Raw genomic sequence first — 71063 nt, forward strand, 5'->3', positions numbered from 1 at the left:
TAGCCCCCCCCCCCCCCCCCCCCAAAGGAGCGACGTGGCTCCGCCCCTGATCCAGACCTATCTCACTAGTCTTCACCAAACCTTGCCAAGCTCCAGCACGCATTGTCACGGTCCAAAACAACTAAACGGTCAAGAGATTTGACGGTAATCACCCATATAGAGTAGTTCTATGAGCAAAACATTTCAAAGGCAAGTGAATGTTGTACATTGCACAGGAGAAAAAAAAAAAAATACAGTATTACATTAAATAAATGCATTGCATTTTCAAATCATTAATACAATATGATTATATAATACACCAAGAGCATTATTGTCGAGCTTTGTAAATGCCAATTCTGAAATCTGATAATGTAAGTCTCTTAATTCAAATTTCTGAACAGGCCTTCATCACAGCTTTCATCCCCATCCCATCAGACTCACTGGAACTTCCAAAACTGAACTATAATTGAACAATTAAAGAATTCTGTAACTAAATTTAATATACTCTACAGTATCACTGAACACTTGCATTGTTATTGCTGCCTAGAGGAATGCTTGGACTAGGACTTTGAAACAGACGAGAAACTCAGATTCAGCACTAATCATATGAGATTTATTGTGAAGGAGACATATGGATGGGCATCAGCATCACCTGCCAGACCAGCCACCCCTCCTCCGGCTTCATCTTCAGTTTTCCAGTATGTGCTGCACGCAAGCATTAAAGGAAAAATCTCAGGAAATATTAATCAGATTAAACAACTACCACTAAGATATACAAATGAACAAAATTAACCGACTTCCAGATATACAACATTGCATTCAGTCTCATCCTATGTATTATTACACAGGTGCATTTGGTGAGATCCCAGGTTCAGGGGGCACAAAAACCATACACATCATAATTGAGTTGCCAGATGTGCTCCCCATTTTTTGAACTTAAAAAGCATAAAGGACTGAAGTGTTGGAAGTTCATATAGAAGATTGGAGAATATGATAAGTGCTTGCAAAGAGAGTTTAGAGTTTAGCTTTATCAACAAAAAGTTCCTGAAGTACTAAATTTTAAAAATCTTCACAGCCTTCATATTTTCCTTGACCATACAGAGTAATGAACCCTCCTAGGTACACTGAAACAGGTGACCATCTCATATAAAATGGTCTCATTAGTTAACTAAACAATGGATCTTGAGTTCATCTGCATCTACATTGAGGACAAATGGCCCAGGCTAAGAAGACTACGTCATCATTAGTTGATTGTTGAGATTACTCATTCTATGCCATAAAAGACACACAAAGGCTTATGGACTTGCCTGTTTACACTGTCACACAACCCTTCAAGGATTGAGCGTACTTTCTTCTCACTTTTTACTGATGGAGCTAAAACACATGCCTGAAATCATTTCAACAACCCATGCTCAGTCAAAATGCAAATGCTTGATTGGAAAACCATAAACAAACATAAGATTCAATATACCAAGAAAGATGGCGGCAGACCATATCTCAGAATGCTCTCTGCAAAAACACGTACAGGACAAAACTGCATCCGGGAACTGAAAACCTACAGGAAGGAAATCTATTCAGTATAAAAGAAATTTAAGAAATATTGCAAAGGGCAAGACAACACCTATGAGAACAAGTACAGCAACAATGTATACAATGAAAATGATAGTAATTATAATTGAACTAACAGCAAAACTAAAAAATTGTAATTCAAAAGTGCAATTTGGAATATTGTGAGTAAAAATGAGGAGCAAGAAGCAGGTAGACTACAGTAATGGATACATAATTTAGAACATATTAAAGATTTGAAAAAAAGAAAAAAGAAAAATACCTCCCCATAACTGTTATAACACCACTGCAAAAGAGAACTTCTCAAACTTCCCGGATCTTGCATTAATTTTTCCAACTCCTGCTTCCGACTCTCTTGTGCTTCTGGACTATATTCAAAATCATGAATCTGAATCACATATTAAAATAACAAAACCACTAATTAGATATCTTCCACCTTGTCAATCGCTGAAATTAGTACAACAATTTCTATATGCTGATATGCATTTCTGCTTTGCAGATAGTTCACATGAACATGCCAGGATATATTTTAAATGGCATGAGGGAGATTCACCACTGTAACATCCCTGGATCTAATTAATACTTCAGGAAGCATATGCAACTTGAACAATATACTCACTTGAAAGCCTCTCTCGCATGCAGCTGTTCTAAAATTGTCTGCAACACGACCAAAGAGTGTCACAGTTTAAAGAGCATATTCATTTTCCTCATACAACTTCTTGGATGACCTGGGGACCTGAAAGAACATAGCTAGATTAATCAAACTTTGAGTAAGATTACAATAAACAAAAAATATAACAACATGAGTACATCTATTCCACATATTTAAAATGTGTGATGGATAAGTTGATCAATTAAAGTGCAGTAGTGCACCCATATCACATTGTCAGAAAGGAAGTATACTAAAAATCACCACCCACCACAATATCATCAAGGACAAAACAACAGGAAATAGAATATATAACCAGAAATAAAAATCAATACCACATAGCTAGTTAAAGTCTCATAGCTGGCCAACCAGTCTTTCTGTGAATACTTGGGAACAATTGCAAGTAGAGTCACTAGATGTTCTGAGGTAATTATATCCTCTGGTTTCACTAGATTTGAGAGATCCCGCACAGCTAAATTAAAATATGCAGAAAGGTAGGTCAGCTAAGAAACTAGAATATTTTGAGCATATGCTGCAATTAGACTTAAAAAAAAAATTAGGATTATGAAGAAGGAAAAGAAAAACTAATACCTTCCACTTTGCTTTCGGTTTATAGCATTAAGCTGACTGCGCATGTTGTTGTATTCAGCAACACGAACCTAATATTAAAGACAAAGCTTTAAGACCCAAAAATATTTAATTCAATATGAACAAGTTGGGTAAAAATTCTTTTGCTTCATTATGAGGTTACTTCTTTGTGCAATAAACATAAGTGTCTAAACAATCTAAGTGTGTGTGTTTTTTGGGGGGTGGGGGGGGGGGGGTGTGTGTGTTGTTGAAGCTTTTTAGTGATAAATGTGGGGGAGAAAACCATAGTTCATAAGGTGGCAGCCAGTCATGTTAAAAGCAAAATACATACACGCATAGAAAACCACGAGGACAGCCAAGTAAAACACTGTTCTCATAATAATCAAATTAAAAAAACATAAATACTCATCCAGCAATTTACTCCACTCTACTTATCACAAGGTTTCAGGGAAACAACATTTCTATGCTCCTTGTTTGTTACCTCCAAGTCATGACCGAGTCTGTGCAACAGTAATCAGTTGCCGAGTTAATTGCATAACTGTCATAGCCTGAGGAACACAGGTGATAAAAACACCTTGTCGTGCACCTGATCTCTAGTGATTAGTAATCATCAGTTAGTGCATGATTAATTGTGTAATGATAGGCTGTGATAGGATGTCCATGTATTACAGTAGAGGATGTTAAGAGTAGTTACTAGTTGGTTGGGAGTCTCTAAGCCATTCTTGGCTGAGGCAATGTATTAAGAATTGTATTAGCCTTCCTATAAATACTTAGACACTCTTTTAACAGTGGATATATGAAAAAAATGTAAAGTCCATGCATTAAACAGTTTTTTTTTTTTTTTTTCAACGCTGGTGGAAATAATATCCTTCAAAGTTGGTAGTTGGTACCAAAATGTGGTCAAGTTTTGAACTCTTGAGATTTTTGGAAGTTTGGAACTGACCAGTCCCATTGGAGTAGATGGTATCTTGTGCACTCATTTTATGAAAGACACTTCTCATAAATTCATGAATTTCACGAGCGTGTTCCATAAAATAGGCATATAAAATAATTTTTTTTTTTCATTTGAAAGTTTTCAAGAAATCAAGACTTTATTTTTATTTTTTTAGAAATGTGTTGAAAATATGAGATATCTAGACTAGGACAGGTTATTACTTACTAGTAGTGCTTTTTAGTAATTGTGCATTAATTACCTCTTTTTTTTTTTGGAATAAAATATGCAACACTTAGACACCACCACCACCATTTCATTTGAGAAGATTTTATACACGCTTAAGTTTCATAACCATGTCTGCATGATCCTACACACTAAAGCCAATAAGCTCTAACTCAAATGAAATTTCCCCAATAAGAACAGAGTGGAAGCTGAATTGTGCTTCAAGACCCACGATGAGTGAGTACCTTATCACCCCCCTCCCCCAAAAAAAAAAAAAAAAAAAAAAAACACTTAGAAGAATTCAGGTAAAGGTCTTTTTTTTTTTTTTTTAATCTCAATGTACGCTACAGGATTCCATCATACCGATTATTCTCTAATATATCCTTGGTTTTACAATTGTAAATCCCTGTGCGTCATTCATAGACATCTATCCTTCCTATTTTTGGCACCTTATTATTCATTCTTCTCCTCCTCCTTTATCACGAACAAGTTGTGATTCATCCAGCTAAGGAGACCCCACACTAAAGATATCCACAAGCCACAAATCATATATCATAAGCTAAACAGAAAACAAAATACATACAATAGTCCAGTGCAGTGAACTCATGATTTATTATAAACACCTAACCATATCACAAAGCTCATTGTAAAGCAACTTATATGTCCATGAAATTCTCTCTCCACTGATCTCAAATAATCTTAACCATACATTGTTGTCAATGTCTGGTTTACTAACAAGCAATTGTTCCTTGTATCTGCCTTCAAATAACAAATAACCAACAAATAAAATCAAGAGGACATTAACATGTATTACCTTAAGATCATCCTCAATCTTTGATATTTGACTTTGAATGCCATCTACAATCTCTCTCAAGGGCAACATAGTTGGGTACTTGGCTTCATCCCAAACAAACCTTTTCCATTACAAAGATGAAAAGAAAATTTTCTGTTAATAACACCTTGATCACTCACAATAATGATTAAGGGGGAAAAAAACCAAAATCCTAAGTCCAAAAAACCTTAATTGATTTATAGAATTGCCATTTACCTAGTGAGATATGAGTCAACTGGAACTCCATCAATGGAGAGAGCATTGCTCTCCACGCTTGATACCCTCTCCAATTCCTCAATCTGACGCCTGATCTTGTGCGACACTCCTTCCACAAAGCTGTTTTGACTACACATTTCCACAATAAAACTCCAAAATTTAAAATTTTTGTTAAAAATATTCACTGAAATAACATATCAATGTCAACATTGCAATCGAATTGCAACAAAACTACAGTGATGAAATTACAGGTTCCATGAATCATAAAATTCCATCAAATATTGATAAAAACAGAAAATATACAAATTTAAATTAACAGGAATAACTCTGTGAATCAAGAAGTTTCCAAATTGGATTCAGATGAATGCTAAATTTTGCGATTGAATTGCCAATTTGCCATAGAACTAAGTTGAGAAATTGCGGATTCTATAATTCAAAATAACATGTAAAATATTGATAAATTTATAAAATTTGTATTTTTTTTTAAAGGAAAACAATCCATGAATAAATAAAAAGTCTTTGAAATTGGATTCAGATGTTGGCGGAATTACCTTCAGGAGATCATCGCTGAGAGACAGGATTGAGTCTAGGGTTCCAACACGAAGATTAGGAGTATTGAACTGCAAAAATTAAATTAAATTAATTTTTTTTTTTTAAAAAAAAGAGAAATTCTATTGAGATGAAATATGCTTATGGGGCCATTTATGATGCTGCCTGTGGTTTTAATGCAAAGTTGGAAAGCGTCCTAAAAATATAAGTCTTGGTTCTGGAAACCAGCAAGATCAGAGGATTTGGTGTTTGGTGGAGCTGAAAGAAGCTAATAGAGCCCTCTGGTCTGCTTCAAATTCAGGAAACTTTAATTGTGCAGCACACAAAGCAAGAAGAGGTGCAATCTCAAAGCATTCTTTTATTGGTTGGCTGGCACTAAAGAGCATATTTTCTTTGAATGCTGAATAAGTAAGAGAGTTAGTAATGAGATCATGAGTCTATGTCTGATTTCAAACCCTCCTTCTAATTGGGAAGATCTTGTAAGCTGTGGTACTATGAATCTTAAATGAATAAATTTGAGAGCTACTCTGTGTAAACTAGCTTGATGGGTTTCTTTCTGTCATCTTTGGCTGCAAAGAAATGCTAAGAAGAACTGAAAAATGAAGACCCAAATAGTTAATAGCATAAACATGGATGTGAAAGCCCTAACATTGGTGGTGACTGGTGAGTGTTGGTCAATTCTTACCACGGTTCTTTGATTTCTTGCAGTGGCTGCTCCAAGAATCTGTTAAGAGTGTTGTTTAAGAAGTTATACCATCTAGAAAAATTTATATATGGACGACAATAATAATAATAATAATAATAATAAACACGTAAATATATAAGGTTTCCAATTTCCTTCCATGAGTTTTCATATTTTGAATTCATATTTTGAAATCAGAACATGATAGTTTCATTATCAATTTTATAAGTTATATTTCTTTCTATGTACACAATTAAGTAATTATTTATTTATTGAACTTAGAATAAATTATAAAGTAAAATTTAATTTTATTAGCATAAAAAAAACTGTGGGTGTTTCCAAATTTTGTTTGAAGGGTAGGCAAATAAAATTTTTAAATTATTATATATAAAAAGAATATTTCAGGTCGGGTGATCCTGAGAGCACCGTGCTGCCGCCCCTGATTTCTTGCAATTGGGGAATGGGAATATCCTTGTTTGTATGATTATACAATCCACGAAACTATAGTGAGTGAGCTAGTTCATTAACCATGTCTGTTAGTATTAGGAGAAGCAGTTTTCATTCAAAAGTTTATAATTCGTTGTATCATGATCAGGTTGATATGGTGTAATCATGATCAGGTTGTAACTACTTTTTGGTTTTCAATAACAAGAATATCTGCTGATTTATCAAAAAGAGAGAGTGAGATAGTGCGTGTTTAGTAGATTTAATTGAAGCAAAGAAAAACAGATCTTGCAAGGAAATGAGAGAGAGAGAGAGAGAGAGAGTACTCTATAGAGAGGAGTGTCGAAAGAATGCTTAGAGATTTGGTCTTGTAATCGGTTCCACAGAGAAGACGCGGAGTTCTGAACCGGAAGAGAGACCACCCAGTATCTCGTTGCCATTCAACCTTCACTTTCCAAAAAGCTCTGGAGTCTGAATATAACAAAAACAGAGAGAGAGAGAGAGAGAGAGAGAGAGATTTAGGTAGGCTTTACTAAATGGTGTGAGAGACGAAGCTTCACAAAATTAGAGAAAGTTTGGGTATGGTAATGCAGATCATATCTTGCAATGCCAATGAGCTCACGCAGAGTCATTAAGGTTTGCATTGTTTTATCCCTCAAAAATAAAGGGCTGCATTGCTGCTTTTTATTTTTTATTTTTATTTTTATTTTATTTTATTTTTATTTTTTATTTTTTATGAATACAATTTTTATCCACAATGTAAAATATTGGCCAAAATACATTCTTGATTTCTAAAATTTACATTTAGAGCACTTTTTAGTCTTTCATATTTCTAATGAGCAATTTTTGTCACTAAAATTTTAAAAAATACAAGTTTTATTGGTTTTTCCTTTTTCTTGGTCTAGTTCTGTTTGTTTTCTTTGTGAACATCAGTACATTTTAAAAAATTACACAATAGTTCTACCCAACCCAAACCTGTTTGTGTCCCCTAATTTCACATTTCCTCAATTAATTAATAATATGTTTTGGGTTTTAAAGATTTGGATCAAGATCTGTGGTTTTGTTCCTAAACAAAGAGCGTAATAATTTTGAAACATCAAATCATTTAAACAAACTATATAACTTATCAAATAGTTCATACAACTAAAAGTACTTGTGAATGATTATTTCAGTTGCCATGTAATAGGTTTGAGGAGTCTTTTTTTTTTTTTACTAAATCGATTTGGAGGTAAACAAGGATGGACCAGATGGTGGCCTAAGGGGGCCTAGACCCCCCCCCTCCCCCAGCCCAAATTTTTTTTTTTTTTAACTTATTATATATTTTATTTTTGTAGCTGAGCCCCCTTCCAAAATTTTATTCCCTCCTCCTTCCTAGTATGCCTAGCTAGCCTAGTCCAACTAGTAACTATCCAACCCAAAAACTTAACAAAAACAATAAAAATATTCATAATGGTGATTGTATTTTACAAAGAAAAAAAAAACTATTTTACCACCAAAGAACCAAAAAACTATGTGTTATTGGAGAAGTTAAAACTAATTTTTTTGGAACTACAGTAGACTGATATAAATACTAGTTGATTGTAGCAAGTTGTTAAAAATAAAATACAATATTTTAATAATATTATCTCTCTTCCTTCAATTAAATAACTCAAATTCTCTCTCTTTCTTTATTATTTTAATTTGTTTATATTAGTTTAAATAAAGTGGTAGAAAAATAGAACATTTGATATTTTGTGTATTGTAAAGTGAGGTGGTAAAATAGATAAAGTAGCTTTTTAAGGTGCTAAAATCTAATTTTTTTAGCATCACGTGAATGCTTTAACTTCAAAAAAAAAAAAAAATTTGCTAGCCAACCTAGCATAAAAAAAAAATTGTTTTATTTTTGTTTTTTTCTTTGTTGGTAGATGATTGCATCTTAATGTATTAAGAGACAAGAATTTTGTGTATTTATAATTAGTTAATACTATATGGATGTTTATTTGGAATTTTTTTTTTCCTTATATTTCAGCCCCCTCTAACTTGAAATTTTGGGTCCATCCCTAGAAGTAAACTCTGTGCTTTTTATATTGGTGTGTTTGTGTGAAGTTTGTCAGTGGGATTAGAATTTGATGGGAAATTTTAAATCTGACAATTTACCTTTTGTCTTTCCTTATACTATTGTTGTTATTAATATTATTTTTTAAGTGGGTTTTAATTAGTTCAATTAATAAAATCTATTGTTGTCGCATAAGAAATATGGGGTTCAAATTAGGGGGGGGATTATTTCAATTTGATCACTATCAATGAAAAATAATAAAAAATCAATTAAACTTGGGAATTATTTTTTAGATAGATAAATAGTGAAGAATGTGAGATTTGAATCATAGATATGAGATGGAGTACTACAAAGATGTCATTATTATAGGACTATCGCTTAAACCATAGTCCTCAAACCCTAATTGAGACTTATTGGAATGGACACTAGAAAAAACCTGGTGTATAAAAACACCAAGTCATATTTTAGTGTATTTTTCTTCTTCAAAATGATATAATTTTCATTAAATTGTATTTATATGAAAGGATTTTTCAAGTCATTTTATAAGGCGTTTTTATGGTAAAATATCATGTGCAAGTTAACACAGAAAAATTATGTCTAAGAATAATGCTAGAGATACAAATTATTTTACAAAAATTTTACGAAGTGTTTATGTGGTGAGTGATTATTGATAAATGAAAATGTGATATTAATGGTGGGCCAAAATGAAAACTATTAAGAAGTTGATCACATCAACATTTTGTAAAAATGTTGTAAAATAATTTGTGACTGTAATTTTACTCTTATGTCTAAACAAGTTCTAATTATAAGTTACGTGAATATCTATTGTTGAAGGATGTTACGTCTATAACATTTTTACAACAAATCACAGGTGGTTAGTTGTTATTGGTTCAAATTTGAACCTAACACTAAGATTACTTTTTTGTCCCAACAATAACAACCAGTAACAACCTGCTACTTAGGATTTGTTGTAAAAATGTTGTAGATATATCATTTCTTTATATTGTTTTTAATCAATAGTGATCCATTAAAAAAGTATATTCAAATTTTCAAACCATTCAAAATTCAAGTGTTTTTTTTTTTTTTTTTTTTTTTAAATCACCACAAAAATTAAAGGAAGAATTATACAATTAACCATAACTTTACAAGGTTGCCAAATTTTGGTTTAATTTTGAAAATTCAATTGGACAATATAAATTCGTAATGAAACATCTGGAAAACTGCGAAAAAAAGAGAAACCACCAAAAACGCCCACCGTGGGGCTCGAACCCACGACCACAAGGTTAAGAGCCTTGCGCTCTACCAACTGAGCTAGACGGGCTATCTGTTGCGTACTCCTCTATAATACTTAATCTACGTATTTTGAATGTGTCTTTTTTCTTAAAACAGACGTTTCTTTAGAATGTTTTTCGTTTAAACTATTCTAATTTCCCCCCCTCTAGTTGTCTCTCAACCCCCTTTAACGACCGCATTAAGCTAATAGGATATATATATATATATATATATATGTGTGTGTGTATGTATTTACCCTTAAAATTTAAATATATTACATATTGTAGTGTAAGATGGGAATTCTAAATATTCATGGAAAATTGAAAGCGAGGTTGGCTCAATATAATTGGTGATAATTCTAAGTCTTTGTATTTAAATGTCAATTAAATAAATTTATTTAATATTAACAAAATCATGGTAAATTTGACGAATTAAAAAAATAATTTGATGAATTAATATTTTAATACTAACCAAACAAAAGTTAATTTCATTAGAGAATCAATTATTATAGTTTAATAATAAAAAATTAACAAAAAAAAATCAATCTTATTATTCTTTTAGAAATGAAGTTTACTTTATTTTAGATAAGTAAATGCATTTCGGTGTTAAGAAATAGATAGAGATTGTTAGGTGTGTGGAAATGGGAAAGAATAGGTTGGTAATGTCGACAATCTTTTGTGTTGAATATTGGTTTATAAAAATTAAAGCATCAAAACAATTTTCCACCGAAAAAGTTTATGATTTTCAATTGGGTTGAATTTTTATTGGTATAGTATTTTGGAGGTGAGAAAAATGGTACACAATCTTTATTTTATTTTATTTTTATGGAACTTATTATCAAACATCAAAAAATGTTAAAGGTATTACAAATTTTACTCCATAAAGCATATAAATTGATGTAGCAATGAATGTAATTGGTAGGCTTCAACTAAGTGATAAATAAATGCTCGAATTTTTATATAATTGGTGACATATCAATTTGTAAAGTTTATGTAGTAAAATTTGTAATATTCTTAACATCATTTTTTAATTTTGGGCTTTTTTATAATAATAATGTGGGCCCTTATTGTAAATGGTGAATTTAGAATTTAAGTGAGAGAGCCTAAAGAAAGAATTATCAAGTTGAAGTTCAAGTTCTTATGAGTCTACAAACAAGAACAAACCTAACTCAAATTGATCCTGACCCAATTGAATAATACAATTTGAGCCAAAATTAAAGGTTTTAACTTGGAATTGAACTGTCTTACTAATTCCAATATTTTTATTTTGTGGTAACAACTTACATTCATGATTGTCCTGCTGCAAAATGAAATTAGAAGTTCTATAAATATAATTTGTCCAAGAAAATGAAATGCAGGACATTTCAAAAGTTTTACACTTGCTACTCCTTATTGCAAATATATGCGCCTATCCCAAAAGTACATTGCTTCAGTACCAAAGTGAAGTAGCCCCATTGTTATAGGTTCTAGATTGTGCCCCCTTGTTTAATGTGACACCACCAGTATGATCAACTTAATAGAAGTCATCAAGAGAAAAGTTGTCTACAGATCCGAAGCCTTCCAAAGATCCGATTCTTGAATAGCTGGTCATTGAACCACCCAAAAAATCAAGCGGTGAGTCATTTGAGAAGGTTGTAGTGTCATAGATAAATGACATGCTTGTAGCATTGTCTGTGGGATAATTCTCAAACAAGGAACTTGGTCGGTAAGGCTCATAATCATAAAGAAAGAGGTCATTAGCATCATTCCTAGTTATGTCACTATATACATCTTGTTCAGAAGCCTTTCTTGCTTGAATGACCTGCAACAATATCCAAAAGGTAACAAAAAAACTTTTGGTAAAAAAATTTCAATCCAAAACTTATAACATATCTAAAGCTGTAAATTGGTTTAGCATACATAGTTGTGATTTTGATTGTCTTGATAAATCATAATAAAGTCTCCAAGTTGTAAGCCATGTGCATTGACAAATTCTCCTGAGAAAACAATATGCATAAGTGATGATCCAAGGTTTAAAACAACAAAGAAAGGAGATAAAATTAAGAGGCAAAAAGTATACCAGTATTTTCAAGTACATACATTCTGCTATTGTTATTTGGCCAATACCTGCTTTGAAAAAAACCAAGATAATGAACATTACATATCTAGAGAAGAAAATAAAATAAAATATTTTATTTTGGTTTCACATGCAACCCTATACTTCTCTACAAGCTTATAAAAAAAAATTCTATTATATCAACTTTTAATATAACAAAATTAATATAGTTGTATTAGACACAATATCACATCTACAAGTTAAAAGTCGTTGCAATAGTAACTTAAAATTGGTAAATTATTACATTAACAATAATTAATTGCAATAATTTATAATTTTCAGTTGTAACAGACTTTATTACCTTATTGCATTAGAAAAATTTATTGCAATAAATTAAAATGAAGAAAAAATTATTGCAATACCTTGATACCAATTAATTTTGCAATTTATTAAAATGAAAATTTCAAATAGATAACTTATTGCAATAATTTAATATCAATTATTTTACAATCTATTGCAATGCTAGACATAAAACTACAATGAATATGTCATTGCAATAATGGATATCAATTATATTATAATCTATCACAATGATAAACATGAAACTACAATGAATATATCATAACAATAGTAGATATCAATTATTTTTATAATCTATTGCAATGACAAATATAAAATAATTATTTATTACAACAAAAACATCATTACAATAACTTAAATTATTTTTGTAAATTATTTGCAATCTATTGTAATAAAATTTGTGAAGTGATAGCTTATTATTACAAGATATTTGAAGTAGTAAATTTTTTTTTTTGGCAAAAACATATATGATTGCATCAAATTTTTCATTAAAATATATGGAGTTTATTGCAATAAAATTATTTGATACATAAACCTATTACTTTATATTTTATTACAATACCTCATATCAACTATTGCAATAACTATTGCAATAACTCTGATATTATTGCAAAGATTTCTTTCTTCGTAACAAACTTTTTTTTTAATTTTTTTTTTTTTTTTAGTGTAGTGCATCCAGATGACTCTTAACACATTTAAATTGAAAAAGCTTCCCACAAGAAAAAGACTCATATCTAGGCTTGCTGTGTTTATAATTGCATAAAATTGAAAAGGCTAAGATACTTAAGGACATTATTATATACGATATATTCATATTAATACATGTATGCTTTATACAATATCAACAAGTTCCAATGCACTTGGTGGCCAAAGAGAGCCAGAGGAGTCGGACCTGTACTTGAAACTCCATACATGCAAGCCATCCAGGTCGTCCATGCTGATAAGAATCCCCTCCTTCGAGTCGAGGACAGGGAGGTGAGCCTCTGCTGCTTTCTGAAATTAAGTTGTCTCATGATAGCATTCATTAGGTTAGTTTTATGAACAAAATGTCAGCATATTTAGGTATACTTTAAGAAAGATTGCATTATGTGAACCTTCTTTATTGGTTAACAAAGAGTACCAGTTCAAAGTTCAAAGTCCATTCAGAGCACGATTTTATTAGCATCGCTATAGTGCTAAATTCCAAGTGTATATTAAAGAAGTAAAAACACAAACCTTTGGGAGTATCATTCTCCTAAGGGAGCTTACATCACTGTTCCTAAGCTCCTTTTGGAATAGGAATCTCAACCTCCTTGGATCAATTTCCTAAAGCATAACACCATTTGATATTTGAGTTATTAAATGAAATACTAAACAAAAGCCCTAATCCAACAAAATGTTTCAAGGCAAAATGATAATAAAATTGAAAAGTTTAATTGACCAGTTACAGGAAATTAATTAACCAAGTCTCTTTGACTAATGAGGAAAACACAACGACCTCAAGTCTGAAAGTAACACAGCTGTCAGTGTGTCATCTAACGTTGCAAATATCTTGCAACCCAAAATAATTATCCAGCTTTATATATACTAATTAGGGATAACTAATTCCTTATGAAAAAAATGTTTCATTTGATTGAATTATTTTGCATAAATATATCAGTTAAAAATAAAACCTTAATTAATTGGACTAGGATTAGAACTTGAAAACCAATCGGTTGTATGCAAAAATTAGAATTCATATAATATTTCTATATAAAAAAACTCTACAAATTTTCTCAAAATAGTTAGGGCCCATTTTATAATGTTATTCTAGTAATATTGTTTATATTTTTTGAAAATACATGTGGGTGAAAAAGTGTATAAAAATTCGTGTAATATTATTTAAAAATTGAAACATGTGTTTAAAGATATGTACCAAAGATACCCTTAATTAATTAAAAGAAGATTCAATTCACGAATTTCGAAATTTCAGTCAAACACCCGCTACCAATTTGGCCTTTTAATTAAAAATTTCTTATTAACCCCACTGATTGCATGATTGATCTGATTTTTCACGTCGTTAAGATAATATAACAATAAAATTAAGTAACACACTCATCCTAGCAAATTGTTGCCACCTGATAAATATATATATATATATATATATATATATATAATCAAAGCTCTCTGTTTAAAATCATAAATTCCAAAATCGATATAGAGTTATTATAAATTCAACAAATCTCACCTGGTCAGGTCAACACAAACATCTAGTACTGAGAGAGAAGCAAAGAAGTCAAAAACCCATTTTATATATAAGGAGCAACAAATATCAAATACAGAACAATGAGACTTACAACAAAACCCACATAAAAAAAATTGTGAAAAACAAAAAAGGGAAAGGAATTAAAAAAGAGAAATTTGAAGCTCACACGTGCAGGAAGAGTGGGAAGGCCAGGGAGTGGGGATGATGGCACGTGCGAGGCAGAGCTAGAAGGAACAAAGGACAGAAGTTTGATGGTGGAAGATGATGATCTCCTCTGCCTAGCCATCCTTTTCTTCCTGTGGAGTACACCGAAACCCGAAACAGCAGAAACAAGGTCATGACGGGTCGAACCGGTCGGTTCCGACCCAGATCCATGATTGGTGGTGGCCTTGGTCTTGTCCCCCTGCACAGTGACAAGCCCAAGCTCAGCCTCTCCACCTGCCACAAAACCAGAGGCCATCTCGGTTTTCTCATGAAGTTGGTCCATCATATTCATCATTAGCACTCTTTAGGGGTTTTTTTTTTTTTTTTTTTTTTTTGGGTGGGTTTGGGTTTCTGTGAGTAAAAACACACAGTGGGTTTCTTATGGACGCTCGGCAATCACGAAATGGGTAAGACTGAGGAGTGGTGGGTAAAGTAAAGATCTCTCTCTCAATATTGGGTGCACTAACTTTTTCTTATTTTTGCTATTTTTAGCAAGGGATTTTGGTGATTAACATTGCTGCCTCTGGTTTTTTGTGACATTTGTGCATTCTGCATTCACGTTTCCATTTACATCTTTTGTTCTCATTGTATATATAATACAGCGTTTTTATTTTCATTAATGGAGAGGGTGGTGTTGGGTTAATTAACTTAATTCAGATTTGGAAGCACCAAACTAGGGTTAAAATTTTTGCTGGCATGGGTGACACATGTGAAATCTGGATTCATGCTTGGTTTTAGATACTTTGTATCTTTTTGTGAAATGTGATTTTGATGATAAACTAAACCAGAGAGAATACCAACTAGGGTTAGGGTAATAGTGATTACAAGGCCTGAGGTGTGAGTGACAAATGTACAATATGCATTCATGGTTGAATTTTATATACCCTTTTGTTTGTTATTGTTTTATAAATATTTTGGTGAAAATGGGGGTTGATGATGATGGTAATAAACTAGACCAGAAAACCAGAAACTGTGGTTAGGGTTAAGGCGTTGGCTATGGTTAGCGTTGAAAAGTGTGGAGTGGAGTGAAGTGAGAAAGAGAGTAGTGGTTAGGGAATGACCAAGAGAGGAGTGACGAATGGACGGTGGAGGTGTTTCAATGTTGGGTTTAGATTGAAGGTCCAGGTGTTGCAAAAGTTCTGATACTTTCAACAGAAATCAATGGCGTCTTGGGCTCTCTTTCTCTTTCTTTAATTTCCTTTTTTTTTTTTCTTGCTTACCATTTCTGTTAAAGCTTTTGATTCTATAAGGGAAGCGTAGTTTTGAATTTGAGAACAAAAGAGAAATTGCAGAAACAGTTCTATTTGATGCTACAACAAGAGGTTTACGTAGAGGAAATTATGGGATATCTTGGGTGTGATGCTCAGTGCTCACAAGTCACAGGAGAAAGTTTTGGTATACGGTGGAGATTTGAAAATGTGGATGATTTTCTATGGGTAAGAAATAATACGAAAGTTCTAGCCTTCTAGGTCAGAAAGTTTGATCTGATTGATGGTTTCTCTGTCGTCTGATTTGCATAATTTTTATGTATGAATATGATGAAATGATGTGTATAGACTGTGATGCACAGATTTGAATATAACTTCACGGGTTTTAGGTTTTTAATTTTTCTCCTTTTTTGCCCATGTTGGTTCAACCTACCATTTTTATGGATTCCAAACCTCAGCTTGCACAGCCACGTGGGAAACATGCAAAGCTGCTTAGCAGATAATTATAATTAATAGAGTGATATTATACTAGTAAACATTTTACAACATTTTTTATAAATAGTTGGTTTGACTATTTTTTTACTGGTTCTCTATTGGACTTATCACTAGCATTACTTTTCATTTATTAAACAATAACTACTTACCATATCAATAATTTGTAAAAAAATTTGTAGCTAGTTATAGCATTTTACTCATAAATGCCGGGATGAATTACTCTCAATTAAAACCACGTGCAAATTGCTTTCACCGACATCAATTCAATTCCCTATGGCCAAATAGCAAAGCAAGCTAATAAATTCTTTCTTAAAAAAAAAAAAAAAAAAATAGAGAGAGAAAAGAAGAAAGTAGAAAGAATATTATATAAACAAAGGGTTCTGTTAATGAGTACCCTTATAGCAATTGTTAATAAACTATTTTAGGAAAATTTTGACACTACTTTTGGAAAATTTTGACACTACTTTTATGAGAAGAGTAATGTTAGAGATACAAATTTTTTTTACAAATTGCTGATGTGGTTATTGGTAAATAAAAAAGTGATGTTATAATGGTGGGTTTAGGTGAAAATCAGTAAGAAGTTGGTCACATCAATAGTTTAAAAAATATTATAAAATAATTTGTGACTATAACATTACTTTTATAAAAAAAAAAAAAAAAAAAAATTTAAAAACAGTCAAAAAAAATTAATTATTTTTTTATTTTCCTATTAAAATTTTCTAAAAATATATTCTAAATTAATATCCTTAGTATTTGTTAACCTTTCCCATAGACAAAGGTTTAAATTTCTTAGGATGTGATGCCTGTTAATTCTATGCTGAGAATGACTATTCATTGAAGACTTTTTAGGTATTTAATCATAATATAGTAAGAACAAAACTTAGGTATAGTAATTAGGTGTTGTTTTTTAGTTTCTCTTCTTAAGATTTTGCCATGTAGATTTTTTATCCTAAAATAGAAGTATATTTCTTAGTTAAATAGCCATATGGCTGAATCTTAAGAAGGAAACCTAATGAACAGCACCTAAAATACTGTATCTAAGTTTTGTCCATATTAAAGTGGGACTAGGATCCAAATTCATATTTAATTGTAATCTAATTTTACATAATGTGTCCAATTTAGATTTTTTTTTTTTTTTCCTGTCAAGTGATGTATTCAGAACACTTGGCACGAAAGCCAATGAATCCAATATCTAAAAGCACTTGCAGCAATGGAGCTAAATAGCTATATAGCTATTTTAGCTCCACCAAAACACAAAAAACCACCATCCAGCAGTGGAGCTAAAGCTATTTTTTTATTCCAGCCAGGATTAAAATAATACAAGTTTTTTTTTTTTATTTTTTATTCTCACATCGTGCCTCTCTCTCAGTCACTCTCATTTGAAGCTCATCTCTGATCAAAACTCTCTCAAGCTCACTCTCTCAACGTCACTCTCTCAAGCTCACTTTTTCACCGTCGTCGGCTTGACTTATCCTTAACGTCACCGCCATCGAAGCTAGACGTCACCGACCCACTAGTCGTCCCAAGCCGCCGATCAGCCTCAGACCCACGCTGCCATCTACCTCAGACCCACGCCGTCGGTGTGCTGTGGTGTGGTTGAATAGTCGACGTCAGTTGGGTTCATTGGCGTCGGTGTGCTATGGTGGTGGCTCGGGTGAGTTTCGTGGTGGTGGGTGTGGGTGTTGCTTGGTGGGTCTGGTCTTGGTTGATTTTTTTCTTTCTTTGTTGTGGACTGTGGTGGTGGTGGTTGTGGTTGCGGTTTGTGTGTGTGGCTGTGATGTTGTGTGTAGTGGATATATTATTTTATTGTAGTAGATATCTTATTTTATTGTGATGTTTATATTATTTTATTGTGTTGAAAGATAAAATAGATCCACTACTGCAGCATGTGTGTAGATAAAATAGATAACGTAACTTTTTGTGGTGCCAAATAGCTAAATTTTTAGTTCTACTGCTGTAGATGCTCTAAATGAACCACCAAATTATCTCATTCCAGTCATCCAAAAAAAAAAAAAAAAATGATCTCATTCCAAATGTATTATCAAAATAACTCTCACTATTTTTTGGTGGGGATATACGTACGTAGTAATCAATGAGTTTAGAAAAAATTCAAGACATTCAACCCAATAGTAATTGACACGCGCACGCGCACACATATATATGGATCCAAAACAACAAAAGCACTGTAATTTGACAAAACATGACTAATCCTTCTATCATGGAAGACATTTTTAACCTGAATTCAATAAAAAATTAAATTCCATCAGATATCAAAATAATAATAATAATAATAATAATAATAATAATAATAATAATAATAATAATTAAAGTAATACGTATCAAGCCTCAAATATAAAGTATCAAATTAACTTATTTCTTTATCAAATTTGTATAGCCCATATATGTCTTATAAGTATAAAATGAAAGCACAATTTTATACTCAAACACCCACTTTTTGCATCATTGTACTAAGTAAACATACAAAATGATATACTTTTGTTGCATCACATTTTTTTTTTTTTTTTTCGCAGTCTCAAATTTGTATTAATTCAGTGAATACATGTAGTTACATCAATGGATCTTTACCTACTTATTTGACGCAAACAAATAAATTATACAAGGGTAATGTGACTTACAATAGAAATTCAAATAAAAGTCTCTTGACTTTTACTTTTGTTGCTTGAAGTCAAACCTATTGTTGTGAAGGAAGGAACAAATTGTACTTAAATTCTACCAGGTGTCAGAAGGTTACAAACAAAAGCATTAATAGTACACCTAATGAAAGACGAAATCGACGAACATAATTTTGGCACTGAAGTTAGCATAATGAAGCACCATTGCACCAATATTGGTTAAGCAATGGAGATTCCAAGATCATGAAAGAGATATAAACCTATAAACATAATAATTCCAAGGCAGTGATGGCAAGAGCCTTGTATTCAACTTTAGCATTAGAATAGGCAACTAGAGAGAAATGTCATGGGTGAAGAGTGACGAGTGGATATAATAGAATTGGAAGCTTGCGAGTGCCATCGTGAGTTCAAATGATTATTGGGTGGAGATTTGGTGGAGGTGGAAGAAAAAAAATGGAAACTAGGATACAAGATTTGAACAAAATAACCTATCTTTGTTGTCTAAATATGTTCATTCTATTTTCTAAACGTCACTAAGACTACCTAGCCAAATCAAAACGATTTGGGTCTTCAAATTTCCATGACATATGCCAGCACCATTTCTTCCTTCAACTCAATTGAAGCCTCGTCACCCACCTATATCTGAGAGATTTTTGTTCTTTAACTATTCAAGTGAAATATGAACTATAAAAAGATACCTGATGTTAATGTTTGATCATCCATAAACAGAGTGATGTGGTTTTACTCATCTTAATTTAAGAAAAATTAGTTGCAAACCCACACGATGCGTTAAAAAATGTAATATAATTATTTTATAAGAATATAATGTAAACTTTGTAGATTAAATAATGCATGAGTTATTTAAAAATATTTTCTATTAGTTTTATGTATATTACATAATTATAATATTGTTTTATTTAAATGGAGAAGATATTTGTAAAATGATTTTTTTTTATAATAAATATACCATAATTGGTTGACTAATTAATTTGAACATGTCCAACAATATTAAAAAAAATACATTTCAATTCCATAGAGCACATGTAAAATGCTACATTAAGTTTAAATTATTATATAAGTTTAGAATTGTAGCATTTTTTTTCTTTCTAAATATAAGTGTAATACCTATATTATCATTGAAAGAATTTTAAGGTAATCTTATGAATATTTATTATTTTACTGCTTTTTTATGACACATATCTCTAATTTATAATATCTATTTTGTTTTGCCCAAAACTAAAGAATTTGGCCCACATAAAATAAAATTTCATACTTTTCAACCCAAAAATTATGAAAAATGATGAAATTTTGAGCACAAAATTGAAAAGGTAACCTACAAAAAGAATCAATTTAAGACTTAATTAATCCAAAATGGACTAAATTGAACTGAATGGATCAAAGTGGACCAAAATGGACCTAGTGGACCGAAATAGACTCAAGTGGAATGAAATGGACCTGATAGACCGAAGTGGACCAAAATAAATCAAAATGATACTCTCATGTGATTTAACACAAGCATTATAGTAATAAATACTTCGCTTTAACTTTTAGATATGATGTACTTCACTTTAACTTTTAGATATTATGCAGACGGTCAATGTTCACATATATATAATGAGGTACAGCATTTTGATAACTAGAGCCGCCTTGTTGAAATCTTTATATAGCTATAAAGATAGGAGGGAAATTGTTTTTATTTGACTTTTAAGACAAAAGGTAATGGGTTAAATAAAAGTGTTAGTACGTGTTGTCATCATTGCAAATTCATGCAAGTGATGTACTAATCAATCTTGGGAGGGTAAGTGTTATCATGCTCTCTTCACTTGTAATGTATAACACTTGTAGTGTATAACAATAGTTTGAAAATATTTAGAATCATAAGATTTATTTGACGCCTTAATTTTCTATACACGACTCCGAGGTTTAGTGAGTGGCAAGAGCTTTTTTCTCTTTTTTTTTTTCTTTTTTTTTTTTTTTTCATTTTTCATTTTTGTTTTTGTGTGGAAGAAAACATTGCCTACTGTTTCAATGGAAATGCAAGCTCAACTGATATAGAAAAGACTGTAGCTATGAATTTCAATAATCATATTTTCATTATTCCTTTTAACAAAGGATTCTATTAACGGCAGTGCCAGCTTAATGAACTAGGTAAGTGAGGTGGTCGTCTAAGACCCCAACTTTTAACCAATCCAAAAATTTTCACAAGATATTTAACAAATAGTGAATGGTAGATTATGAAATAATGTCAATGGTGACCAAATAATTAGAACCAATAAAAACTTACTAACTCAATTGTAACATTACTTTTAGCCAATAAGATATCTCCTTCCCAAGAGTATTAATTAAGCCCCAAAATTTAACCAATAAATAAAAAGTAATATTTTCTTTTATTAAAGAAAAAACTAGAACAAAGAAATTTTTGTTGGATGTGTAACCTTTGATCTTTTGAGTTTTCAAGTGTAGAACTTATTAATGTTCCACCAAAAAGCTAAAAAAACACACTTTCTTTCTCAACCAAACTACTGAAATCAGCAAAAGACATAAAATGTATACATTTTTTTTTTTTTTTTTGACGAACTAAAAATTTATACATTTTCAATCTCAAACCTCAAATTTTCTTGTATGAATTGCTGGAAATTTTGTCCCACACTCTATTTAAAGAATAAAATAGAATTTTTTTTTTTTTGGGGGTTGAAGCTATAGCTGCTGCACTTTGGACCTTCTTCTCCTTGTTCTAGTCTGATCCTCAGGTTTGTTACTTCTCTGGAACCTTTGCTTCTTTCTTGAACTTTCTTATTATTCTAGCTATTTCATTTTATTACTTTCACTTCATTCTATTCTTGATAATTACTTTATATTACAGTACATTCATAAATTTATTTTCATTCATTCATTTAACAAATTGGGTGGGTACGTGGAGTAGCATAGGACCATAGTTGTATACTCTTATATATGGTCCACGTTAACACTAGTTGTTAACAAATAAAACTATTTTTGCGAGAAAAAAAAAATCAATATACTAATTCTAGTATAATTATGAAATACACTTCGCTTAACCATAAAAATATCTAATAGTCTCAAGTTCTCAACCCATATATAAAAGCAAATTCATTATATTACTCAATTAAAAAAAATACTATCTATTAGGCTAAGTAACCAAATACTAGAAAGACAAAGTTTTAAATTATGTTTGAGTCTCAAAAGAAGAGAAAAATAGAATTTTTTTAATATTTAAATGCAAGAAATCAGCCCAAAATATATTGAGCCAGCCCTGGTTAACGGGTGACCTAGCCCTAGGTATAAGGGTCAAGCTTCCCTCAAAATGACCAGGTGCTACCTTAAAATCTGTGGTGTTTAGACCTTGATCACCAACTTCTAATGCTTCAAAATCTCTGCTCTTGATGTTATAAAAAAGAACCCTTTTTGGTTCTCCAATTAGAAGTAGTACTAATTTCCCTTTGTTGAAGCATGAGAAATTGATACAACATGGGTCTACAGCATAGTATGGTTGCAAATCCTTCAAAAGGACATTATATCCAAATACCCATTGATGTTCCCGCAGCATGATATATATCTTTAAATAAAAAGTACTCATAGTGAGGCTGTAGTCAACCAAACACAACCTCCCTTCATATTCTCCCAAATGCATCGAATCATATCCTCCCAAACGCTTCGAATCATCGAATTTATAAAGATCTGGAGGTGGTGGATTGATTCTTCGGAATGTTTCACTGTCAATATCAAACGCTGTAATATTGATGATAAATGTGTTCGACACATTCAACCAGTATATAGTGCCATCCATATAGATTGTTCCCCGAGAAGGTATGGGCATGGGGCAATCAACAATACTCCATGGATCAGAAGAGCCGACAGTTTTTATTGCAGCTTTGAATTTAGAAACTAAAATCCTCATGGGAAACTCTTCGAAGGATTTAATCACTTTATATTGCTTTGTTTGAGGACCATATCCAAACCCAGTTCCAGTAATGAATCTTTGTGCACATTGGAGACAGCGTGGGAGAGTAACAAACTCTCCCGTGATAGGATTACATACATGAAAATCCACAAGATCAGTGAAACAGATCAAACCATTTATGGGTGGTAACAACTCGATGGTGTTGGTACCTACGTATATAGGCCCCATCAAAGTCTTAAAACCACCTCCTTCTTGTAAGGAATATATGTGAACGCTACCAAGACTGCGAGAGCAAGTGATCCCAAGCGAGTTTTCCCTTGAGCGCTTCAAGTCTGCCTCCGCTAATTCAGTGACTGCCACATACAAGGACTTGCACAAAAACCTTAATCTGAGTAAACTATGTAATGGAAGCGAAGTCAGAGAGAGTATGTGGAGGATGACATCATGTGGCATAGAATTAAAACTGCTGCGGCTGCTTCCTCCGCCCATCACTGCTTTTTTCTTTAGTTGCGTTGTGAGTCTCTCGTATTGTGCGCCATCGATCTGTTCTTGTTCATATATATATATATATATATATATATATATACTATACTAGGGTTACGTGTAGGAAAGGCGGCTATGATATGAGGGAGAAATTAAACATTATTATACTAGGGTTACTTGCAGTATTCCAAAAAGTTTTGAATGTAATACTAAATTCTTCTATTTCTCATGTAATGAGATGTGTCAATTAGTAGAACTATATTTTTACATAAAACAATATTGAGGGAGGATGTTAGACTCAAAACTCTCCTTCTTCTTCTTATTCTTTTTTTTTTTTTTTTTTTTTTTTTTTTTTTTTGAGGGAAAAAAGCCCTTTTATGTCGTTCTTCCTCCTCCTCCTCCTCCCAAAAAATAAAAATATGTTGTGGGGCCAGAGAATTTGTGATCCCGACCCACTTTACATTAGGGCCCAAGGCCCGAACCGAGGAGAGACATTGCCGAGGACATACAACGAAAGTCCAAATGGCCTAGAGATATAGCCGATGACGATTCTGTCCTCGACATCCCAAAGCGCTCCTAGAAGAAAGGGCGAGTATGGTATAGAAGCGGTTCATGGAAAAGCTAAAAACCTCTGCATTGATGGGAAAAGGACCCCTGAACAGTGTGGCGACAAAGGACAAGGGAAAGGCTACCATTACTGCAATTAAGTACTCTGCGCCTGACAGAGTAATGTTTTTCTGCTTTTACAACCACTCCCAACCACTTTGGGTATGGGTTGATAGGACAAGTATCAGCCCTAGAAAACTAAACCTACACGTGGACGTTGGAGGAAGGGTAAAGGCTAGTATAAAAAGGAGAAGGAAGCAATCTAGAAGATGAGACTTGGACGAGGGCCAAGAACTAGAGCCTCCCAGGCCGTGCCGAGGAGAAAACCTTTTTGGGCAAGCACGGTTCACCCTTGTGCAATTATCATGAACACCATGACTAACCACTATCCGGTGACCAAAACCTAGCCTTTTAGCCCACTCTCTACAAATTTATTGTTCGGATTTTTAACGTTCGAACCCAATAAACCAATTTGGGGTCGTTACAAATTGAGTCCTTACATATGTATTTAACTGTTACAATACCAATAATATGGGAAAGAGGTAGCACATAACTCGCAATTTATAAATAAAATAATAGCACAAGGGGATTATTAAGTATTAACGTCAAAACCTTGGGGAATTCCATCTTATAGGAAAATCCAAATTGAGGTTTTATGTACTTTTCCTTGTAATAAATAATTATTTTTTAGAAGACCCGTAATAAATAGATTAACAATGCATTCACTTTTTAAAGGTATAATCTTAATTTAACTATGCTAAGAAAATCTTAACTAAATTAGTTAATCAAGTTATTTTTGACACAAAAAAAAGGGTTATCCTTATCTTAAGAATTAGATAGATAACGGAAGAAAATAAATGATTTTTTTAATGAATAAATAATGCATTCACTTATAATAAGTTATTATGTTAATTAGAATTTTTTTTATCTAAAATAAATATTCTATTCTAGCTTAATCAAAGTATATATGTGTGTGAAATATATACTTTGACCCTGACCCTTGGTCCCCCCTACCCCACACTTCACAAAAACTAATATTTAAGAAGTGACCATCACGCACTAAGGGTGCGCGATGTTAATTAATTTTAAAAACTTTAATTTTAAAAAATGGATATTGAAAAAATAATATATATGTATATAATAAATATAGTATTTAATATTATTATGCTCTTGTTGAGTCACACCATTAGTAACGTTAAATTTTTTTTTTTAATTGATTTGTTCCATTAATTTTTTTCATACTATTAAAAAAAATTAAGAGTAATGAATTGAAGTAAAACTAATGAAGAAAAATAAAAGTGTGGAAGAAGTTCTTTATAAATTAAAGTAGATGAATATGTAAAGTTAAAGTATATTTAAAGTAGTTAAAACTATCCGAAGTATTATTAGAAACAAAACTTTCCAAGATGAATGTATGATTCATTCAGTTAATATATTTAATGTAAGGACTCGATTTGTAACGATTCCAAAATAGTATTGGGTTCGCACGTAAAAAGGCTCAAACAATATAATTTGTAGAGCGTGGGTTTGAAAGGTTAGGTCTTGGTCACCGGACGGTGGTTAGACATAGAGTTCATACAAATTTAAACTGTGTTCGCTCAAGGAGTCATTCTCCTCGATACAGTCTGGGAGGCTTTGGTTCTTGGCCTTTTTTCCCAGCCTCCTTCCCGGATTGCTTGCTTCCCCTTTTATATTAGCTTGTATCCCTTATCCAACATCCACGTGTAGGTTCAACTTTCCAGGACTGATACTTGTCCCATCAGGCCATACCCAAAGTGGTTGGGGGTGGTTGTAAAAGCTGAAGAGCATGGTTCTGTCAGGTGCAAAGTATTCAATGGCAGTAATGGTAGCTTTCCCTTTGTCCTTGGTCGCCATACTGTCCAGCGGTCCTTTCTCTATCAACATAGATATTTTAGGTTTTTTTCCCAAAACTATTCCTATACCATTCTTGCCATTTCTTTCAGGAGGGCCTCGAGGATGCCGAGGATAGAATCATCCTCGGCTATGTCTTAAGATTACTTGGACTTTTATCATACGTCCTCGGCTATATCCCTTCTCAGTTCGAGCCTTAGACCCCAATGTAAAAATGGGACAGGGTCACAAATTATTGGACCTCACAATAGCCCCTCAAAATCCTGCTGCCCCACCTCTTGGTCGGGGAGGAGGATTTTGCTGATGTCGGGCCTGTATCATGGCTTACCCAGCTTTGTCCCTCATTAATGTCAGTGTCTCTTCATCTGCATAGAAAATGCGCCGAGTTACAAGACATTCTTTTAGATTTACTCACGATGCGCTCCTGCCATTCCCGTGTACAAGGCGCGTCTTTAATAACTTTCCTTTACGAGGCCAATCAAATCTGACGGTTATAGATGACGTTGGGGAGTTGAATGGACATTATCTCGTTTGCAGCTCTTCTTGGAAATCTGTACGGATTAAATGCCATTGAACTTACCTTCCATATAAGAAGCAAAACAAGAGAGTACTTCCTTTGCATAGTGACCCTTTAACCTTTCTAAAGCCTCAAACCTCAAGCTACGCTCGAAGTTTTCCTTATCAGCACAATCAAACCTTAGAGTGCAATATGTCTGAGGTAAAAGTGGGGGTGAAGGAACCACATCCTCTCTAGAAGCACCATGTCCCTCCGAAACTTAAGATGGCTCGGTCAGGGCAGGGCAGACAGAGACTTAAGATATTTATCATCTTCCTTCAGCCAAAATCCGAAGCAGGTGTTAATCGCATCAAGCTTTTGGTACAACTGAGCTGGGGTTGCTCATCATCAGTGCCATCCGTTCTCCTTCGAGCATAGCTAATATGGCACCAGCGTGTTAGGAGTCAGGGCTGACGCAAGGACTAAGTATCCCTACTTCTTCCTCTCTTCCTTCACTGGTGCCTCCTTTTGCCTCCCCTTCTTCTTCTTTCCCATCATCAGATCCATCCTGGTGCTTTTACTTCTTCCTCTTCTTCTCCTCATCCATCAAAGGGGGTCTCCCTCTCATACACGGTCGCTACTGGAGCAGAGTTTAGAAAGATTTGTAGTTTTGTTGTATTTTATTTTTTTTATTTTTGCTTCTGTAATTAGCTTCCTGTATAGACTTGTTTAAGCCCCTTATTGTACACTGTACTACCTCTTTACATTAATAAAAGTTGACATTATTTTATTCTATGTATTCTTTTTTTTTTCTCTGCAATAGTTATGCTATGAATGGATGTGCCATTATGTGATTTTTTTTTTTATTATTCAGAATGATACTTAGGGCCGAAACCCCTACTAAGAAAAAGATATCTTTATGAACTTATTGAAACTATTCGGCGCAATAATGCCGACCTGAAAAAAACAATACTTAGGGCCGAGGCCCTTGTTAAGAAAAAGACATTATTCCGAGGTTATTGAAACTATTCGGCACAATAATGCCGACCTGGAAAAGGTTATGTACCCAAGACTAAATAAGATGACAGCTAAATGCTCGGTACTGTGTAGGAGGTAATCATCCGAGGAGGGGTAACCCACAATGAGCTGCCCATGCGGGTCGCCAAGTACTAGGGTGCTTTGCCACCCTCTTAATATCCTTCATAGCCTTAGTCATTTTTGGCATCAGGTCCGAGGATCGAAGTATGATCGTACCGAATTTAAACGCTCGTTTGCATCAGTTCCTTTAGAACTGAGGGTCCGAGGACAGGTCGAGATCTTCATTCCGTCTAGGACTTAATCCGACTCTTAGTATATAATCATCTCGTAGGTCTGAGCAATCTGGAATTCTCCTTAAGTGGTTGACTTCTCCGTAGGTTTGAGTCCGAGGACCACGCAATACCTTGGTTCTGTCCAAAACTTGATTTTTAAGTAGTTGGTTTCCCCATAGGTTTGAGTCCGAGGACCACGCAATACCTTGGTTCTGTCCAAAACTTGATTTTTAAGTAGTTGGTTTCCCCATAGGTTTGAGTCCGAGGACCATGCAATACCTAGGTTCTGTCCAAAACTTAGTTTTTAAGTAGTTGGTTTCCCCATAGGTTTGAGTCCGAGGACCATGCAATACCTTGGTTCTGTCCAAAACTTGATTTTTAAGTAGTTGATTTCCCCATAGATTTGAGTCCGAGGACCATACAATACCTAGGTTCTGTCTAAAACTTAGTTTTTAAGTAGTTGGTTTCCCTATAGGTTTGAGTCCGAGGACCATGCAATACCTTGGTTCTGTCCAAAACTTGATTTTTAAGTAGTTGGTTTCCCCATAGGTTTGAGACCGAGGACCATGCAATACCTTGGTTTTGTCCAAAACTTGATTTTTAAGTAGTTGGTTTCACCATAGGTTTGAGTCCGAGGACCATGCAATGCCTTAGTTCTGTCCAAAACTTAGATATTTTCATTAACTAGTTGGTTTCCCCATAGGTTTGAGTCCGAGGACCATGCAATACCTTGGTTCTGTCCAAAATTTGATTTTTAAGTAGTTGGTTTCCCCATAGGTTTGAGTCCGAGGACCATGCAATACCTTAATTCTGTCAAAAACTTGATTTTTAAGTAGTTGGATTCCCCATAGGTTTGAGTCCGAGGACCATGCAATGCCTTAGTTCTGTCCAAAACTTAGATATTTTCATTAACTAGTTGGTTTCCCCATAGGTTTAAGTCCGAGGACCATGCAATACCTTGATTCTGTCCAAAACTTGATTTTTAAGTTTGGGGAAATTAGCCCCTCGGCCAAGGTGTGGGACATTGGTTTGGGGGGACTAGCCCCTCAGCCAAGCCCTTAGAACCATTCGCTCTACTAGCGCTTCGAAGCGTAGCCCTTAATGAAAAAGCATAGCCCCTAATGGAACTTTGTGCTAGAACACTATAACAGGCTATTGGAAGTGACAGAGAGACTTTCTCGACCCACCGCCTGTGCCAACACACAAGTCTTTCCCACAGACGGCGCCAATTGTAAGGACTCGATTTGTAACGATCCCAAAATAGTATTGGGTTCGCACGTAAAAAGGCCCAAATAATATAATTTGTAGAGCGTGGGTTTGAAAGGCTAAGCCTTGGTCACCGGACGGTGGTTAGACATAGAGTTCATACAAATTTAAACTGTGTTCGCTCGAGGAGTCATTCTCCTCGATACGGTCTGGGAGGCTTTGGTTCTTGGCCTTTTTTCCCAGCCTCCTTCCCGGATTTCTTGCTTCCCCTTTTATATTAGCTTGTATCCCTTATCCAACGTCCACGTGTAGGTTCGACTTTCCAGGACTAATACTTGTCCCATCAGCCCATACCCAAAGTGGTTAGGGGTGGTTGTAAAAGCTGAAGAGCATGGTTCTGTCAGGTGCAAAGTATTCAATGGCAGTAATGGCAGCTTTCCCTTTGTCCTTGGTCGCCATACTGTCCAGCGGTCCTTTCTCTATCAACATAAATATTTTAGGTTTTTTTCCCAAAACTGTTCCTATACCATTCTTGCCCTTTCTTTCAGGAGGGCCTCGGGGATGCCGATGATAGAATCATCATCGGCTATGTCTTAAGATTACTTGGACTTTTATTATACGTCCTCGGCTATATCCCTTCTCGGCTCGGGCCTTAGGCCCCAATGTAAAAATGGGTCAGGGTCACAAATTATTGGACCTCACATTTAATATTATAAAAAAAATTAGAAGAATAAATTAATTTTAAAAAAGTGGTAAATTTGCTGATGATTTGGTCTAGTTTGGTTCATTCAGTCCATTTCAGTTCATTTTGGTCACTTTGGTCCAGTTGGTTCACTTTAGTTTGGAATGAGAAAAAGCAGGTTTGAGTTGAAAGTACCTATTTTAAATTAGAATTTATTAAAAATATAGATGACGAAAAAATAATATTATTTTTTAATTGTTTAATTTAATGATTTGTGGTGTTATCTTTCTTTAAGTTCTTTTGCCCCGCTCAGTTAATATTAATATTTTAGTTCTTGAGTAAATTTCACAATCTTAATGTTTTGATATGATATAATTTGAATTTGATGACTAGTTGATGATTTTTATTTTTTATTTTTATAAAGGGATAAGAAATATGATAATTTGTAGCGAATGACTACAACTTCAACACACAAAAATTAACATAGTTACATATTTTGAAAATCTAATTTTTAAATTGCATGTTTTTTATATTCTTAATACGCATGTCAAGTTTCGTGCTAACCGGACATTAATTACTATTTGTCCCATAAACTTATATTTTATGTTAAAAAAAACTTAAAATTTAAATAGTTAAATCATGACATAGCTATTGATTTTTGATCTTTTAGAAATTTTACAACCACGGAAAATTTAAAAGAAAATATAATCAAATTGTGGATTTGTCAAAATTTATATCCAATTAAAAGATATTGAGTGGACTTGTAGTCTTTAGCTACATATTTGTTTATAGACAAAGTTTGTCCAAAAAATAATATAATAAATATTTTCCCTATAATACATAAATAAACGATGCATTCACTTTTGCAAGGTATAATCACACCTTAACTATGATAAAAATAAATAAAAATAAAAATAAAGCCAAGAGCCTCGTATTTTAATTGATTGGCATCTCCTGGTGATTTCAAAGGGGACATCCAGGGTTTGTATTTCCCCTCCCCTAACTATTTAAAAAATATCCTATGATAAAAAAATCTTAACCAAACTTCTTAATCACTTTTTTTTTTTTTTTTTCTCAAGAATTAGATAGCTAGAGAATGAAAATAAATGATGCATTTATTCATATAAGGTATCATTTTGATCAAGGACTTTTATAGGTTTACATTGTACTAACAATGTAAAAAAACAAAAAAAAAGTGTACAATGTTGCACATATTGGTAAAATGACATCTTTGATTAAATTACAAATTACATTTTTAAAACATTTTAATTAATCTAACAAGTTAGGTTTTCTATAAATAAAATGGATGCACTCATTTTCATTAAGTGTTATCTTAATTCATCTAAAGAATACCGTTAATTTATTTAAAAAATTTGTATAAGTATGAAAATAATTGCGTGTTCACCTATATAGTGTGGGTTTGGATTCAGTATTTCTGCTGAATCCTGCGTCGCGTTTTCCCCTTTTTTTTTTTTTTTTTTGCTTTCACGCGTTTAAGGGAGAGACAAAAGTTATTGTTCATGAGACATGTCACTGCTCACGCATTATTTAGCACTGTTGAGCACTGTTCACAGATTAAAGAAATATTAAAAATGGGTCCCACGGTACTATTCACACATTTAAAAATTATTTTGCTACAGTGTTTTCAGTTTTCAGTTTCAGCAACAATAAGTTCAATCCAAACAGACCCATAAGGTGTTATTTACTTATTTTAACTAATTTAGCCAATTTCATTATATATATATTTAAGTGCCTCCTAGACTGAAGTACAAGTTCCAATTGCATATGCAACGGACAATCATACTGAAACAATTTTATACTCGTTTGAAAATAACTTATCTTATTGCCGAATTTTTTTTACTAAAAGTATGCTAAAGTATATTTATATTTTGAAAAGAAATAAAGTTTTAAAAAGTTATACACAAAAGCTAAAAACTAAACTTGTAAGCTCAAGCCAAACACACTTAACGGTGAGTTTAACATCAATTTTAAGTTTTAGCTTTTAAATTTTATGTATAGCTTTTTAAAATGTCATTTTTTTTCCTCTCTTTTTCTCTTTTTTTCAAAAATTTTCAAGATACATTTATACTTTAGCACACTTTCATCAAAAAGTTTTCAACAAAAAGTTAAATAAGTTATTCCCAAACGGACACTAACAGGAACCATATTAAACACAATTACTTCATTTTGTTTATTAATGAATGAAGTCATGACTTCATTCATTAAATCTCCTCTAAAAAAAAGGTGTATTTATTAAAGTCATGACAGGCAATAAGATCAACACATTACAATTTTGAAAAATCAAGAGCTGTTATCCCATTTGGGGCTTCACAAAGAATTATGTTCACACAACCTAGATACTTTTTTTCGCCAGTTTGCATGAGAGCATATATGGTTAAAGCTATCTAATCAGGCTGCATTTCCATGAATTCGTGTTAGGAATGGTGAATCCTGTCATTAGATGGCATTAATCCACCACACTGATATGACAAAGATCAACCAGCTTGGTATGGAAACTAGGCAGGAACCAGCTGAAAATCAACAGCATGACAAAGTCAACAATGTATGGGAAAAACAAAACTGAAAAAGAAAATTATGGCCAGAGAGAGAGAGAGAGAGTATTATTCCATTGGAGCATTTAGCAAGTTTTAATCCCATGACTTTCCAACCAGGGGAAACAATCCCATGACTTCATCCTTCACCTAAACTTAAAGGGGAGAATGTATCCTTTAAGAGTTCATTGCTATTGGCAAGAGTTTTCAATGCTTGGAGCAAAACAACTGTCTAGAAGTAGTAAGGTAAACCACATGGATGGGAAAATTGCCTACCGTCTATGTAAGTCCTGAATCAAGTGCTGTTAAGAGAATCTAATCAACCCCAAATCCCAATAAGGAAGTAGTCAAAAATATATGCATGCTAATAGAATTACCAACAATAAAAATCCAATTTTCACAGAATCACACAAATGAGAGCTCAGCACAAACTTACAGCCGCAGGTTTACATATCATTGAAACACAAGTCACCAGACAAAAGTAGAAAATTTAAACAAAAAAATAGCCCTGCCAGGAGGCCCAAGACATGAGGCTCAATTTACTTTTGTACATATGAACAATTAGAGCAAGGAATAAACCCTATTACAGCAAACGCAATAAATTTCACAGTACTAGTAGTGTAGGTGATGTAGAAGTTAGATTAAAAGAAAACTACAACAATTATCAAGGAAAAAGATTTTTTCTCACACTCCAGCTTCACCAACCTTTCCCGTTGCTGCTTGTAGCTGACAATCTATGCAAAAAGATTTCTCTCATTCCAACTTCAGCATCTTCTCCTCTTCCTGCTGCTTCTTGGGCTCAGCAGGGAAGTATTTTATACCCACCAGATCACCAACCTGACTGATAACCTGGAAAAGAAAAAAAGTCTCAACAGGATTTAACAACAAACGAATTAAAAAAGCATCATAATTTCTCATAAACAACAGAAGTTGTCCGTTGAATTTGGAGAGTCTATTAGAAAAAATGACGAGGTTCATATGTAATATAGCAGTTATCATCCTTCTTCTATCACTTTTACTCCCTGGGGTAAATACTAAATAGTAAAGACATGGAAGAATGTGCTGATGGTCTAATACTGTGGTATACTGGGTAGTGAATTATGTTTAAATAATCTTTAGGATGTCCAAATGGTTGAGAGTTCATTGAACAAAATGACAAGGTTCCTATGTAATATAACAATTATCATCCTTCTTCTATCACTTTTACTCCCTGGGGTAAATAGTAAAGACATGGAAGTTGCTGATAGTCTAATACTGTGGTATACTGGGCATTGAAATATGTTTAAATAATCTTTAGGATGTCCAAATATTTAGCTTGAAAATGCATCTAGGGTGCTACACATCCGTGCAACTCTCTCTCTCTCTCTCTCTCTCTCTCACACACACACACACACACACACATTGAAAAGAATGCATTTGCAACTCTCATATATGAAAGTGACACACCTAGGAAATGAGAATCAATGACAAGAATACACACTGAAATAACCTCTAGTACAAAAACAAAAGAGGAAAAACTTATATTAGAATTTACTTCCAATGCTTGGATGAGGTCCTCCTTAGTATGAGAAGCAGATAGGCATATACGAGCCCTTGCCAACAGTAGTGGGGTTGCTGGAAATGCCACTGTCACAACAGCCACCTGCGACAGCATCATTTAATATCAACATAGACAGTTAGAAAAATCCATAATCAGGGAGCATATCCAGGATGGATGGACTCACATTCTGCTTGAGGCACTCCCGTGAGAAGGCAGGGATTTTTGCTGGATTGTAAAGCATAATTGGCATTACTGGAGAATCATTATCACCAAGAACCTCAAAACCCATTTTCTGCAGTTCCGACCTGAAAAAATTGCTATTCTCCCGTATCCTAGCAAGTTTTTGGGCACCTGCAACGAAACAAAAGCTCATTAAGTTGTCATCCTATAAAGCAGGAGTAAGCTTTGGATACTGATGAAGTACATACACTAAAATTTTTTTTATTAAAAAAAAAAAAAAATCAAACCTCTACTGGTCCCATCCTCTCCAAGAATAACCTTTATGGCAGATATTATTTGTTCTGCAGCTGGTGGTGATATTGAGGTTGCATAAAGATGAGCAGGGCAAGTGTATTTCAAGTATTGAATAAGCTCCTGAAATAAATACAAGTTTCAGTGACATTAAATGCAACTCAGACTTCAAATTTAGTTTTGCTCTACTACATATTGACACTTCCAAGAGAAAACAATTATATAGAAAAATTAATATATATACGCCAAAGATTTAATCCCATTTAAAACATAACTGCTGCTTATTCCTTGAAGACTACTCTACAAATGAAGAAAAAAACCAAATGATAAACATAATAACAGCAGCATGACAATGATGTTTTGTAACAGTAACACATACAGCGGCTTTTCTGCTTTATCATTACTTAATCCTCCCCAATGCTGGATCTAATAGAGTACTTAGAGAGCAAACTTAGAAATCATGTGGGGTTTATCACTGATGAAAAACATTGATCTCAAAGTTTAAAGCTCCATCAATGTGTAATTTGGCTAACCCAAGAAAACTGACATAAGTCCACAAGGCCACACTACTTAACGACAACTAAATTTGACGATGCTCATTGAATCTCGTCAACCATATATATGTCAACATAGCAGGGGTTCCTATGCATCAACTTTGTGCTCCATAGTTAGCCTTGGACTATAAATGAGAAATATAAGTAGAACACAATTTATATTCATGATATGATTACAGATGATACCGCAATGTAGATGGTGCAGAATATCAAGATCATGTTAAATTTTAGTGGAAGTCCCATAGTATGAATAACATGTTCTCAAGTTGCCAACTGACCTTGATTTCTATCAAAGCAGGAGATTAAAAAAATGAACAAACTGCAAAGGACAACATATATTATGCCTCATATATATACACTGGCCATATCGTCATCCACACTGTTAACCAGATGTAAAGTATACTCAAAAAATAGTGCAAAAGCAACCTTGGATCCTGCAATGTAGCCGCCACATGATCCAAATGACTTGGTAAAAGTCCCCATCATTATATCTACATCAACAGGATCCACGCCCAAGAGCTCACAAACACCTCTTCCTGTTTTCCCTACTGCACCAATACTGTGGGCCTCATCCAGATACGTATATGCCTATGATGAAGTATGAAGACCATAAGAATAACAAGAAAAGTGAAAAAGCTTAACCTCACTACGGCTGCTTAAAAATTATGAGTTGATTAACATCTATTAAAGCTACCATGTAGCACAACCTTATATTTTTTACAGATTGCAATAATATCAGGAAGTTTGCAGAGCTCCCCTTCCATGCTGTAGATCCCCTCAACAATAACAATTATCTTTTTCCAAGGCCTATGAGTCCGTGGTTGTCCTTCAGCAATTCGCTCTCTCAAAACTTCCTCCAAGTGAGAGGGTGCTGTAACCAAGTTGGTGAAGGCGAAACATGAGTTAAAATGCTCAAACCTATATTCCTGAGAATATAATTTGCATCAAAAGGAAGCATCATAATGAGCATATATGTATAATACACTATCCTAGTCAGCAGCAGCTGAGTAGTGTGCCCACATTATGGAGGTGGATTAGGAAAAAGGTACATTACTGGCATCAAGAGTCAGTTACAGTCTTTTCAAAGTGATCCTTTTGCAATTAACTATAAGATATCTATCTTTCCTCCTTTTCTAGTGTTGATAAAGCTGACATGTCACCATCTGAAATCCTACATATGTTTCAGATTTTCTACATTCATCTATCATTAATTTTCTACATATGTTTCAGGGGAAATTAAAATTTATCCACTTGCAGTTTGGCCCTATCACAATTTAATCCAAACTTTTACATTTGACCCCTAAGATTTGGACGAAAATGAAATCATTATGGTTCCGTCCGAAGACCTGCTAATGATTTCATTTTAATCCAAATTTTAGGAGGTCAAAACGAAGCAATTGAAAAGCATATGGTACTGAATTGTGATAGGACCAAATCACAAGGGATAAGTTGTAATTGAAAGTTTTTCCGCAAAATACAAAATCTGTTAATGTGGACAGAACCTTAAAGATTTCATTTTACTCCAAACCTTAGGGGGGTCAAATGTAGCAATTGAAAGTTTGTGAACTAAATTTTGATAAGACCAAACCACAACAGATAAATTGTAATTTTCCCTAGATTATAAATGCTTACTATTGTGCTGGAAAACACGAACTGTAGCTCCAGATCCTCGCGCACCATTGACAATGGAGTTATGATTCAAAGAATCACTAATGATCAAACCTCCCTGTAAATAAAACGATGTAACTAGCTCAAGATCACATACAAGATCAATCTTTATAAAGTGCTTTGAATCAATTAATTGCACATACCTTTCCCATCAGGACTGGAAGGACAGCGGAGTTTGTTACATACCCCATACCGAAAACAATTGCAGCTGGTTTTCCAACAAAGTTTGCAACAAACTTTTCCAATTCTTCATGCAATGAAGTAGTGCCTGATAGGAAAAACCACATTAAATGACAACTCTAGTAGACAAAGTACCTAACTTTTAAGGAATTTTTCACATAACAAAAAACCCACCCGCGTCTACGCGGCTACTACAAGTGCTTGGCGAATACTTCTTCATCGACTCAATTACCCGCGGCGTGCAGTATTCATCTGACGCCGCGAAGCCAAGGTAGTTGTATGATCCTAAGTTAAGGCATTTACTTATCTTTGAGGTTCGTCTGCATTCAGTTTATACACACAATTTTCAACACAACATCCTTAAATTAAAACAAAGGCAGGCTATAGATTGAGCTTTTAATACAACACAACATGAATCTTACATTAGAGTCTTGTTATTGTCGTTGGAGTAACGTTCGACCACATCAAACCAAGCATCAGGAGCACTTGATATCGGTCGACCAAAACAGTCCTGGTGAATTTTTCAAAGAAAACACATAGTTTATAGTTGTAATAATATGACAGCTCTATTCCCAGCTTTAACGACGTCGTGTAATACCTGAATTCGAAGATACAACCTGCGAATATAGAAATCCTCGAGGCCTAAGCAAATTGGAGCATAGCCTTGAAGGTTGTTAGAGCTATACCAGTCGGTGATTTTGCGGAAGCTATCTCTGATTTGGCCGAAAACGAAGAGCAATACGTAGCTGAAGAATGTGGTTAATGCTGTTAAATACGGAATCGCTATCATTTTGTTTTTCAGGTTTCAGGAGCTTTGGACTTTCAGATTCAGGAGAGAGAGACCGATCTTTATGTTTCTTCGAGTTTTTGGGTGCCTCTCAATTTTGGGACCCAATGGCCCGGCTCGGCCTGAGGCGGCTTTTACCGGACCTGGCTCTATCGATAACTTTCATTTAGCAAACGACAAGATAACGCTATTATATTTATAAATCCAGTAAACAGGTGACTTTGTTAATAAATCGTTTTAAAAAAAAAGTTTTGATATTGTTTTCATGAAAAATAAAATGTTAGAATGTAAAATTTACCTTCTATATTTCGATAAAATTCATTTCAGTCTTCTAATTTTTAAATTAATTTAATTAAGATTTTTTTTTTCAACTTTTGTTATATGTTGGGTTAATTTTCCAATTTTTTAAACTCTTCTTCAAATTTTTTAAATTAAAAAATTCAATTAATATTGAAAATTATTTACCAGATTAAAAAAAATTAACAAAAATTGATGGAAATGTCTTAATTGAATAAATATGAAACTTTAGAGGACTGAAATGAGCGAAAGTAAAGTTAAATGGCTAAAATGAATTATGAAAAAACTTAAAAAAGTGAGTTTCGCATTTTAGTCAAAATATAAATAATAAAAAACTGTTATAAAAATTAATTTATTTTATCTTTTCTCATAAAATTAAAAAAAAAAAAAAAAAAAAAAAAAAACATTTCCTAAATCAATGCACTTAAGGCATCGGTTAACTTTTCCCTATATTTATGAGGAAATTTTAATGAATGTCTAAAGACATTGGTTTATGAAATATTTTTAAAATTCTTTATAAAAAAGTTTTAAAATTTTTTCACAACTTTTTATAATTTTCATAAAAGTGGTATCAAAATTTTCCTTTAAAATCGATTAACAAATGTCCTAAATCCTAAGTCACCACCTTGTAAATATTATACTTATTTGCAAGAAAAATTATTTTTCCTTTTCTTTTGATTTAAAATTCTATGGTTTACAGGCTTTTTGGTTTTTGCTGAATGCGGTGCGGTTTGGGCGGGTAGGGTGGGAACAAACAAGCCTGGACCATTTGGACAAGAGGTAGGGCCAGATTGCTCAATAACATTTATTTGTCATATTTAGCCATTTCTATTATTGATAGAAGTTCCCACAGAACCAGAACCAAATCCATTCACAGCTGCATCAATCATTGAAAGACAAGACAGAAGTGGATAACTTAAGGAACATGCATAGCAATAAATACGATTTGTGTCATTTTCAACTATTTTTTTAATTGGTCACTTCAGTTTATAAGATTTTTATAAGACAATTTGTAGTATCTAATTTAAACAAAAAGATAGTCCTAGCAGAATATATGAGTCTCAATTTACTCTTGTACATGTGAACAGTGAGGATCTCTTAGAGTTAGATCCACTTGGAGCAAGGTATAACCCATATTACAGCAAATACAACAAATTACACAGTAGGGCAGGTGATTCCACAGAAGTAAGCTTAAAGGAAAATACCAAGCAAGGCAAAAGATTGTATTTTACACTCCAGCTTCACCAACCTTAACCCTTGCTGGTTGCTTATTGTTTATAACTGACAATTGAGGCAAAAAGCTCTCTCATTCCAACTTCAGCATCTTTTCCTCTTGTTGCTGCTTCTTTGGTTCAGCACCAAAGAATTTTATACCCACCAGATCACCAACCTGACTGATTACCTGGAAAAGAAAACAATTTCAAATTCAATAATGTACTAATGATCTAATATAACATATATAATCGTTCCTGCACCACCTTTACTTGCTTGGATATATACAAGAAGAATGTACTAATAGCCTAAGCCTATACTGGAAAAGAATGCATTTGCAACTATACACACGTAGGAAATAAGAATCAATGAGGATAAGTACTGAAATGACCAAAATTACAGCCAGAAATTAGGAAAAGGTTATACTAGAATTTACCTCCAAGGCTTTGACCGGCTCTTCCTTAGTATGAGAAGTGGATAAGCATATACGAGCTCTTCCCAACAGCAGCGGGGTTGCTGGAAATGCCACTATCACAACAGCCACCTGCAACATCATCATTTAACAAATACAGTTAAAAAATATATATCAGGGAACATATCCGGATGGATGGACTCACATTCTCCTTAAGGCACTTTCGTGAGAAAGCTACGATTTTTGCTGGATTGTAAAGCATAATTGGCATTACTGGAGAATCATTATCACCAAGAACCTCGAAACCCATTTTCTGCAGTTCCAACCTAAAAAAGTTGCTATTCTCCCGTACTCGAGCAAATTTTTGGGCACCTACATGGAAACAAAAGCTCATTAAATTGTAGTCATATAAAGCAGGAGTAAGCTTTGGAAAATAATGAAGTCCAGGCAGTAAAAGTTAAAATTAAGTATACCAAAGAAAATAAGTTCAAACCTCTACTGGTCCATCCTCCCCAAGAATAACCTTTATGGCAGAGATTATTTGTTCTGCAACTGGTGGTGACATTGAGGTTGAATACAGATGAGCGGGGCAAGTGTATTTCAAGTATTGAATAAGCTCCTGAAGAAAAAATCAAGTTTCAACTACACTAAATGCAACTCAGACTTTGAATTTTTTTTACTCAACTATATATTGACAATTCTAAGAGAAAATAATTTTACATTAGAGTTGACATTTGAACACCAAAGTTTTCAATTTTATTGAAAACATGACAGACTTGTGCTTAGTACTTGAGACCTGTTCTACATGTAACATCCAAAACATGACAATCGTATATTTTACAGATACAGTGGCTTTCCTATCACTACTACATTTTTCTCAATATTGGATCCAGTAAAGTATTTAGAGGGCAATCCCATAATTCATGTAGAGTTTATGACTGATCAAAAAATACATGATCTCAAAGTTTGAAGTTCCTTCAATGTGTAATTTGGGTAACCCAAGAAAACCACTAAAAGTACACAAGGTCCACACCACTCAACCTCAACTAAGTTTGTTGGTGCTCTCTGAATCTGTTGTCAGTCATGCAGATGTAATAACATATCAGGGGTTCCTATACATCAACTTTGTACTCTATACTTACTGTTGGACAATAAATAAGAAATATAAGTAAAATACAATTTATATGAAGGATGGTATAAATGAATGACAAGTCTCTCAAGTCATCAACTGACCTAGATTTATATCAATTCAGGAAGTAAAAGATTGCAATAATTGCAAATGATGGGTATATATTGTGCTTTCTATATATTTTGGCCAGATTGTGATCCACACTGTTCACCAGATGTAAAGTATGCTTAAAATGGTGCAGAAGTAACCTTGGATCCTGCAATGTAGCCGCCGCATGATCCAAAGGACTTGGTAAAAGTTCCCATCATTATATCTACATCAGCAGGATCCACACCTCAGAGCTCACAAACACCTCTTCCCGTTTTTCCTATTGCTCCAATGCTGTGGGCCTCATCCAAATATATGTATGCCTATGAAGTAGTAGAAAGATTATAAGAATGACAAGAAAAGTTAAAAAAGCTGAACCTCATTATGGTTACTCAAAAAGCATAAAAGTTGAGTTCATCTATGAAATTTACCATCTTGAACAACCCTATATTTTTTTGCAGATTGCAACAATCTCAGGAAGTTTGTAGAGCTCCCCTTCCATGCTGTAGATCCCCTCAACAATAACAATTATCTTCTTCCAGGGTCTATGAGTCCGTGGTTGTCCCTCAGCAATTTGCTTTCTCAAAACTTCCTCCAAGTGAGAGGGTGCTGTACACAAGTTGGAGAAGGAGAAACATAAGCAATATACTCAAAAGTACATTCTTGGAAGTATAATTTGCATCCAAAAAAAGCATCATAATGATGATTTATACAATTATAATAATGAAGGATTAGCAATGAGTTTTGCTAACCTGTTGTTGTGCCATGTCAATAACCTTTCTTGACTCTTCTTCTCCCCATAATCCCTCACCTTACCATTACACTTCCTCCAATCCTTAACTTTTTTTCTCTATCTTCATTTCTATAAATTTGTTATTACTCTCTCTACAACTTTCTTCCATTGATTTCATGTTCTATGAACAACAAAGATGATTACTATCTTTCTTTCTTCAATCTTCTTCTTTTTGTAGTGGATTTCTACTTCTTTCTTGCGGGTCTACTTTTAGTTGATATGTTTTGGTGTTTTGATTCCCCATCACAAGTCCTCTCTCTCTCTCACTTACGATTTTGGTATAAATTTATTTTGGCTTAACATTTTTAGTTTTTTGGGAAGTAAATTATGTTTCTATAGCATTACACTCTTGGCTATGTATTTGAATGAAACTGCCAACTGTTTTAAGTAATTGTCTATTACAAAGGCCATTTCTTATTTTCAAAATGTACATTATTAAACAGACAGATGCTATATATACTTACTGTTGTGCTGGAAAACGTGAATTTTTGCTCCAGATCCTCGTGCACCATGACAATGGAGTTATTGTTCAAAGAATCACTGATGATCAAACTGCCCTACAAATGAACATTGTAAACAGCTCAAAATCACATGTAAGAAAAATTAAAAACACTCTTTTACAAGGTGTTTAAATTATTTAACTGCATATACGTACCTTCCCAATCAAGACTGGGAGGATAGCAGAGTTTGTTACATACCCCATGCCAAAACTATTGCATCTTGTTACAATCAAGGTGTTTGGTACTGCCATTGTTTTTCTTTCTTTTTTTTGAGAATGAAAATTGCACTTGTATTAAAAAATCAAGGAAGGCTGAAATCAGCCTAAACTCAAGGATGTCTAGTGGTACATCTTCCATCCAGACATTTAAATTTTGTGAAAGAATTGCCCTTCTAGCTAATGAGTGGGCGGCTTTATTTCCTGCCCGACCTACATGGCTAAAACAGATGCTAGAAAACAAAGGAAACAATGCTTTAACATCCTGTATCAAGCGACCATGTAAGGCCACTGAGGGACCATTATTCTTGAGATCCTTGTAAACGATCTCCGAGTCGCCTTCCAAGACAGCTTTATTAAAACCAATTTCAAGGGCGAACTCTGCCGCTTTCCTCGCTGCCATTGCTTCAACCTGCGTAACTGTTGTTGGGAGCTGAACTTGCTGAGACATTGATGCCATGACTTCCCCATCTGAATTCCGAATGATGACACCTATCCCTGCTCTTCCTTGCTCCGCAAAAACCGCTCCATCATAGTTAACCTTGTAAAAATCCCTATTTGGTGGCTTCCATCTGGTGTGTTTTCGGTGCTGCATCTTCAGAGTTGCTGAATGAAAACTTTGGAACTCCCTTTTCCTTTCCTTTGCCAGCAGTAGAATCTGATCTATTGGGCATGCACTCTCCTTAAAGTGTAGCTGATTTCTTCGGTTCCACACAGCCCAACCCGTGAAGGCCAGGAGTGCTACATCCTTTTTTTCCAAGAAAGCATGACTGGAAATTTCCTTCACACTACTCCCCTGCATACCCGATATCCATGGTACTGACATTGTTCAAATACAACAAAAAGGAAGAAAGAGAAACGGCCAAAGTTCTGAAATTTTGATAATAATAGTCGTAAATGCATTTTTAGTTCCTATATTTTGGTTTATTTTTATTTTGATTTTTACATTTTAATTTTATCACTTTTAGTTCCTAAACCAATTAATGCATGTTATTTTCGTCATTTCCGTCAGTTAACCGACGAAAATAATCGAGGTGGCTGCCGAAGGAATTAAAATATTATATAAAAAAATGTCGCATCAACATCTAATTTTTTTAAAAAATAATTTATCAATTTTAACTAAATAAAAAAGAAAAAACAGAATTAAAAACAATAAGAACACAAAAAACAAACCCAAAACCAAACATAAACTCAAATTTAAAAACACAAACAACACAAAAACAAACAAAAAAGAAGGAATCCAAAATCCCAAAATGGCAGAACACACAAGAGCATAAACCCAAAAAAATCATACAAACCTAGAAATCAAACACAGAAAAATCATAAAAGAATATTGTAATAAAACTTGATTGCTCAACACAAACCCAGCTCTGAGTAGGAATCCCATAGTAGACTTCTCCCTTCTCCCTTCTCCCCATCGCTAGACCATACCCTTTTCTTACCTCTGACCCATGACCTACCACCCCTATATTGACTAGGTACAAGTGGTGGTGCCTGAACCTTGTGCGTGCTCCACTCCCATATGAGTCCATGGCTTGTCTGGTGCTCATGCATTTGCCATTGCCTGCGAGTTTTTTTGGCCTTGCTGCATGTTTTGCTACTCGTTTTAACTCTTTGTGGCATGGATGAATCATTAGGTCTTCATTCTTTGCATCTTGTTTCTTCTTTAGGCTGAGTATTGCTTGGGTATGGGCCTTTTCTTTTGTAATTCAGCCCTTGTCTCTTTTTACTTCCTGTTCATGGTCAACTGGTATTCCTCCCACGCCACTGCATTACTTCTGCCATGATATCACTTAACTTGTGTCTACTAGGCCTTCTTTGGGCCTGCCATGTATTATTCTTTCTCTTATTTCACATTGTCCAGCATCTCTGCTGGCTTATTTCTCATACCATCTTGGGCTTCCTCGGCCTATTTTATCCTTTTGGGCGTCCTTGGCCCGCTTCATTCCTTTGGGCATCCTCGACCATCTCTTTCTTTCATTCCTATGGGCTTTTGTTAAATCATTTAGGCTTCCTCGGCCCAATTACCATATCTTTTGCTTTTAGGTTTATTGGTCTTTAAACCAATCTCATTTACTAATCCCTCTCTTTGGGCTCCTCCAGCCCCTTTTTGCTTACTTTCTACTTCTTATGATTCCCATGGGCTTGCTACTTCCTTCTTTGGGGCTCCTTTGGGCCCATTTGCTTTCCTTGGAGCCCTTTTACTATTTTGTGGGCCTGCGTACCATCATTCCTGTTATTCAGGCTTAATGATTTTTCTTACTTTGCTAATTCTCCTTTCTTCACCCCTTTTATATTGTTGGGCTTTTTCTTGTCATTGGCCCTTTTTGCCAAAATGGGCATCAACATTTAGCCCCCTGAGCATATGAATTGCTCATACGGTTCATATGCTAATAAAAAGTCTCTTTCTCTCTCTCTTTCTTTTTCACGGGTTTTTTTGAACAGTGGGCCCCGCCTTATTTTCTTTCTTGCCGTGAACAATGTTGTCTCTTCGAATTTTTCAGTTTAGCAATTATTCTGAAACGCAACTTCTGTTTCATTAATACGATGCTTCTTTTGATGGCTGATTCTTTCCCTTCCCATCATTTGCACAAAACACCTTTTCATTTCCCTCTCCTTCACCGTGTCTTCTTCCTCAAAACATTCTCACCACTCTATTCTGATCAAATATCCCATCATGACACCGACGAAAGGCGAGAGTTTTTCTCGCCGTAAGGAGAAAGAGATTGCTACCGACGATCACGCCACCAAAACCACAGGCGAAGATGCTCACCTCTCAGAATCGGAATGCTTCGAGGAGGAGGAAGGGAGTTGCGATCCAGATAGTGAATGTGCTCCCCTCATTGATCCGTGGTATGATACCCACATGCATTTCTTGGTGGTGCCCAGTGATTACTTGCCTCCACCGCTAGGTTGCATATGGCTCTCCATTTGTCACCGTGACACAGAGGTGTCTCGGGCCCCTTTGGCTTCCTCGATCCCCGATCTTGATATACGCCAAGAAAATTCGCTTGTCCATTCTCTTTGTAATTCAGGTCGTGTACCTCTTTGGGTTGGAAGGAATGGGTAGATGAAGAGTTGTCCGATATGGGTTTTATGGCAGCGTTGCAGCAGGCTGGCATGTTGAAGGCCATTGTTTCATCGCGTTGCTTGTCCAACAATAAGGACTTGTTCAATCTTCACCATTTGGTCCGCCAATAGTGCACCTCTACCCATACCTTCTTCTTTTCTTGCGGTGAGATCACCGTGACCTTGGAGGATGGTCAAATCAACTGTTGTTGCCCATTCTCAATGATGTGGACCCGAGTAATATTGAACTTTCTCTTGAGGAGGAGGCTGTGGAGGCCAAGTTGAAGAAAGGGATGAGTAGGAACGTGAAGTTGTCGCATTGGGTTGGGGCTTGCTCCAATGCTTCTAACGTAGTCCACTGTGTGGCCTTCGTTGCGTTCTGGCACTATAAGTTCATCTTCGGCTCTCACCGCAGTAAAACCTCTTTATTTTCACTTAGCCATAAAGATTTCTACTAGGGTGATTCTGCCATTGGCCCCTATGTTTCTAGTTTATCTGTATGTGCAAATAGATATTTTGCAGAGTGATGAAAAGTAGGCGAGTTTCTGCCACATAATTACTACTTCTACCCATAGTACCATTTTGTAGCATTTGCTATGGGAGCGTTACTAGGCATTTGGCTAAGTGCAAGTCTGTCCGTTTTGCCAAGGAGAAGTATCGTTCTTGTCCGAAAGTTATTACTGATTTTTGCAACTACTTTTTATTTGATTTTCCGTCGGCTTACCACTGGGTTGAGTTGAAGCCATTTAGGCATCTTGCCGTAGAGTTCTTTGATAAAGGAGTCGGTTTTTGTTTGAGAGCATACATGAATATGGGCACTAGTTACACATGTCCTGATTCGGTCATGGGCCCTTTTGCTGACACTGCTAGGACCACCACCCCGTTGACTGCCTTTAATGAGAGGAGGATTACATATTTGAGAACCACTAATGCTGGGTGACTGCTTTATCTTGTTAATGAGGGCATCCAGTTTGTGCACTATTCTGCCAATAGAGTGAGGAGATAATTTAGGTTGGATTAGGACATACCTAATGATCTCACTACCATTCGAGAGTCTGCCACTTCTGTTCAACCATTCCTGTGGCCTAGTGCTTTTGAGTTTTGGAGTAGGCGTTTCACAACAGTCACTATTCCGAGTTCACATGGAAAGGGTCTTTGCACTGCTGTGATGCATGGGTATTGGCAGGCTGTGATGACTTCAATTGAGTAGGAGTTGTTAGGCAGCCGTGGGTTTTCTCTCATTCCTCCTGATGGTCTTCACGCTATCATTTCTGCCAACCCTCAGTTACTACTTCCCACCAAGTCTATGGTGGTGTATACTAGGAAGCAAAGTCAATCTACTATATTTGAGTGGCAAGCAAAGGAGAAGGGATGATACTTGTATACTAGTGAGTACCCCACGGGTTAGGAGAAGAAGGTGAAGGTGGTGAACCTTCCTGTGCCTGTGAAGAAGGGCTTGGTGTCTCGGTCCGCCAAGCCTAAGTCTGCTAAGAGAGGTGATGATTCTTCTAAGACTTGCTCTGACATTGTTCCCTATGAGGGCAATCTTCCTCCCATTGGTAATATAGTTATTGAGGATTCTCCTCCCTTTTCTACTCATACCCATTCTAGCAGGTGCCTTACTGCAGGCAAGCCTAAGCCTTCTGCTCCACGGCCATCCACGAATACTCTTCCTTCTAATAGGCCCCAAGGTGGCAAGAAGAAGACATCTCCACCACCTTCATTTGTCACCACTGAGAGGAGAGTATGTTATCTCTAACCTTGCTTCTTCTTCATTTTTTTCTTATTCATGGGCCTTCCTGCATCCAACTCCACATGCATACTTATTTATCTCCCTGTTGATGCCCATTTTGGCAAAAAGGCCTAATAATAAGAAGAAGTCCAATAATATAAAAGGGGTGAAGGAAGAAGAGTTTGCAAAGTAAGAAAAACCATTAAGCCCGAATGGAATGAATAATGGTCCACGGGCCTAAAAAATAGTAAAAAAGACCCCAAAGAAAGCAAACAAGCTCAAGGGAGCCCAGAGAAGGAAGTAGTAAACTCATGAAAATCATAATAAGTAAAAAGCAAGCAAAGATAGGCTGGAGGAGCCCAAAGAAAGGAACTAGTAAATGGGGTTGGCGCAAAGGCCCAAAAATCCCAAAATGAAAGGATATGGTAATTGAGCTGAGGAAGCCCGAAAGATTTAGCAAAAACCCATGGGAATGTAGAAATGGAATGGGTCGAGGATGCCTAAAGGAATAAAATGGGCCAAGGAAGCCCAAGATGGTATGAGAATTAATCCAACAGAAGGACTAGGCAACATGAATTGAGTAAAGGAAAAGTATATGGCAGGCCCAAAGGAGGCTCAACAAACACAAGTTAAGTGATAATATGGTAGAAGCAATGGATGGGTGTGGCAGAAGTGTCAGGCGACCCACAAACTAAAAGTAAGAGAAGGCAAGGGCTGGATTGAAGAAGGAAGGGCCCATACCCAAGCAAAACCCAGCCCAAGGAAGAAACAAGATGTAGAGAATGAAGACCCAGTGACTCATTCATGCCATAAAGAGCTAAAAAAATTAGTAGCAGAATGCGCCGCAAGACCAAACAAATCCACAGGCAATGGCAAACGCATGAATGGCAGACAAGCCATAGACTCACATGGAAGTGGAACATGCACAAGACTCAGCCACCACCCACTTGTACCCAACCAATACAGGTGCGGTGAGCCATGGGTTAGAGGTAAAGAGGGTATGGTCTGGCGGTGGGGAGAAGGGGAAAGTCTATTTTGGGATTCCTGCTCAAGCTCTTTTGGGGTAAATGTCCTGCTGGGCTGACATACCACCCAAAAGAGAGAAAGATAAGTTGGAATCACTAAGCGTACTCCATAGGAGTTAGTAAGAGAGAATAACTAATCCTTATCCGGAAGGGAATGCCACGGAAGGCAAGAAAATAAAACAAAAACTCCTTTTTTCTGGGAATGGAACATGGCGCAACCAGTGCAGGGTAGTTGTGCTAGCAAAGTAGCCAGCAAACCAGTGGGTGGCCCAGGAAGAACACCCACACTAGACCAAAAGTAGTTGAGGGGTAAAACAGTAAAATTTATCACGATAGGCAGTATAAAAAGGCCTTAGCTGTGCACAAGAAAAGGAAGTGGAGTAAGGAGTAAGGAGTAAGGAGTAAGGAGTAAGGAGGAGCAAGTGAGAAAAATAGCAACGAAAAAACAAGGAAGAATAGAAGAAATATAGGAATAAGAAAGAAAATAGAAGGCAGGGAGAAACAGAGAGGATAAAAAAGTAAAGTAAGGAAACAAGAGTGTAATAAGGCATGTACCAATAGGCTATTCCCTTCTCTCTCTCTCAATAGCCTACTCTCTAAAAAGTTAAAGGACTTGAGATTAAGCCATTTAGGTCCATTCTTTCAAAGTAGGCAATTTCCATGGCAGGATTTCCCTGTGAGATTGCCCACATTGGAGATTAGTTCCCTTCTTGGACTTAAATCTGCTAAGGAACCAAGCATAGCAGACTAATTCCCTTTTCCCTCTTTTTATTGTGTTTGATTAAGTATTAATATTATTCTTTTATTGTCGCTAACTTATTTCTGCTATATTCACATAACCGTGTTTTCTTGTTAAGAAAGTGGTTTAAATATTATCTTTCGTTGGCAATAAACATATCTTTATTATCCTATTATATTATGTGCCTCCTGCTATAACATTTTTGTAACAACATCCTCTACCGTGGGCACGTGACCAAGATCTTGGTAAAGGGGTCCTAGCATGCACACAAGCTAGCTTGAGGTGAGTTTCAATCGAGCCAGTCTCGACTCTCATACCCCAAAACTATTGGGCCACAGCATGACAGGAAGCAATCCAGCCCAGAAATACAAAAAGGCCCACCACATTTAAATTGGCAACTCCATTAGGGAGTTGGGAAAAAGATAGGGAAGGTAGATAAAGGCCTTGCAAGTTATGCCCCCGAGATCAAAGACGACACGGAACATGAATGCAATACCCTCGCAGGCGAAGTCAAGACCAGCAATGCCCCACCAACACTAGCCCAACCAAGCTGAAGGTGTCGACAGAGTGGGGGCTGGACCTCAACAACAATAAAGAGTTCCCACTGATAATGCCAACTTTTTCATTGAGGTCTTGCAGTTACTGCAGCATTCTCAGCAGCAGATAATGGAAGAAATTTGCCAAATGAAAGCGGATAAGACAAAAGAAAAAGGAAGCCAGCACGACCTAGAGCATGCGGCAGACAAGGAAGAAACCTCTGCAGGGGGTGGTCCATAGAACGCGAAGTAGCGTTTCATCACCATAGTCGAAGTTATAGCGCTTCTAGAGCAAGAAAGGGCCAAAGCGGCTAAGTAAAGGTTTTACGCACGAAAGCCTCCTTATCTGCAAAGAAAACTCAACAAGCCATATCCTGAGAGGTATGAACCGCGAACTTTTGCACAATACAATGGTAGAAAGGGAAGTACTATCGAACATATGAGCAAGTTTATTGACACCCTCAGTCCCTACGCGGCAGACGAGGACCTGTGTCTTCGAAAATTTTCCAAATCCCTGTGTGACCGTGCATACACTTGGTACACCGGTTTAAAACCAGGGTTAATCCCAACATGGGATGACATGGTAAACCTGCTTTGCACTAAATACTTTCATGGAAAAGAGATAGTAATGCTTGCAACTTTGCAAGAAACTAAGCAAAGAAGCGGCGAAAATTTAATAGAATACATCAAGAGATTCAGAGACAGTTCTTGACTGCTATGATCATTATGAGAAAAAGACCTTAGTGGAAATGTGTATAGGTAATATGATTATGGAGTACAGAGTTGTTTTGGAGAATCTAGAAATCTCCCAATTAGTAAGCCAAAAAGACCGCCCAATCAGTAAGGCCAAGTTCTGATAGGCCCAAATAACAAAGGACCACTCCATAAGCCACAACGGTATCCACTAGTGAAAGGAAGAGGAAGCCGAACGGGAGGGAGTACAAGACCCCTCCACCATTTCCATGTACACTGAAGAAGCTAGATGTGCCCTTACATCTTCTACTACATTTGCTATGATTATTACTATGATTATGATACAGTATGTTTTTGCTAATACTCCATAGTCTTCATTACCCCCTTTTTTTTTTACAAATAGAAACGAACTACAATACTTTCTTGTGACATCATCCCTTACAAAGGCAGTCACTTGGAGGAAAAAAAAACTAAACAAGAGGAAGGAATAACTACACAATGTTTCCTAGGCATAATATTGCTTTAACCATTTGTCGTTAATGGGGTCCATTAGGTCTTTTCCATTCATCTGAGCCAAATGATAATACCCACTTACATGTGCTTCCCTTATCACAAAGGGTCCTCCCCATTTAGGTAAAAATTTAGATGGTCTTGCCATACCTCGCCTAACGTGATCCACTGTTTTTAGCACAAGCTGTTCTTCTGCGAACACCCTTTCCTTGGTTGTCCTACCATAAGCTTTAGTCATTTTTTGTCTGTATCTGCGGCTACTCTCTTGGGCCTCCTCCCTTTTTTCATCTAATCCCTCTAGGTCTTCGCATCTTTTTGCCGCAAAGACTTCCTTCTCCTTCTCTTTCTTTCATTCCTGCATGACCCTTAAGGAGGGTGTCATCACTTCGGCTAGGCTCATTAGCTCCATTTTGTAGATTAAGGAGAAAGGTGAAAATCTCATGACAAACTTGGTTGAGCTTCGGTAGGCCTAAAGGGTGTCTAGCAGATGCATTGCCCATCCCCCAGTATATTCTTGATTCATCTTGCTAATAATCTTGATGAGAGTTTTGTTTGTTGCTTCTACCTGCCCATTCCCTTGGGGGTAATAGGGCGATGACCGATGGTGTTTGATTTGATAGAACTCTAACATTTTTCTTATTTCACTGTTGACAAATGGTGTCATTGTCATTAATGATCCTATGAGGTACTCCGAACCTGATAATTATGTTCTTGATAAAATTTGCCATGGATCCTCCTGTGGCCTTACAGAGTGGTATGGCTTTTACCTATTTGGTAAAGTACTCTGTAACCACAAGGATCCATATGTACCCATAGGAGGGTGGATTTACGGGTCCCACTAAGTCAACCCCCAAGTGTGGAAGGGCCATGGGGTGACCATGCTATGCAAGTTTTGTGGGTGAGTGTGAATCAGGTTGGACAGCACTTGGCAACTGTGTCATTTCTTCTCGAATTCTACTGTGTCTTTCTTCATAGTGGACCAATAATAACCCATCTGCAGTAGACATTGATATAGCTTTTTCTTCCCTTGGTGCTCCCCACATTCCCCTACATGTACCTCCTTTGTCATCTCCCTTACTTCTTCAGGACTCAAACATCGTAATGAGTCTCCATTATACCCTTTTCTAAAAAGGATTCCCTCATGCAAAAAATAGCGCACTGCCAGCCTTTTAAGCTTATATCTTTTGCTATGCTTCTATGGCAAGATACCTTATGTTAGGTATTGCATAAACAGGCTTCTCCAGTCTTCATTGGCGAAAACAACATAATTCTTCTCCCTATCTGCAGCCAAATGGCAGGCTTCGCACTGGGTTTGAATTAGGTCCACATCCTTACTCATGCTTGGCCAATGAAAAACCGCTCTCTAAAGTTTGTGGTAAAGGCTGATCTCGCCACAGAACCCACAGGTTCTGCCGTGCACTTCCTTCAACTTTCGATGGGCCTCTTCTTTCCCTACACATCTTGACAGAATTCCTCCTGGCATTTTGCGATATAATTCCCCTTTCATCAAGGTGTAATCCTTCAATGTCTTCAAATCTACCATATCTCCTTCTTTCATCAAGGATTCCTTTATACGGATTCTCCAATCCCCCTTACACCCTTGTTCTTCCTAGAACCTTTCCTGTAGTATCTCAGCAATAGATTCCCTTTGCTTATTGACTTCAACTCTAGTGCTACTTCCTTCAAAGGCTATCTGTGATTCCAACGTGGCCAACATGTCTGTATATCGATTCTTGCTCCTCTGAGCATGCTCTATCTCAGATGTTGAAAATCTTTCCTCCATTTTCTAGGCCAAAAACTTGTACAGAGCCAAACTTCGTTCCTTTAAAGAGAAGCTTCCTTTGGCTTGGCAAAACACCATATTGGAGTCACTTATCACTTTCAAATGTTTGATCCCCATTTTGAGAGCTGTGGCCAACCCGGTGAGGTAGGCCTCGTACTCTGCGGTATTATTTGAGCAAGGAAAATCCAACTTGAATGAGAGCGCCACGACCTCTTCTCCTTCATGATAGAGGACTATTCTTGCACCTCCCGAGTGGGCCATGAAAAAACCATCAAACTTCATCACCCACTACTCTTCGATTACTTTTGCTGCGACCACTTCTCTTAGAACTTTGTCATCAATGGGAAATCCTCTTCTCTTGAGAATTGCGCCAACAAATCTATTATAGCCTGACTCTTTACTGTCTTAGGTGTTCCCGCCTTCAAGTTATATTGTGATAATTGCAACAACTACTAGGATATCCTCCCAGAGAGGATTGGCTACCAAAGAAGAGCCTTGATTATCTGGGACTTCATCACCAAACATATCTCATAGGCTAGAAAGTAATGGCGTAACTTTTGTGATGCGTATACTATTACCAGGCATGCTCTTTTTGCTCTGGGAAGCGAGTTTTCGCATCCTTTAGAGCATGACTCACGTAATAAACTAGCTACTCGATACCACCTCCATCTTCTTGGGTGATCAAAGCACCATGGCATACGAGCTTGAGGCTAGGTAGAGCAATAGTAGCTTTTTGCGAATTGGGACTTGCACCATAGGGAGATTCGTCATAATCTACTATAGCCTTTCGAAGGCTGTCTACTGTGCCTCTCCTCACTTGAAACTTTGTCCCTTCTTGAGTAATTTGGCAAAGACTGAAGTGATTGACGCTAGGCCCGGGATGAACCTCCGGATGTAAGAGACTTTCCCCAGAAAATTCTTCAATTCCTTCACTGTGGCAGGCGGCTTCATGGTTGCTATAGTTATGGCTTTGGCCAGGTCCATGTCTATTCCTCTTCTATGGACCAAGAATCCTAAGAATTTTCCTGAAGATACTTCGAGCGGATTCATTCTCAGCTTCAAAACTCTGCATCTTTCAAATACTTTTCTCAATACTCTGACATGGCCCTCTCACCTCTTTGACTTCACAACTATGTCATCCACATAGTCTTCCAGCTCACGATGCATCATGTCATGGAATATGGCAGTCATCGTGCATTGGTAAGTTGTACCTGCATTTTTCAACCCAAAGGACATTATAGTGTAATAGAAATTACCTATAGGTGTTCTGAAAGTGGTTTTCTTTGCATCCCTTGGCTTCATTCGAATCTGGTTGTATCCTCTGAATCCATCCATAAAGGAGAACATGGTGTTCCCTGCTGCAGAGTCTATCAGCAGGTCTATGTTTGGCAATAGGAACTCGTCCTTCGAGCTGATTCGGTTGAGATTTCTGAAGTCTATGCAGCATCTTATCTACCCATTCTTCTTCTTTATTGGCACGATATTGGACAGCCATCGTGGGTGCTGGATGGGTTAAATGAAATTAGCGGCTAACAATTTTTGCACCTCTTTTACTAGCTGTTCTTTTATTTCGGTATGAAACACTCTGGCAGGCTGAGCCACTAGCTTAGCCTTGGGGTCTACGTTAAGCGTGTGCACTACCAATCCTAGGTCTAGCCTAGGCATCTCGCTGTAGTCCCACGCAAAAACATCCTTGAATTCCTTCAACAATAGTATCAGCTCTGACTTTTCTTCCTCGGACAGTTTTGAACTTATTGAAATGGGCCTAGGCTTTTGTGGGTCAGAGCCCAAATCGACCTCTTCCAATTTCTCTTTTGCTGTTACCTGTGTATCCTTTTCTACTGCAACTTCTTCTTCTTTTTCTATATTGCTTTCTTCTTCTAAATTTTCCTGGGCTACACAACACACCAAACTTTTATGTTGTGGCCCTTGTCTGGGACCCCTTTGCATATCGCAAGTGGGCCTCGCACATCTTCATAACTTCTAGACTATTCTACCGTCAAGGGTCCGAACCCTGGCACATCGTGGTGCATCACTTGACTTTGAAGCGGGCGCTTCTTTCCACTTCTTCCTTTGCATTAGTAGTCTCCTCAGATCGGGCTCTGGGTCATCTTGAATATCCTCCCACCTAGGGACGAAGGTGCCTTGTGGTTTAGACACTGAACTTTCACCGGATGGTGCCCACTCATCATAAAACATGGTTTCCACTAGATGAGCCTCTGCTTGCTTGAAGGGTGATAGGTTTGTCGCTATTCGTATCATTCTACCGTTCAGTCTTCCCTTCACGCATTGATGGTAAGTAGATGGGATCAATCAGTGTTTATGCAACCACGGTCGTCCCAATAATATGTGGTATGAGACTTCCACTTTCACTACATGGTAGTAGGCCAAAGAGGCTATTGGTCCCACTTTCAACCATAACTGGATGTGGTTTGTATTTTCACCTCTTATCCTAAATCTTGTCAACTCCATTGGGCACCCCTATATTTTCCTTTTCGAAATTCCTGCTGCTTGCAATGTGCCAAGTGGAATGAGGTTTACGGAAGCGCCTGTATCGACGAAGGCCCTTTTGATAAGGACTTGGTTTATGGAGGCCGCCAAGTAAAGGGGTCTCCTACGATCGGAATACCCCACTTCCATGTCTTCATCACTAAAAGTGATCTTGTTCGTGTCTTGTAAGAAAGCTTTGTGAGCTTCTGCTGACAAGCATTCTACTCCTGCCCCTGAGACAATGCTCACTAAAGCCTCTGTGGCAACTCTACGCTCATTTACTGTGAGTTCCAATTGATCAAACATGTTCTTGAACCTGAAACTTTTCTATAAGGTGGTAGTTGCTGCGGTAGGTAGGGCTAGTTTTTCCTCCTCGTCCTCCCCTGGATCCACGCAAATAATGACTACTGCTACTCCCTTTCCCTTGTGGTTCGGGAGCGGGTTTCTTTGGACTTCTGGCTAAGATAACTCGAGAGTTCCTTTTTTGATTCTGCGATGCACTAGTTTGCGAAGTACCCAGCATTCTACGGTAAGGTGTTGCACATAATTGTACAAACGGCAGAAATGCGAGTCTCTTTGCTCTTCTTTGGTAGTTTCCATGGAAAATTGGTTGGGCTTGAAGACCCCATCTGCGATCCATTTATCTAGGAGCATATATAGCTTCCTCGGTTTACATGGCAATGGCGGAGGGGTCTCGTACTCCCTCCCATCCGATTTCCTTTCCTTTCGCCAGTAGATACTACCATGGCTTGTGGAGTGGGCCTTTGTTCTTTGGGCTTGTCAGAGCTAGCCTTACTGATTGGGTGGTCTTCCTAACTTTCTGCAACAATTGTGTGAACTGGGAGATTTCTAAGTTCTCCAAAACAACTCTGTATTCCATAATCATGTTACCCATACACATTTCCACTAATGTCTTTTCCTCGCAATGATCATAGCAGTCAAGAGCTATGTCTCTGAATCTCTTGATGTATTCCATCAAGTCTTCGTTGCTTCTTTGCTTGGTTGCTTGCAAAGTTACAAGCATTATTGCCTCTTATCCATGAAAGTATTTAGTGCAAAACATGTCCACCATGTCGTCCCATGTTGGGATTGACCCTAGTTTCAAACCGGTGTACCAAGTACGCATGGTCACATAGGGATTTGGAAAACTCCCGAAGATATAAGTCCTCGTCTGCCATGTAGGGACCGAGGGTGTCAATAAACTTGCTCACATGTTTGATAGCACTTCCTCTTCTGCCATCGTATTGTGCAAAAGTTCGCGGTTCATAACTCTCAGGATATGACTTGCTTAGTATTCTCAGCGAGTAAGGAGGCTTTCACACATATAATATTTCCTTAGGCGCTTTAGCCCTTTCTTATTCTAGGAGCGCTATAACTTCGGCCATGGTAATGAAATGCTGCTCCATATTCAGCGGGCCACCCCCTACAGAGGTTTCTTCCTTGTCTGCCACATGCTTTGAGTCATGCTCGCTTCCTTTTTCTTTTGTCTTGTCCGCCTTCATTTGGTAAATTTCTTCCATTATCTGCTATTGGGAATGCTGCACAAATTGCAGCACTTCGATGAAAAAGTTGGCATTATCAGTTGGGACTCTTTGCTATTGCTAGGGTCTAGCCCCCGCTCCGTTGACACCATCCGCTTAGTTAGGCTGGTGTTGGTGGGGCATTGCTGGTCTTGACTCTGCTTGCGAGGGCATGACGCTCATGTTCTGCGTCATCTTTGATCTCAAGGGCATAGCTTGCAAGGGCTTTGTCTACCTTCCTTGTCTTTTTCCCAACTCCCCAGTGGAGTCGTCAATTTAAATGTGGTGGGCCTTTCTGTATTTTGGGTTGAACTATTCCTGCCATACTGAGGCCCAATAGCTCTAAGGTAGGAGAGTCGGGACTGGCTTAATTGAAACCCACCTTAAGCCAGCTTATGCACAAGCTAGGACTCCTTTATAGAGATCTTGGCCATGTGCCCATGGCAGAGGGTGCTGTCATAAAACGTTATGGTAGGAGGAACATAATCTAACAAGATAATAGAAGAAAGAGAGATATTCTAACTAAAGTGCTTGCTACTAACCAAAGATAATATTTAAACAACTTTGTAACAGGAAAAGGCGATAGTATAAGTATGGTAGAAATAAGTTAGCAACAATAAAAAATGATGTTAATGCTTAAACAATCATGATAAAAGAGGGGAAGGGGATTAGTTTGCTAAACTTGACTTCTTAACAGATTTAAATCCAAGAAAGGAATCTATCTCCAATGTGGGCAATCTCACAGGGAAATTCTACCATAGAAATTGCCCACTTTGAAAGAATTGACCTAAGTGGCTTAATCTCAAATCCTTTAACTTGCTAGAGAGTAGGCTATTGAGAGGAAAAGAAGGAAGTAGCCTATTGGTGCATGCCCTATCACACTTTTATTTTCTTACTTCACTTCCTACTCTCTTATTTTCTTTCTTTTTGTTTATCCTCTTTGTTTTTCTTTGCTTCCTATTTCTCTCTTCTTTCTATGTTTCCTATTGTTCTTCCTTGTTCTCTCGTTGTTGTTTACTGTGCACAGCTAAGGCCTTCTTATAATTCCTGTCGTGATAAGATTTACCGTTTTACCCCTTAACTACTTTTGGCCCGTTGTGGGTGTCCTTCTCGGCCACCCATTGATCTGTTGGCTGTCCAGCCACCACTACTACCCTGTGTTGGCTGCGCCATCTTCCATTCCCAAACAAAGGAAGTTTTGTTTTATTTTATTGTTGTCCGTGGCATTCCCATTCGGATAAGGGTTAGATATTCTCTCTTACTAACTCCTATGGCATACACCGAGTGATTCTAGCTCATCTTTTCCTCTTTTGGGTGGTATGTTATCCCAGCCAGACCTTTCCCCCAAAAGAGCCTGAACGGGAATCCTAGAATAGACTTCTCCCTTCTCCCCACTGCCAGACCATACCCTCTCTTACCTCTGACCCATGGTCCACCGCCCCTGTATTAGCTGGGTATAAGTGGGTGGTGCTTGAGCCTTGTGCGTGCTCCACTCACATACGAGTCCATAGCTTGTCTGGTGTTCATGCATTTGTCATTGCTTGCAGGTTTTTCTAGTCTTGCTGCATGTTCTGCTGCTCATTTTAACTCTTTGTGGTGTAAATGAGTCATTGGGTCTTCATTCTTTGCATCTCATTTCTTCTTTGGGCTATGTATTGCTTGGGTATGGGCCTTCTCTTTTGTAATTTAGCCCCTGTCTCCTTTTACTTCCCATTCGTGGGTCAACTAGTATTCCTGCCACGCCACTGCATTGCTTTTGCCATGATATCACTTAACTTTTGTCTACTCGGCCTCTTTTGGGCCTGCCATGTATTATTCCTTCTCTTAGTTCACATTGCCCAACATCTCTGCTGGGTTATTTCTCATACCATCTTGGGCTTCCTCAGCCCATTTTATCCTTTTGGGCATCCTCAGCTCATTGCATTCCTTGGGGCTTCCTTGGCCCATCTCTTTCTTTCATTCCCATAAGCTTTTGCTAAATCTTTTGGGCATCCCCAACCAAATTACCATATCCTATGCTTTCAGGTTTATTGGTATTTAAACCAATCCCATTTACTAATCCCTCTCTTTGGGCTCATCCGGCCCCTTTTTGCTTACTTTCTACTTCTTATGATTCTCATGGGCTTGCTACTTCCTTCTTTGGAGCTCCCTTGGGCCCATTTGCTTTCCTTGGGGCCCTTTTACTATTTTGTGGGCCTGCGTACCATCATTCCTGTCATTCGGGCTTATGGGTTTTTCTTACTTTGCTAATTCTCCTTTCTTCACCCCTTTTATATTGTTAGGTTTTTTCTTGTCATTAGGCCTTTTTTCCAAAATGGGCATCAACAGGACCAAAGCTATGTAATTTCTACCAATTTTACACATTTCAATTAATGAGAATTTGATGCAATTCAGCCATATACTTTTGTATTTTTATAGTTTTTTTGTAAATAAAAAAAAAGTGGCGACTCCACACAAATTAAAACCAAAAGAGGTACCAAGTACACTCTTTTGATTTGTGTTATCTACTTAGAAGAAAGGTAGAAGTAGATAACTTAAGGAACTGGTGAGCTCTCAAAAGAGGTACCAAATAGATGATGTAAGTTCCCACAAATCAAATCCATCCACAGCTGCATCAATCATTGAAAGACAAGACAGAAATAGATAACTTAAGGAACATGCGTAGCAATCAATGCGATTTGTGTCACTTGAACTATTTTTTTTAATTGCTCACTTCAGTTTATAAGATTTTTATGGGAAAATTAGTAATGTCTAATTCAAACAAAAAGATATAGTCCTACCAGGATATGAGATTCAATTTACACTTAAACATATGAACAATGAGGATCTCTTAAAGTTAGATCCACTTAGAGCAAGGTATAAGCCCATATTACAGCAAATACAACAAATTACACAATAGGGCAGGTCACTGCAGGTGATGCCAGAAGTCAGCTTAAAGGAAAATACCAAGCAAGGCAAAAGGTTGTATTTCACACTCCAGCTTCGTCAACCTTAACCCTTGCTGGATGCTTAGTGCTCATAACTGACAATTGGGGCAAAAAGTTTTCCTTCATTCCAACTTCATCATCTTCTCCTCTTGTTGATGCTTCTTTGGTTCAGCACCAAAGTATTTTATACCCAACAGATCACCAACCTGACTGATTACCTGGAAAATAAAACAAATTTCAAAATCAAGAATGTACTAATAGTCTGATATAACATATATAATTGTTCCTGCACAACCTTTACTTCATTGGATAAATACAAGAAGAATGTACTAAAAGCCTAAGCCTATACTGGAAAAGAATGCATTTGCAACTATAAACACGTAGGAAATAAGAATCAAAGAGGATAAGCACTGAAATGACCAAAATTACAGCCAGAAATGAGGAAAAGGTTATATTAGAATTTACCTCCAAGGCTTTGAGCAGCTCTTCCTTGGTATGAGAAGCAGATAAGCATATACGAGCTCTTGCCAACAGCAGCGGGGTTGCTGGAAATGACACTACCACGACAGCCACCTGCGACAGCATCATTTAAATTAACATATACAGTTAAAAAATAATAATAATAAATAAATAAAAATATATATATATATATATATATATAATATCAGGGAACATATCCGGGATGGATGGACTCACATTCTGCTTGAGGCACTCTCGTGAAAAAGCAGGGATTTTTGCTGGATTGTAAAGCATAATTGGCATTACTGGCGAATCATTATCACCAAGAACCTCAAAACCCAATTTCTGCAGTTCCGACCTGAAAAAGTTGCTATTCTCCCGTACTCGAGCAATTTTTTGGGCACCTACAAGGAAACAGAAGCTCATTAAATTGTATTCATATAAAGCAGGAGTAAGCTTTGGATAATAATGAAGTCCAAGCAGTAAAAGTTAAAATGAAGTATACCAAAGGAAAAAAGTTCAAACCTCTACTGGTCCCATCCTCTCCAAGAATAACCTTTATGGCAGATATTATTTGTTCTGCAGCTGGTGGTGACATTGAGGTTGCATACAGATGAGCAGGGCAAGTGTATTTCAAGTATTGAATAAGCTCCTAAAGAAAAAATCAAGTTTCAACTGCATTAAATGCAACTCAGACTTCAAATGTTTTTTACTCAACTATATATTGACAATTCCAAGAGAAAATGACTTTACATAAAGCTGACATTTGAATACCAAAGATTTGAATTTTATTGAAAACATAACAGACTTGTGCTTAGTCCTTGACGCCTGTTCTACATGTAATATTGGAACATGACAATATTGTATTGTAATAGATACAGTGGCTTTCCTATCACTACTACATTTTTCTCAATACTGGATCCAGTAGAGTACTTAGAGGGCAATCTCACAATTCATGTAAAGTTTATGACTGATAAAAAAAAATACATGATCTCAAATGTGAAATTCCTTCAATGCGTAATTTGGCTAACACAAGAAAACCACTAAAAGTCCACAAGGTCCACACCACTCAGCCTCAACTAAATTTGATGATGCTCTCTGAATCTGTAGTCAGTCATAGGTATGTTAACAACATAACAGGGGTTCCTATGAATCAGCTTTGAGCTCTAGACTTAGAGTTGGACAATAAACAAGAAATATAAGTAAAATACAATTTATATGAAGGAGGGTATAAATGAATTACAAGTCTCTCAAATTATCACTGACCTTGATTTGTATCAATTCAGGAAGTTAAAAATTGAAATAACTGCAAATGATGGTATATATTGTGCTTTCTATTTATTTTGGCCAGATTATGATCAACGCTGTTCAGCAAATTTAAAGTATACTTAAAATGGTGAAAAGCAACCTTGGATCCTGCAATGTAGCCGCCACATGATCCAAATGACTTGGTAAAAGTTCCCATCATTATATCTAAATCGGTAGGATCCACACCTAAGAGCTCACAAACACCTCTTCCTGTTTTTCCTATGGCTCCAATGCTGTGGGCCTCATCCAAATATATATATGCCTATGAAGCAGCAGAAAGATTATAAGAATGACAAGAAAAGTTAAAAAGCAGAACCTCATTATGGTTACTTAAAAATCATGAAAGTTGAGTTCATCTATTAAAGCTACCATCTTGCACAACCTTATATTTTTTGCAGATTGCAACAATCTCAGGAAGTTTGCAGAAGTCCCCTTCCATGCTATAGATTCCCTCAACAATAACAATTATCTTCTTCCAGGGTCTATGAGTCCTTGGTTGTCCCTCAGAAATTTGCGCTCTCAAAACTTCCTCCAAGTGAGAGGGTGCTGTACACAAGTTGGAGAAGAAGAAACATAAGTTATACACTCAAAAGTACATTCTTGGAAGTATAATTTGCATCCAAAAGAAGCCTCATACTGACAATCTATACAATATATAATAATGTAGGATTTGCAATTAATTTTTCTATTCTCTTGTTATGCCATGTCAGTAACCTTTCTTGATTCTTCTTCTCCCCATCATAAGTCACCTTACCATTACACTTCCACCAATCCTTCTTCTCCCTTTGTTAACACATTTTTGCTGTGTCTTTGTTTCTATAAATTTTCTGTTACTCTCTCTGCACCTTTCTTCCATTGATTTCATGTTCTACCCACAACAACAAAGGTGATTACTATCTTTCTTTCTTCGATTTTCTTCTTTTTGCAGTGAATTTCTGATTCTTTCTTGCAGGTCTACTTTTAGTTGATATGTTTTGGTATTTTGATTCTTCATCATATGTCCTCTCTCTCACTTACAATTTTGGTATAATTTTAGTTTGGCTTAACATTTTTAGTTGTTTTGGAAGTAAAAATTTGAGTTTATTTCATGATACACTCTACTTGGCTATGCATTTGAATGACAAAGTCCTGTTTAAGTAATTGATTATTACAAATACTATCTCTTATTTTCAAAATGCACATTTTAAAATCTCTATTTTTTTATACAGACAAACACTATATATACTTACTGTTGTGCTGAAAAACACGAATTGTAGCTCCAGATCCTCTTGCACCATTGACAATGGAGCAATGGTTCAGAGAATCACTGATAATCAAACCTCCCTGCATATTAAAATTGTACACAGCTCAAAATCACTTGCAAGAAAAATTAAAAACACTCTTTTACCAGGTGCTCTAAATATTTAACTGCACATACGTACCTTCCCAATCAAGACTGGAAGGATAGCAGAGTTTGATACATATCCCATGCCAAAAACTATCGCATCTTGCTTCCCAAGAAAGTTTGCAACATGCTTCTCCAATTCTTTATGCAATACAGTAGTGCCTGTTGGCAAAACCGTAATTGTGAAACTTCTCAAAAGAAGGAAAGACCAAAAAAATCAAAAATCAAAATAAAATTCTTGCAACACAATAACCCACCTCCATCTACCCGGCTACTACAGGTGCTTGGAGAATACTTGTTCAATGAATTAATAACCCGGGGTGTGCAGTATTCATCTGGTGCGGCAAAGCCAAGGTAGCTGTATGACCCCAAATTAAGGCATCTACGTATCCTTGTGGTTCGTCTGCGTCAAGAGAACTAGACAACATCAATACAACAGCTTACAGAGAGACAATGACCAAAAATCTATACTCCTTTTTTTTTTACAAGGAGTGGGGGAGGGGAATTCAAATCCAAGTTAACCTTAACAGGAGAATTGAGTTATGCTACTTACTGAGCTACATTAGACATTCTATGCTCCTGATATAATAAGGCTTCGATCATCAATATCAATATATATATAAATGCAAAGACCTCATGCAGGAAAGCATAAGGTTCTATCATGTGGCACACTATGAAAAGAATTGAAATTCTCTTAAGTCATATCAAAGATAAGAACAAATTTAAAAATAGAAACTCTTTATTTCTTTTCGTTCAATTTTTCAAGACTACTTTTTGTTACATTTTTTATTCAATGTTTTAAGACTACTGTGGGGACTATGGCCCAAAGTAACGAGTTGGGCCTTGGGCCCGTCCGAGGACACTAGCCTGTTTGAGGAGGCAACGTGGCTTAGGCGATCTATGTTAAGTCTATCATGAGAAACAAAGAAAAAATGTCCAAGGAGGAATTCCTCCTCGGACACTGAAAATCCGGAGCATAGGTACGTCCAAGCCACTGAAGCACATCCCCTAAATACGTGAAAAGGAAGGAAGCACAAAATATCTAAGCAAAAGCTGCCACCACCACATTGAATGCACTACAGCTACTTTCTTGGCCGCATTAATGTGAAGAAGACCCCTGAACAGTGTTATCTTGGCTACCACAACTCACAAATGACTGAAAGAGGTGTCTGATAGGATAGGTGCTCAAGTGGAGGCTTGGATGATCAACAAGTGTAAAGCCCAAATGATAAGGTAGGGCCTATATAATGTATAGAAGCCCCCATAAGAAGGGGGTCGAAAAAAAGGAAGGTAGAATACTGTAGTATGCAAAGGAACCCTAATGTACTGGTCTGTATACACAAATTAAGTTTTTAGTCTCCTCAGACCGTGAGATCTTTCAACGCAATGGCTTTTGTTCTTGTCCATGTGTACCTTCATCCCATGCAAGCCTCTGTTTAACTTATCTAAACCTAGTTCTTTGACCCATACTCTACAAAATTCATTGTGTTGGGCTTTTTTTGGATCAAGACTTCACAAGATAAGGGCTTGGGCTCCAAACTGTGTCCCCACAACTACTATTTATTTCATTTGGTTTCAATGTTTCAAGAGTTTTCTTTTCTCTCACACACAAAAAACGCTTTGCATTTCCATTAACTATTTCCCCTTTTACTCCTTTATATACACATGTCTATAACCCTTCATGCTATCCCACCTCAAATACACTCAAACAAAAAACGATGTCATTTACTTTCAACCTTTCAATGACACCTACGTAACTCCGACATTGTAGTACCATTTAATTCTAACCCATGTGAGTAGGCTATGACAACAGAAGGGAGCTTGCGTTTTTTAATTAATTAGTGATGGTAGCTTACAATTTGATGTTAAAGTCAGACATTTTGGATTTTGTGAAGGCTGTAATTTGTTTTGAGTCTTTGGGTGTTTGGGATTTTGGTTTGGGAAAGTCATAAATGTATTTTTTTTTAGAACTAAAGAAAAAGAAACATTCTAATTGATTATTTATGAAGTTAGCTATTTTTTTTATAAAAAAAAAAACTTTGTGTTAGAACTCATAATTTGTAGGCTTTTTTATTGCTATTTTATGCAGTATGAACCATAGTGATAAAAATAAAAATTGATGATGATTTCAAATTATTTTCAGTTTTTTTAAAGGGTACGGAAGCCCAAATAAAAGCTATTAAATTTTGATAAATAAATGTGTTTTTAGCCAGTTTTTCTTTGTTTAATCATGTTCTCTTTATGTTAATACTTACAAATAATTTCCTTAATTTCATTGAGACAATAAGTTGGGTGTTTGTGATTAAGGTCTCCATATTTGGTTGTGAGAATAGAGTGGTTGAAAAAGTGTTTGGGAGGTTGTGTAAATTTGTGCAATTTTAGAATATAAAAGTATTTAATGCTTTAAATTATTACTTATAGATTTCAAAATCGTTTAATCAGTTTAAAAAATAAAATCTACTTTTAACGGTAAATATTATAATATGTTATAGTCTTATAGTGTTATATAATTTTTTAAAATAAAATATGAATTAAGAAAATAAATTTTCAAAGTATTCAAAAATATTGTGAGCAAACATAAATATTATACAACAAAATAAGTATAATATGATGGTCTTAATATACATAAAAATGATTTCAAGTGAAATTGTAAAGTAGTCCGCACATCACACAGGACATCATTTAGTTTAATACAAAAGGGGAGTCTTACTTTAGGGTCTTGTTACTGTCATTGGAGAAGCGTTCAACCAAATCAAACCAAGCATCAGGAGCACTTGCTATTGGACGCTCAAAACAGTCCTGCCCAAAGAAATACATGCATCACACCAACATATATATAAAAACAATTATAAAAAATTTATAATAAAAAAAAAAATTAAAAAAAAAAAAAAAGTCCCGTTCAAGTACACAGTAACACAAGTCAATATGAAAATTTACACCAATAACAGTATGCAGAAATCAGACATTTGGTACTAAATTTAAATGACACCTCCTCCCCTACAGGCTACAGTGAAGGTAAGATTGTGTGTTCAAAACCCATTGGTCTGAGCTTGCCTAAATCAGTGGAGCTTCAATCTGAAAAAGTAGGCAAACGAAGGCATATAGCTAGTTGAGTAAGAAACCGAAATACCCGAATTCGTTGATATAACCTGCGTTGATAGAAATCCTCGTTTCCTAAGCAAATTGGAGCGTAACCCTGATTCACAAAAAGCATTTCATTGACACAAAGAATGGCCCATTAACACACACACACACAAATATAAAAGAAAACAAAAAAAAAATAGTAATAGGTAAAATAGTATTAAGCGAAGTCGAGCCTGAAGGTTGTTAGAGCTGAAACAGTCGGTGATTTTTCGGAAGAGGTCTCTAATATGACCGAAAACGAAGAGTAAACCGTAGCTGAAGTATGTGGCCAACGCGGCAACATATGGAATAGTTATCATTTTCGACCAACTTCTGCTAGGTTTAAGGAATCAGGAACTACGAGCTTGAAGTTGCAGATGAGAGAGATAAGGCAATCCTCCGTTTCCGAGTTGGACGTTGGTGTTTCTCTGTATTTTGGGACCCAATGGCGGGCGCGCCGCCTTTTGGAATTTACACAACCTTTGACATTTCAAATTAAAGACTTTGGCATTTCAAATCAATATATATATAAAAGCAGAGACCTCATGCGACAATGCATGAGGTCCTGCCATGTGGCACTCTAAACTCTTCCATTTAGTCTTTTTAACCTTTTTTATATTAAATTTTTTAACTATAACCCAATAATTTATAGTATTTTTTTTTTTACTGTCACATATATAGCCTAAGGTTGACAATAACCAAACAACTGTATTCTTCTAAAAAAAAATAACTACGTTGTCAAAGTACACGAAAACGTGTAGCTCAAAGGATAACCCATGCTGAACACCCCACCATCGTGTACCTTAAAGGCTAACCCACGCCAACTCTGAACACCCACCAACGTGTACCTCAAAGGCTAACCCACGCCAACTCTGAACACCCACCAACGTGTACCTCAAAGGCTAACCCACGCCAAGGCTGACCCACCCCACAGTTCAGTAGATGAAAGCCTAAATATTTAGACACAAACCCTCTTCTTCCTTCCCACCTGTAGATGAAACCCATCCAAGAATTTCAGCCACAGCAAACCTCTGTTTCTCTATACAAAAACTCTTCAACTTCTAAGGAAACAATGGTTTCCATTCCAATTCAGTGATTATCTGTGCAGACACTCTTCAACTTCTAAAAAAAACAACAGTTTTCACTTCGACTCAGTGATTAGTGATTATTTGTGCAAACACTCTTCAACTTCTAAAAAAAACAACAGTTTTCACTCCGACTCAGTGATTATTTGAGGACAAAAATGCAGGAGCTTAAAAGATTTCACCGTTTAGTATTTTGGGCTTCAATGCAGCCACTTCCAACCAATTATACAATGCAGTTAACACCAGGTAAATGCCACCTGATTTATGAAATTGAAGAGTTAGTTTCATTTAATGTTTGTTTTGCATGTTGTAAAATCTGTTCTTTTATATATCTCCATCTCCTTATGCCTCAAAACTTATGCCCCTATAATTTATCACAATTCATTTCAGAGAGGTATGTTTACTTTCTTAATTTTATGTTCCTCTTAAATAGTTCGTTTATTAATTTATTTTTGAATCCCAAAATACTATGTTCGTTGTTATGCCACTATAATCTTACATCTCATTTCACATTCGTTGTTAATTTCATGTTTCTCTTCAATAGTTTGTTTATTGATTTTGATTTGTTGTTTATTTAGTTTAGCCATCTTTGAAAACTATTTATAATTAAATAGTTGTTAACCCACAGAAACAATATTGATTTGTTTGTTGGACGAAAAAAAAAGAAAACACAAATAAAACAAAACAAAGGAAGTATTTAAAATTAATTTTTTAATTCCTTTTCAAAAACCATGTTTCTCTTCAATAATTTCTTAATTGATTTGTTGTTTATTTAGTTTAGCCATCTTTGAAAACTATTTATAATTCAATAGTTGTTAACCCACAGAAACAATATTGATTTGTTTGCTGAACCAAAAAAAAAAAAAAAAAAAACACAAATAAAACAAAACAAAGTAAGTATTTACAATTAATTTCAAATTCCTTTTCAAAAACCACGAGGTCCCTTAACAGTTTTGAGTAGAGGAATTTATTGGGGGAAATGGAGGCTGCAAGACTTGCACGCCAAAGAAGGCGTATGATCAAGTACAAGAAAAGGATGGCGAAGATGCATTCCACAAACATAGTGTCATCAAAGAAATTTGGAGGTGGAAGCCATAGGAGTAAAAAGCATAAAGACATAGCAATGATCCATGATACAAATAGTTGTAAGCAAGCAAGACTTAACAGGCGAATGGTACTCAACCTTAACCGTACTCGAGAAAGTAGCTCAAATGCTCAATGTTTGCGGCGATCAACCCCTTCAGTTATAAATGTTTTTTCTCACTCGGTTGTTGGGCTTAATGGTGATTTTACTACTACAACTACTGTGGAAGAATTTGGGATACATCTGCCTATGAATGCCGGTGCGTTGGATAAGCATCTGCCTACAACTAAGTTTACAGGTACTAATTTCATAATTTGGAATAAAGGTACTGATATAGTAATCAGCTTGGTTGGAGTATTTCTTTGGTTATCACTTGCCTAAAAGTCTATTGAATCTTCTCTTAGGCTTTTTATTGCATGATTAATTGTCTTCTAGGTAGTGTAAGTGGCCTAAATTATTTTGTGATTTAGCAGGGATCTATTAAAATGAAAGCTACCATGTTATAGGTTTCACTGTAAAGGACTACTGCCTTTTATAAAACCAGCTCACGTTGTGATCTATTATTCATGCCATGGATCGATTTCCCTTGATAATGTTCATTGTTATTGCTTGCTATTTTTATTTAAATGATAAAGGACTAAAACAAATTTTATATATATATATATATATATATATATATGCATATATATATATAGATATATATATTTTTTATATTTGAAACACGTTTTAGATTAAATGGTGATGGAGTTATCCTAGCCATAGTAAAATGTAATTTAAACAACTTTTACAGCCATCAAATATTTTGGTCTATTATTCATGCATTGGATTGTCTGTAATAATGTTCATAGTAAGTGATGGGGAATTTGAAGTTTTGGATATTGAGAAAATTAAAAATCAAACTTTGCTTTACTTTGTCTCATCCATATTTTTGCTTTCTTTGAATAGTTTCATGTCTTAAAATTTAAAATCAATGATAATTAAATTGGAAGATTGATTAATAGTTGTATTATAACTGCTGAAATTCGCATTTGAATACGGTACTTAACCTCACCTACAACAGCCATACATAATAGAAGCATCACACTTAACTTGGTTTTTTTTTTTTTTTTTTTTTGGGGGGGGGGGGGGGGGGGAGGGGGGGCAGTTATGGTGTGTAGTTTTATATGACTGTGTAGTATTAACTTTGGGAATTGGTTGGACTTGCTCTGTATATTACTGTGTAGCCTCGAAACTCATTTTATATTAAATAGCGATGGAGTTATCCCAATCATAGAGAAGTGTAATTTTTAAACAGCTTCTACAACCGGCAATTTTTTTGGTCTATTGTTCATGCCTTGCATTGTCCTTAACACAGTTAACTATAAGTGAAGAAGAATTTGAAATGTTGGATGTTCATAAAATTCAAAATCAAACCTTGCTTTACTCTATGAATATTAGACCCATAAAGGTATTGTAACATGGAAAACCACCTTCAGAAGCTTTGAAGTATAACATGTTCATTTGATTTGTGAAATTTGTCTGAGCTACCAATTATAGACTGAGTCTACTTAACTTCCATTTGTAGTTAGATAGAAGTTTTTATAGCTGTCAATCCTCATGTTTCCTTAATTCTCTTGGAAGTGTTAGGATTAGTATTGTATATTAATAAGTTGAATATATCATCTTTTATATTTCAGTTTTGGGAATGCGAAATAGAAAACCCATTGACATAGACCTGAGTCAAAGGTCAAACAACACACAAAGTAAGTCCAAAAACTACTATTTTGGAATTTTATATTCATTGTTATTTTCCATTTTTCTCATTTTCATGCATGCAAAATCTCATTAAAATACTGTTATTTGTAATTTTAAATATTAAAAACAACAGTTAAATACTTTTAAATAATTAAAATACTATTTCAAGATAGCATCAATGACAATATACCAACAATAGGTTCAAAATTGTGTCTCCATGTATGTTAAATATTTTATTAATTGTGTCTATATTTTCTAAAAGTTACTTTGATAAAAGTCCTTCATATATTTTCAACCCACCTTATTTCTATTTCTCTTCAAAATTTGCTTTAAAATCCATTTTTTACAACATTACTTGGGACTATTTTTCCCTTTGGTCGGCTTTAGCACCTTTGCTTGCTATTTTTATTTAAATGATAAACAACTGAAACACATTTATATATGTATATATTTTTTTTAGCCTCGAAACTCATTTTATATATCAAATAGTTTTTTCCTCTGAAACTTCTCACCACTACATTTCCTTTACGAATTATCATATTAAATCTCCAATATACATATGCTTTTGTTTTAAACTGTTTAAAATCTGAAAGTTTGGTAATTTTAACAAACCTTCTTATCCTGTCATTTTGTTAAAATTCAGATTTGCTGCAATTTTCTATCAAGATTCTATCCATTATGTATTTGTTGTTTGAATTACCTCTGTTTAGACAGATTGATAACATTCACCAGGTGTTCTCAAGAAACATTGCTGGATAAAGCTGACAAGTTAGGACAGCCTAACTATCAATTCCATATTAATCTGATAAGATTTTTTAATGTTACAAATCATAAACTCAGATTGAATGTAGGTCTGCCAATAATGTAGTTACGTTTCCCAATTCGCCTTAGACTAATGTAAATGACTCTGCTGTTTTTGTTATTTTTGTTGCCGGAAGAATAGGCTTTGCAAAATCTGGAGCTAGGAGTTTAGCCTTTGTAGATGATAACAGTTTTGAGTATGATGATATTATTGTATATAAGGGCCAATTCTATGTGATTGATACATTGGGAAATGTTTCGTGGATCGATCATTCGTCATTGAAGTTGGTTCCATTTTTGCCTCTGCTATGTGGGTTGGGTAGCCAGAAGCACTTGGTGGAGTCATGTGGAACTCTCTATGTTGTTGATAGATACTTTAATAAAGAAAGGAGGAGGGTAGAACATACCGACCAGTATGTTAGAGACTGTGATGGTCCCAAAGTGTTTGATTTCAAAGTGTATAAGCTGGATGAAGAATGGGGTCGATGGGAGTTGGAAAAAAGCTTGGGTGATCGAGCTTTAGTTTTGGGTAATGATTGTTGTTTATCGATTTTGGCTGAAGAGTTTACTGGGTATAAAAGGAATTGCATTTTCTTCAATTATCAAAATGAAACTCATGTTTTCAACTTGGAAGATAGAAGCTTTGGAGATTTACAGAATATCCATCCATCATGGCTTCTCTCAAATTTGCTTTAGGCCTATGTAAGATAGTACACTTCCAATAACTTTCTTTTTGGGGACCTGAATTTGGAGCAAAGAAATAGAAAGAGAATGTGTAATGCAATTGTTAGAGAGAAAAGGGTAAGAGATATACTATTTTCTACTAAAGATGGTTGCTAGAGATTAATAAGTGTTAGAGATATATTGTTTTCCTATATTTTCCTTGCAGATGGATCGAGTTTATCTTAGTTCTCCTAATGTGATTGCAGTCCTTGATGTATTCATAAATCATAATCATGGGTTT

General features: G+C 35.8%; 7 protein-coding genes, 1 non-coding gene and 1 pseudogene across 8 annotated transcripts in view; 1 reads left to right on the forward strand and 8 right to left on the reverse strand.

Moving 5' to 3' along the window:
- Positions 1–221: 221 nt before the first annotated feature.
- Positions 222–7271, reverse strand: LOC126714524 (V-type proton ATPase subunit C-like; annotated as a pseudogene).
- Positions 7272–9944: 2673 nt separating this feature from the next.
- On the reverse strand, positions 9945–10017 carry TRNAK-CUU (transfer RNA lysine (anticodon CUU)). The gene has a single exon. It is a non-coding gene; the product is annotated as a tRNA-Lys (tRNA).
- A 1463-nt stretch (positions 10018–11480) lies between these two features.
- Positions 11481–15082, reverse strand: LOC126707010 (B3 domain-containing transcription factor FUS3-like). The gene is made up of 6 exons (XM_050406600.1): positions 14753–15082; positions 13578–13667; positions 13255–13355; positions 12027–12073; positions 11867–11943; positions 11481–11768 (listed from the first exon to the last, which is right to left on the reverse strand). Exons 1-6 carry the CDS (start codon positions 15080–15082, stop codon positions 11481–11483), a joined length of 933 nt encoding a protein of 310 aa, XP_050262557.1.
- Positions 15083–19696: 4614 nt separating this feature from the next.
- LOC126702018 (putative F-box protein At1g19160) lies at positions 19697–23534 on the reverse strand. Its single transcript, XM_050400604.1, has 2 exons — positions 22464–23534; positions 19697–19762 (listed from the first exon to the last, which is right to left on the reverse strand). Exons 1-2 carry the CDS (start codon positions 23532–23534, stop codon positions 19697–19699), a joined length of 1137 nt encoding a protein of 378 aa, XP_050256561.1.
- A 9139-nt stretch (positions 23535–32673) lies between these two features.
- Positions 32674–37594, reverse strand: LOC126714528 (long chain base biosynthesis protein 2a-like). The gene is made up of 11 exons (XM_050414713.1): positions 37264–37594; positions 37088–37176; positions 36840–36985; positions 36629–36753; positions 36450–36543; positions 35525–35688; positions 35244–35405; positions 34260–34386; positions 33977–34143; positions 33787–33894; positions 32674–33101 (listed from the first exon to the last, which is right to left on the reverse strand). Exons 1-11 carry the CDS (start codon positions 37453–37455, stop codon positions 33006–33008), a joined length of 1470 nt encoding a protein of 489 aa, XP_050270670.1. The 5' UTR covers positions 37456–37594; the 3' UTR covers positions 32674–33005.
- Positions 37595–39055: 1461 nt separating this feature from the next.
- LOC126702019 (long chain base biosynthesis protein 2b-like) lies at positions 39056–42085 on the reverse strand. Its single transcript, XM_050400618.1, has 6 exons — positions 42038–42085; positions 41847–41939; positions 40855–40912; positions 39579–39745; positions 39398–39505; positions 39056–39151 (listed from the first exon to the last, which is right to left on the reverse strand). The coding sequence occupies exons 1-6, from the start codon at positions 42083–42085 to the stop codon at positions 39056–39058; spliced, it is 570 nt and encodes a 189-aa protein (XP_050256575.1).
- On the reverse strand, positions 41855–42956 carry LOC126714529 (uncharacterized). Its single transcript, XM_050414715.1, has 2 exons — positions 42038–42956; positions 41855–41934 (listed from the first exon to the last, which is right to left on the reverse strand). Exon 1 carries the CDS (start codon positions 42921–42923, stop codon positions 42093–42095), a length of 831 nt encoding a protein of 276 aa, XP_050270672.1. The 5' UTR covers positions 42924–42956; the 3' UTR covers positions 41855–41934; positions 42038–42092.
- A 15902-nt stretch (positions 42957–58858) lies between these two features.
- LOC126714527 (long chain base biosynthesis protein 2a-like) lies at positions 58859–65875 on the reverse strand. The gene is made up of 12 exons (XM_050414712.1): positions 65590–65875; positions 65403–65468; positions 64983–65071; positions 62530–62675; positions 62310–62434; positions 62118–62211; positions 61271–61434; positions 60989–61150; positions 60106–60232; positions 59818–59984; positions 59587–59694; positions 58859–59339 (listed from the first exon to the last, which is right to left on the reverse strand). Exons 1-12 carry the CDS (start codon positions 65713–65715, stop codon positions 59244–59246), a joined length of 1470 nt encoding a protein of 489 aa, XP_050270669.1. The 5' UTR covers positions 65716–65875; the 3' UTR covers positions 58859–59243.
- Positions 65876–67459: 1584 nt separating this feature from the next.
- Positions 67460–71063, forward strand: part of LOC126702025 (putative F-box protein At3g25750) — a 4199-nt gene continuing 595 nt past the window's right edge. Inside the window, exons 1-3 of the mRNA XM_050400625.1 lie at positions 67460–67862; positions 68000–68004; positions 70190–70900. Coding sequence (XP_050256582.1) covers positions 67460–67862; positions 68000–68004; positions 70190–70795 — 1014 coding nt within the window. The 3' untranslated portion in view covers positions 70796–70900. The remainder of the gene's footprint in view (positions 67863–67999; positions 68005–70189; positions 70901–71063) is intronic.

The sequence above is a fragment of the Quercus robur genome, chromosome 2, assembly GCF_932294415.1.
Source record: "Quercus robur chromosome 2, dhQueRobu3.1, whole genome shotgun sequence".
Lineage (NCBI taxonomy): Eukaryota > Viridiplantae > Streptophyta > Magnoliopsida > Fagales > Fagaceae > Quercus > Quercus robur.

Bases quoted from the DNA above. Each gene is read 5' to 3' on its own strand.
- LOC126714529 (XM_050414715.1), bottom strand. From the start codon at position 42,923: ATGTCAGTACCATGGATATCGGGTATGCAGGGGAGTAGTGTGAAGGAA.
- LOC126714528 (XM_050414713.1), bottom strand. From the start codon at position 37,455: ATGATAGCGATTCCGTATTTAACAGCATTAACCACATTCTTCAGCTAC. The intron at 35,689-36,449 runs GTAAGCATTTAT...ACTTGGTTACAG, and splicing joins TCGTGTTTTCCAGCACAATA to CACCCTCTCACTTGGAGGAA. The intron at 34,144-34,259 runs GTTTGATTTTTT...GTTTCGTTGCAG, and splicing joins AGAGGATGGGACCAGTAGAG to GTGCCCAAAAACTTGCTAGG.
- LOC126707010 (XM_050406600.1), bottom strand. From the start codon at position 15,082: ATGAATATGATGGACCAACTTCATGAGAAAACCGAGATGGCCTCTGGT. The intron at 13,356-13,577 runs GTTTGTGTTTTT...ACTTAATTTCAG, and splicing joins GGAGAATGATACTCCCAAAG to AAAGCAGCAGAGGCTCACCT. The intron at 11,769-11,866 runs GTATGCTAAACC...ATATTGTTGCAG, and splicing joins ACAATCAAAATCACAACTAT to GTCATTCAAGCAAGAAAGGC.
- LOC126702018 (XM_050400604.1), bottom strand. From the start codon at position 23,534: ATGGGCGGAGGAAGCAGCCGCAGCAGTTTTAATTCTATGCCACATGAT. The intron at 19,763-22,463 runs GTAGCACCTGGT...TCTCAGATATAG, and splicing joins TAAACACCACAGATTTTAAG to GTGGGTGACGAGGCTTCAAT.
- LOC126702019 (XM_050400618.1), bottom strand. From the start codon at position 42,085: ATGGGGTATGTAACAAACTCTGCTATCCTCCCAGTCTTGATTGGGAAG. The intron at 41,940-42,037 runs GTACGTATATGC...GTTCATTTGTAG, and splicing joins TCCCAGTCTTGATTGGGAAG to GGCAGTTTGATCATCAGTGA. The intron at 39,152-39,397 runs GTAAATTCTAGT...TTTCTTTTCCAG, and splicing joins AGCCGGTCAAAGCCTTGGAG to GTAATCAGTCAGGTTGGTGA.
- LOC126714527 (XM_050414712.1), bottom strand. From the start codon at position 65,715: ATGATAACTATTCCATATGTTGCCGCGTTGGCCACATACTTCAGCTAC. The intron at 65,469-65,589 runs GCTCGACTTCGC...TTTGTGAATCAG, and splicing joins TCAGCTCTAACAACCTTCAG to GGTTACGCTCCAATTTGCTT. The intron at 62,676-64,982 runs GTAAGACTCCCC...CTCTTGACGCAG, and splicing joins GACAGTAACAAGACCCTAAA to ACGAACCACAAGGATACGTA.